The sequence below is a fragment of the Triticum aestivum genome, chromosome 7D (assembly GCF_018294505.1).
Source record: "Triticum aestivum cultivar Chinese Spring chromosome 7D, IWGSC CS RefSeq v2.1, whole genome shotgun sequence".
NCBI lineage: Eukaryota > Viridiplantae > Streptophyta > Magnoliopsida > Poales > Poaceae > Triticum > Triticum aestivum.
The window spans coordinates 418,404,892-418,476,980 of record NC_057814.1 but is presented as its reverse complement, the minus strand read 5'-3'; the positions used below and the strand labels follow the sequence as shown (position 1 = coordinate 418,476,980).

The 72,089-nt window shown below is 44.3% G+C and overlaps 1 protein-coding gene and 1 long non-coding RNA gene across 9 annotated transcripts; one reads left to right on the top strand and one right to left on the bottom strand.

Annotated features, from left to right (window-relative positions):
• Positions 1-19,348: 19,348 nt before the first annotated feature.
• Positions 19,349-23,898, top strand: LOC123168926 (uncharacterized). Of its 8 annotated transcripts, none has more exons than XR_006484557.1 (6): positions 19,349-19,806; positions 19,890-19,982; positions 20,235-20,354; positions 20,914-22,166; positions 22,910-23,069; positions 23,446-23,898. It is a non-coding gene; the product is annotated as an uncharacterized lncRNA (long non-coding RNA). The 8 variants fall into 8 exon arrangements; XR_006484560.1 differs by lacking the exon at positions 20,235-20,354 and having other exon boundaries at positions 19,351-19,806; positions 20,914-21,047; positions 21,125-22,166; XR_006484556.1 differs by lacking the exon at positions 20,235-20,354 and having other exon boundaries at positions 19,351-19,806; positions 20,914-21,937; positions 22,110-22,166.
• A 3,907-nt stretch (positions 23,899-27,805) lies between these two features.
• LOC123168925 (high mobility group B protein 7) lies at positions 27,806-29,286 on the bottom strand. Its single transcript, XM_044586789.1, has 6 exons — positions 29,031-29,286; positions 28,859-28,941; positions 28,610-28,769; positions 28,453-28,510; positions 28,247-28,360; positions 27,806-28,133 (listed from the first exon to the last, which is right to left on the bottom strand). Exons 1-6 carry the CDS (start codon positions 29,120-29,122, stop codon positions 27,990-27,992), a joined length of 651 nt encoding a protein of 216 aa, XP_044442724.1. The 5' UTR covers positions 29,123-29,286; the 3' UTR covers positions 27,806-27,989.
• Positions 29,287-72,089: the final 42,803 nt, after the last annotated feature.

The following is a 72,089-nucleotide window of genomic DNA, read 5'->3' as shown; positions in this document are numbered from 1 at the left end:
TGACATGCTAGTAAGCAGTATGACTATTATCGCCCACAACTCTTTGTGTTCTACTCGTGCATATAACATCTACGCATAGACCTGGCTCGGATGCCACTGTTGGGGAACGTAGTATTTCAAAAAAATTGCTACAATCACGCAAGATCTATCTAGGAGAAGCATAGCAACGAGCGGGGAGAGTGTGTCCACGTACCCTCGTAGACCAAAAGTGGAAGCATTTAGTAATGCGGTTGATGTAGTTGAACGTCTTCGCTATCCAACCGATCAAGTACCGAACGCATGGCACCTCCGCGATCTGCACACGTTCAGCTCGATGACGTCCCTCGAACTCTAGATCCAGCTGAGGCCGAGGGAGAGTTCCGTCAACATGACGGCATGGTGACGGTGATGATGAAGTTACCGGCGCAGGGCTTCGCCTAAGCACTACGACGATATGGCCGAGGTGTGAAACTGTGGAGGGGGGCACCGCACACGGCTAAAAGATCAACTTGTGTGTTCTAGGGTGCCCCCCTCCCCATGTATATAAAGGAGGGAGGGAGGAGGAGGCCGGCCAGGGGTGGCGCGCCCAAGGGGGGAGTCCTACTCCAAGTAGGATTCGCCCCTTGAAGGAAATATGCCCTAGAGGCAATAATAAAGTTATTATTTATTTCCTTATATCATGGTAAATGTTTATTATTCATGCTAGAATTGTATTAACCGGAAACATAATACATGTGTGAATACATAGACAAACAGAGTGTCACTAGTATGCCTCTACTTGACTAGCTCGTTAATCAAAGATGGTTATGTTTCCTAACCATAGACAAAGAGTTGTCATTTGATTAACGGGATCACATCATTAGGAGAATGATGTGATTGACTTGACCCATTCCGTTAGCTTAGCACTTGATCGTTTAGTATGTTGTTATTGCTTTCTTCATGACTTATACATGTTCCTATGACTATGAGATTATGCAACTCCCGTTTATCGGAGGAACACTTTGTGTGCTACCAAACGTCACAATGTAACTAGGTGATTACAAAGGTGCTCTACAGGTGTCTCGAAGGTACTTGTTGGGTTGGCGTATTTCGAGATTAGGATTTGTCACTCCGATTGTCGGAGAGGTGTCTCTAGGCCCACTCGGTAATGCACATCACTTAAGCCTTGCAAGCATTGCAACTAATGAGTTAGTTGTGGGATGATGTATTACGGAACGAGTAAAGAGACTTGCCGGTAACGAGATTGAACTAGGTATTGAGATACCTTCGATCGAATCTCGGGCAAGTAACATACGGATGACAAAGGGAACAACGTATGTTGTTATGCGGTTTGACCGATAAAGATCTTCGTAGAATATGTGGGAGCCAATATGAGCATCCAGGTTCCGCTATTGGTTATTGACCGGAGACGTGTCTCAGTCATGTCTACATAGTTCTTGAACCCGTAGGGTCCGCACGCTTAAAGTTCGATGACGGTTATATTATGAGTTTATGTGTTTTGATGTACCGAAGGTAGTTCAGAGTCCCGGATGTGATCACGGACATGACGAGGAGTCTCGAAATGGTCGAAACGTAAAGATCGATATATTGGGTGACTATATTTGGATACCGGAATGGTTCCGGGTGAGATCGGGACAATACCGGAGCACCGGGAGGTTATCGGAACCCCCCGGGAGGTATATGGGCCTTAATGGGCTTTAGTGGAAAGGAGCAAGGGAGGGGCCCCCCAGCCCAATCCGAATTGGGAGGGGGGCCGCCCCCCCCCCCTTTCCTTCCTCCCTCCTTCCTCTTCCTTCCCTCTCCCTCTCCAAATAGGAAAAGGAGGAGTTCTACTCCCGGTGGGAGTAGGACTCCCCCCTTGGGTGCGCCTCCTCCCCTTGGCCGGCCCTCTCCTCCCCCCTTTATATACGGAGGAGAGGGGCACCCCATAGACACAACAATTGATCTCTTGGATCTTTTAGTCGTGTGCGGTGCCCCTCTCCACCATAGTCCACCTCGATAATATCGTAGCAGTGCTTAGGCGAAGCCCTGCATCGGTAGAACATCATCATCGCCACCACGCCGTCGTGCTGACGGAACTCTCCCTCAAAGCTCGGCTGGATCGGAGTTCGAGGGACGTCATCGAGTTGAACGTGTGCAGAACTCGGAGGTGTCGTGCGATCGGTACTTGATCGGTCGGATCGTGAAGACGTACGACTACATCAACCGCGTTGTGCTAACGCTTCCGCTTTCGGTCTACGAGGGTACGTGGACGCACTCTCCCCTCTCGTTGCTATGCATCACCACGATCTTGCATGTGCGTAGGAATTTTTTTAAATTACTACGTTCCCCAACAGTGGCATCAGAGCCTGGTTTTATGCATTGATGTTATATGCACGAGTAGAACACAAGTGAGTTGTGGGCGATACAAGTCATACTGCTTACCAGCATGTCACACTTTGGTTCGGCAGTATTGTTGGATGAAGCGGCCCGGACCGACATGACGCGTACGCTTACGCGAGACTGGTTCTACCGACGTGCTTTGCACACAGGTGGCTGGCGGGTGTCAGTTTCTCCAACTTTAGTTGAACCAAGTGTGGCTACGCCCGGTCCTTGAGAAGGTTAAAACAGCACTAACTTGACGAACTATCGTTGTGGTTTTGATGCGTAGGTAAGAACGTTCTTGCTCAGCCCGTAGCAGCCACATAAAACTTGCAACAACAAAGTAGAGGACGTCTAACTTGTTTTTGCAGGGCATGTTGTGATGTGATATGGTCAAGGCATGATGCTATATTTTATTGTATGAGATGATCATGTTTTGTAACCGAGTTATCGGCAACTGGCAGGAGCCATATGGTTGTCGCTTTATTGTATGCAATGCAATCGCCCTGTAATTGCTTTTCTTTATCACTAAGCGGTAGCGATAGTCGTAGAAGCAATAGTTGGCGAGACGACAACGATACTACGATGGAGATCAAGGTGTCGCGCCGGTGACGATGGTGATCATGACGGTGCTTCGGAGATGGAGATCACAAGCACAAGATGATGATGGCCATATCATATCACTTATATTGATTGCATGTGATGTTTATCTTTTATGCATCTTATTTTGCTTTGATTGACGGTAGCATTATAAGATGATCTCTCACTAAATTTCAAGATAAAAGTGTTCTCCCTGAGTATGCACCGTTGCCAAAGTTCGTCGTGCCCAGACACCACGTGATGATCGGGTGTGATAAGCTCTACGTCCATCTACAACGGGTGCAAGCCAGTTTTGCACACGCAGAATACTCAGGTTAAACTTGACGAGCCTAGCATATGCAGATATGGCCTCGGAACACTGAGACCGAAAGGTCGAGCGTGAATCATATAGTAGATATGATCAACATAGTGATGTTCACCATTGAAAACTACTCCATTTCACGTGATGATCGGTTATGGTTTAGTTGATTTGGATCACGTGATCACTTAGATGATTAGAGGGATGTCTATCTAAGTGGGAGTTCTTAAGTAATATGATTAATTGAACTTAAATTTATCATGAACTTAGTACCTGATAGTATTTTGCATGTCTATGTTTGTTGTAGATAGATGGCTCGTGCTGTTGTTCCGTTGAATTTTAATGCGTTCCTTGAGAAAGCAAAGTTGAAAGATGATGGTAGCAATTACACGGACTGGGTCCGTAACTTGAGGATTATCCTCATTGCTGCACAGAAGAATTACGTCCTGGAAGCACCGCTAGGTGCCAAACCTGCTGCAGGAGCAACACCAGATGTTATGAACGTCTGGCAGAGCAAAGCTGATGACTACTCGATAGTTCAGTGTGCCATGCTTTACGGCTTAGAACCGGGACTTCAACGACGTTTTGAACGTCATGGAGCATATGAGATGTTCCAGGAGTTGAAGTTAATATTTCAAGCAAATGCCCGGATTGAGAGATATGAAGTCTCCAATAAGTTCTACAGCTGCAAGATGGAGGAGAATAGTTCTGTCAGTGAGCATATACTCAGAATGTCTGGGTATAACAATCACTTGATTCAACTGGGAGTTAATCTTCCGGATGATAGCGTCATTGACAGAATTCTTCAATCACTGCCACCAAGCTACAAGAGCTTCGTGATGAACTATAACATGCAAGGGATGGATAAGACGATTCCCGAGCTCTTCGCAATGCTAAAGGCTGCGGAGGTAGAAATCAAGAAGGAGCATCAAGTGTTGATGGTCAATAAGACCACCAGTTTCAAGAAAAAGGGCAAAGGGAAGAAGAAGGGGAACTTCAAGAAGAACAGCAAACAAGTTGCTGCTCAAGAGAAGAAACCCAAGTCTGGACCTAAGCCTGAGACTGAGTGCTTCTACTGCAAGCAGACTGGTCACTGGAAGCGGAACTGCCCCAAGTATTTGGCGGATAAGAAGGATGGCAAGGTGAACAAAGGTATATGTGATATACATGTTATTGATGTGTACCTTACCAGAGCTCGCAGTAGCACCTGGGTATTTGATACTGGTTCTGTTGCTAATATTTGCAACTCAAAACAGGGACTACGGATTAAGCGAACACTGGCTAAGGACGAGGTGACGATGCGCGTGGGAAATGGTTCCAAAGTCGATGTGATCGCCGTCGGCACGCTACCTCTACATCTACCTTCGGGATTAGTTTTAGACCTAAATAATTGTTATTTGGTGCCAGCGTTGAGCATGAACATTATATCTGGATCTTGTTTGATGCGAGACGGTTATTCATTTAAATCTGAGAATAATGGTTGTTCTATTTATATGAGTAATATCTTTTATGGTCATGCACCCTTGAAGAGTGGTCTATTTTTGATGAATCTCGATAGTAGTGATACACATATTCATAATGTTGAAGCCAAAAGATGCAGAGTTGATAATGATAGTGCAACTTATTTGTGGCACTGCCGTTTGGGTCATATTGGTGTAAAGCGCATGAAGAAACTCCATACTGATGGACTTTTGGAATCACTTGATTATGAATCACTTGGTACTTGCGAACCATGCCTCATGGGCAAGATGACTAAAACGCCGTTCTCCGGAACTATGGAGCGAGCAACTGATTTGTTGGAGATCATACATACTGATGTATGTGGTCCAATGAATGTTGAGGCTCGCGGCGGGTATCGTTATTTTCTCACCTTCACAGATGATTTAAGCAGATATGGGTATATCTACTTAATGAAACATAAGTCTGAAACATTTGAAAAGTTCAAAGAATTTCAGAGTGAAGTTGAAAATCATCGTAACAAGAAAATAAAGTTTCTACGATCTGACCGTGGAGGAGAATATTTGAGTTACGAGTTTGGTCTACATTTGAAACAATGCGGAATAGTTTCGCAACTCACGCCACCCGGAACACCACAGCGTAATGGTGTGTCCGAACGTCGTAATCGTACTTTACTAGATATGGTGCGATCTATGATGTCTCTTCTGATTTACCGCTATCATTTTGGGGTTATGCTTTAGAGACGGCCGCATTCACGTTAAATAGGGCACCATCAAAATCCGTTGAGACGACGCCTTATGAACTGTGGTTTGGCAAGAAACCAAAGTTGTCGTTTCTTAAAGTTTGGGGCTGCGATGCTTATGTGAAAAAGCTTCAACCTGATAAGCTCGAACCCAAGTCAGAGAAATGTGTCTTCATAGGATACCCAAAGGAAACTGTTGGGTACACCTTCTATCACAGATCCGAAGGCAAGACATTCGTTGCTAAGAATGGATCCTTTCTAGAGAAGGAGTTTCTCTCGAAAGAAGTGAGTGGGAGGAAAGTAGAACTTGATGAGGTAACAGTACCTGCTCCCTTATTGGAAAATAGTTCATCACAGAAACCGGTTCCTGTGACGTCTACACCAATTAGTGAGGAAGTTAATGATGATGATCATGAAACTTCAGATCAAGTTGTTACTGAACCTCGTAGGTCAACCAGAGTAAGATCCGCACCAGAGTGGTACGGTAATCCTGTTCTGGAGGTTATGTTACTAGACCATGACAAACCTACGAACTATGAAGAAGCGATGGTGAGCCCAGATTCCGCAAAATGGCTTGAGGCCATGAAATCTGAGATGGGATCCATGTATGAGAACAAAGTATGGACTTTGGTTGACTTGCCCGATGATCGGCAAGCCATCGAGAATAAATGGATCTTCAAGAAGAAGACTGACGCTGACGGTAATGTTACTGTCTATAAAGCTCGACTTGTTGCAAAAGGTTTTCGACAAGTTCAAGGGATTGACTACGATGAGACCTTCTCACCCGTAGCGATGCTTAAGTCTGTCCGAATCATGTTAGCAATTGCCGCATTTTATGATTATGAAATTTGGCAAATGGATGTCAAAACTGCATTCCTGAATGGATTTCTGGAAGAAGAGTTGTATATGATGCAACCGGAAGGTTTTGTCGATCCAAAGGGAGCTAACAAAGTGTGCAAGCTCCAGCGATCCATTTATGGACTGGTGCAAGCCTCTCGGAGTTGGAATAAACATTTTGATAGTGTGATCAAAGCATATGGTTTTATACAGACTTTTGGAGAAGCCTGTATTTACAAGAAAGTGAGTGGGAGCTCTGTAGCATTTCTGATATTATATGTGGATGACATATTGTTGATTGGAAATGATATAGAATTTCTGGATAGCATAAAAGGATATTTGAATAAGAGTTTTTCAATGAAAGACCTCGGTGAAGCTGCTTATATATTGGGCATCAAGATCTATAGAGATAGATCAAGACGCTTAATTGGACTTTCACAAAGCACATACCTTGACAAAGTTTTGAAGAAGTTCAAAATGGATCAAGCAAAGAAAGGGTTCTTGCCTGTGTTACAAGGTGTGAAGTTGAGTAAGACTCAATGCCCGACCACTGCAAAAGATAGAGAGAAAATGAAGATGTTCCCTATGCTTCAGCCATAGGCTCTATCATGTATGCAATGCTGTGTACCAGACCTGATGTGTGCCTTGCTATTAGTTTAGCAGGGAGGTACCAAAGTAATCCAGGAGTGGATCACTGGACTGCGGTCAAGAACATCCTGAAATACCTGAAAAGGACTAAGGATATGTTTCTCGTTTATGGAGGTGAAAAAGAGCTCGTCGTAAATGGTTACGTCGATGCAAGCTTTGACACTAATCCGGACGATTCTAAATCGCAAACCGGATACGTGTTTTTATTGAACGGTGGAGTTGTCAGTTGGTGCAGTTCTAAACAAAGCGTCGTAGCGGGATCTACATGTGAAGCGGAGTACATAGCTGCTTCGGAAGCAGCAAATGAAGGAGTCTGGATGAAGGAGTTCATATCCGATCTAGGTGTCATACCTAGTGCATCGGGTCCAATGAAAATCTTTTGTGACAATACTGGTGCAATTGCTTTGGCAAAGGAATCCAGATTTCACAAGAGAACCAAGCACATCAAGAGACGCTTCAACTCCATCCGGGATCAAGTCCAGGTGGGAGACATAGAGATTTGCAAGATACATACGGATCTGAATGTTGCAGACCCGTTGACTAAGCCTCTTCCACGAGCAAAACATGATCAGCACCAAGGCTCCATGGGTGTTAGAATCATTATTGTGTAATCTAGATTATTGACTCTAGTGCAAGTGGGAGACTGAAGGAAATATGCCCTAGAGGCAATAATAAAGTTATTATTTATTTCCTTATATCATGATAAATGTCTATTATTCATGCTAGAATTGTATTAACCGGAAACATGATACATGTGTGAATACATAGACAAACAGAGTGTCACTAGTATGCCTCTACTTGACTAGCTCGTTGATCAAAGATGGTTATGTTTCCTAGCCATAGACAAAGAGTTGTCATTTGATTAACGGGATCACATCACTAGGAGAATGATGTGATTGACTTGACCCATTCCGTTAGCTTAGCACTTGATCGTTTAGTATGTTGCTATTGCTTTCTTCATGACTTATACATGTTCCTATGACTATGAGATTATGCAACTCCCGTTTACCGGAGGAACACTTTGTGTGCTACCAAACGTCACAACGTAACTGGGTGATTATAAAGGTGCTCTACAGGTGTCTCCGAAGGTACTTGTTGGGTTGGCGTATTTCGAGATTAGGATTTGTCACTCCGATTGTCGGAGAGGTATCTCTGGGCCCACTCGGTAATGCACATCACTTAAGCCTTGCAAGCATTGCAACTAATGAGTTAGTTGCGGGATGATGTATTACGGAACGAGTAAAGAGACTTGCCGGTAACGAGATTGAACTAGGTATTGAGATACCGACGATCGAATCTCGGGCAAGTAACATACCCATGACAAAGGGAACAGCGTATGTTGTTATGCGGTTTGACCGATAAAGATCTTCGTAGAATATGTGGGAGCCAATATGAGCATCCAGGTTCCGCTATTGGTTATTGACCGGAGACGTGTCTCGGTCATGTCTACATAGTTCTCGAACCCGTAGGGTCCGCACGCTTAAAGTTCGATGACGGTTATATTATGAGTTTATGTGTTTTGATGTACCGAAGGTAGTTCGGAGTCCCGGATGTGATCACGGACATGACGAGGAGTCTTGAAATGGTCGAGACGTAAAGATCGATATATTGGACGACTATATTTGGATACCGGAATGGTTCGGGTGAGATCGGGACAATACCGGAGCACCGAGAGGTTATCGGAACCCCCCGGGAGGTATATGGGCCTTAATGGGCTTTAGTGGAAAGGAGGGGAAAGGAGCAAGGGAGGGGGCGCCCCCCCCCCCAAGCCCAATCCGAATTGGGAGGCCCCCCTCCCCTTTCCTTCCTCCCTCCTTCCTCTCCCTTCCCTCTCCCTCTCCAAATAGGAAAAGGAGGAGTCCTACTCCCGGTGGGAGTAGGACTCCCCCCTTGGGCGCGCCTCCTCCCCTTGGCCGGCCCTCTCCTCCCCCCTTTATATACGGAGGAGTGGGGCACCCCATAGATACAACAATTGATCTCTTAGATCTTTTAGCCGTGTGTGGTGCCCCTCTCCACCATAGTCCACCTCGATAATATCGTAGTAGTGCTTAGGCGAAGCCCTGCATCGGTAGAACATCATCATCGTGACCACGCCGTCGTGTTGACGGAACTCTCCCTCAAAGCTCGGCTGGATCGGAGTTCGAGGGATGTCATCGAGTTGAACGTGTGCAGAACTCGGAGGTGTCGTGCGATCGGTACTTGATCGGTCGGATCGTGAAGACGTACGACTACATCAACCGCGTTGTGCTAACGCTTCCGCTTTCAGTCTACGAGGGTACGTGGACTGTGACGCCTGGATAATTATGCTACAGTAAACCTACGCTAATGATGCCACGCACCTCTGTTACTGTTGCTAACCTCGCGTTAGATCAAAACGTTTCAAAATCAAATTTGAATTTTAGGCAAACATTATAAGTTTTCGAAAATCAAAACTAAAGTGTTCTAGAGGTGACATATAATGCATAGGTAATTATGGTGATGAAGCCACATTTTTATAAAATATGTAAATGCTCCAAAATAACTAAAACATTGGCTATAACAATTGAAATAATGCCTTCTGTAAATATTAAATTGTTACACTATTTTATTTGGGGGCCCAACCTTTTTGTGGCACAGGGCTAGACCATGACACTAATTTAGGAGTTAAATACAGTATTTTACAAGACTATAATAAATCAAAAACTAAGGTAAAATGAAAAAGGAAAATAAGTACAAAGAAAAAGAAAACACAAATAAACAAAACACCAAAGAAACAAAAAGAAACCCCCCTGCTGGGCCGTAGCCCAGCTGGCCACCAGGCCAACCTACCGGCCGGCCCAGCCCCCGGCCTATACCCCCTGGGGCACCGTACCCTAGCCCCACTACCACCACTTCCCCCCCACGAACTCCTCTCGCTCCCCTCACCATCCCTCGCGCCGCCGCACGCCCAGAGGCGAGAAGCCTCATGCCCGACCCTCCCTCGCAGCCTCTCCTCCCTCCATTCTCTACTGCTCCGCCCATCGTCGCCCCTCACCTCCCTGTCCGGCCTCGACCGGCGCCCGCCTCCGCAACCACTGCCGTGCCAGCGCTTCGCCATCTCGGTCGCGTCCGCCGCGGCTCCCCGCGGCCCCGACGAGCACGCCCGCGCCCGAGGGTTGCCGCCTCCGCCCCACAGCTTCTCCGTCGTCCCCGTGCCACGGCCTCCTCCTCACCGGACCCCGCCACCGCCCGTCGCCTCGTCCTCCTCGCCGACGACGCATCCTCGTCCTCCTCCCCAAAGGCTCCACCGAGCCTCGCCGCCCTCCCTGCTCACCAACGGCGGTGAGGACCCCGGCCCTCCTCCTCCTCCCCGTGCCCTCACGCCGGCGCTCGCCCGCGCCACCGCACCATCCGCTTGCTGCCGGGAGCCATCGAACCGCATGTCGCGCTCGCCGACGCTTCCCGCACTCGCCGCCCTCGCTCCGCGGCCTCGCCCCCTTGCTCCCGCTCCGCCGCAGCCGCTGCCAGCTGCTGCTCCGGCCGGCGAGCCTCGCCGTGGCTGGCCTGGCCAGTGCCCAGTCGGGCTAGCGCCCGTGCGCCCATGCCCGCTATGGCCAGGGCCACTTACCACTGGGCCAATCCCCCTGGCCCTATGACATGTGGGGCCGCACCCCTCAGAACGTATATAAAAAAGAATAAAAAATGATAATAAGTAAATAAAAATATTAATTAATTTAATTAACTAATTAATTAATATTAAGTTAATTAATTTAATTAACTAATTAATTAATTAATTTATTAGGTTCAATTAAACTAATTAAAATCTGTTACCCTAATAACCTAGTTAGACTAAATTAACTAGTTAGTTAATGTAACAGCCAATGACAGGGGGCCCACCCCCTGTTGACCAGTCAAACGTTGACTGGTCAACAGGGACCCCCTGGCCCACCTGTCAGCCTCTGGTACACTTCTGTGTACGCAGAGCTGGGTGCACCTAGCATTTAGCTATTTAATTTCGAATTAAATTAAAACCAGGAAATCTAGAAAATGATTAAATCTTTATAAATTAATATAAAATAATCCGTAACTTGAATGAAAATACTTTGTACATGAAAGTTGCTTAGAACAACGAGACGAATCCGAATACGCAGACCGTTCGTCCGCCACGCGTCCCTAGCATAGCGAACCTGCAACTTTCCCCCTCTGGACCGTTTGTCTGAAAATGCGAAACACCGGGGATACTTTCCCGAATGTTTCCCCTCTTCACCAGTATCGCCTAGTACTACGTTAGGTCACCCCTAGCACCGCATATTGCCATGTTATGCTTTGTGATGCTTTGATTGCTCTGTTATTTATTGTGTTCCCCCTCCGTTACTTCTTTCCGGTAGACTCCGAGACCGCTGCTGGTACCCTTGTGATCGACTACATCGACGACGAACCCTTCTTGCCAGAGCAACCAGGCAAGCGCCCCCCTTGATCACCAGATATCGCCTATTCTTCTCTATACTGCTTGCATTAGAGTAGTGTAGCATGTTACTGCTTTCGGTTAACCCTATTCTGTTGCATAGCCTCTCATTGTTGCTACAGTTGTTACCCTTACCTGCTATCCTACTGCTTAGAATAGGATGCTAGTTTTTCCATCAGTGGCCCTACATTCTTGTCCGTCTGCCATGCTATACTACTGGGCCGTGATCACTGCGGGAGGTGATCACGGGTATATACTTTATACTTTATACATGATACATGTGGTGACTAAAGTCGGGTCGGCTCGAGGAGTACCCGCAAGTGATTCTGATGAGGGGGCTGAAAGGACAGGTGGCTCCATCCCGGTAGAGGTGGGCCTGGGTTCCTGACGGCCCCCAACTGTTACTTTGTGGCGGAGCGACAGGGCAGGTTGAGACCACCTAGGAGAGAGGTGGGCCTGGCCCTGGTCGGCGTTCGCGGATACTTAACACGCTTAACGAGATCTTGGTATTTGATCTGAGTCTGGCCATTTGGTCTATACGCACTAACCAACTACGCGGGAACAGTTATGGGCACTCGACGTCATGGTATCAGCCGAAGCTCTTCTTGACGTCAGCGATAGAGCGGCGCGCGCCGGATTGGACTAGAACGCCTGCTAGGCTAGGTCTGCTTCCGGCCGCGTACGCAACGTGCAGGTGTGCAATGGGCGATGGGCCCAGACCCCTGCGCCCATAGGATTTAGACCGGCGTGTTGACCTCTCTGTTGAGCCTAGGTGGGGCTGTGACGTGTTGATCTTACGAGGCCGGGCATGACCCAGGAAAGTGTGTCCGGCCAAATGGGATCGAGCGTGTTGGGTTATGTGGTGCACCCCTGCAGGGAAGTTTATCTATTCGAATAGCCGTGTCCCTCGGTAAAAGGACGACCCGGAGTTGTACCTTGACCTTATGACAACTAGAACTGGATACTTAATAAAACACACCCTTCCAAGTGCCAGATACAACCCGGTGATCGCTCTCTAACAGGGCGACGAGGAGGGGATCGCCGGGTAGGATTATGCTATACGATGCTACTTGGTGAACTTACCATCTACTCTCTCCTACATGCTGCAAGATGGAGGTGGCCAGAAGCGTAGTCTTCGACAGGATTAGCTATCCCCCTCTTATTCTGGCATTCTGCAGTTCAGTCCACCGATATGGCCCTTTACACATATACCCATGCATATGTAGTGTAGCTCCTTGCTTGCGAGTACTTTGGATGAGTACTCACGGTTGCTTTTCTCCCTCTTTTCCCCCTTTCCATTCTACTTGGTTGTCGCAACCAGATGCTGGAGTCTAGGAGCTAGAGATCCCGAGGATGATTCTACATGGAGTTCGGCTTCGAGGAGTAGTTAGGAGGTCCCAGGCAGGAGGCCTTGCCTTTTCGATCGTTGTTACTTTTGTGCTAGCCTTCTTAAGGCAAACTTGTTTAACTTATGTCTGTACTCAGATATTGTTGCTTCCGCTGACTCGTCTATGATCGAGCACTTGTATTCGAGCCCTTGAGGCCCCTGGCTTGTATTATGATGCTTGTATGACTTATTTATGTTTTAGAGTTGTGTTGTGATATCTTCCCGTGAGTCCCTGATCTTGATCATACACGTTTGCGTGCATGATTAGTGTACGATTGAATCGGGGGCGTCACATGGACACACTCTCCCCTCTCGTTGCTATGCATCACCATGATCTTGCGTGTGCGTAGGAAATTTTTTGAAATTACTACGTTCCCCAACACCCCCCCCTTCCTACTCCCACAAGGAGAAGGGGGGAAGGAGGAGAAGAGAAGGAAAGGGGGGCCGGCCCCCCTAACCCTAGTCCAATTCGGTTTGGGCTAGGGGGCGCGCGCCACTCCTGGGCCTGCCTCCTCTCTTCCACCACTAGGCCCATGAGGCCCAATAACTTCCCAGGGGGGGTTCCTGTAACCCCCGGTACTCCGAAACGACCCGAACCATTCCGGTGTCCGAATGTAACCTTCCAATATATGAATCTTTATGTCTCGACCATTCCGAGACTCCTCGTCACGTCCGTGATCTCATCCGGGACTCCGAACAACCTTCGGTCCTCAAATCACATAAACTCATAATACAAATCGTCATCCAACATTAAGCATGCGGACCCTACGGGTTCGAGAAGTATGTAGACATGACCGAGACACATCTCCGGTCAATAACCAATAGCAGAACCTGGATGCTCATATTGGCTCCTACATATTCTACGAAGATCTTTATCGGTCAAACTGCACAACAACATACGTTGTTCCCTTTGTCATCGGTATGTTACTTGCCCGAGATTAGATCGTCGGTATCATCATACCTAGTTCAATCTCGTTACCGGCAAGTCTCTTTACTCGTTCCGTAATGCATCATCCCGCGACTAACTCATTAGTCACATTGCTTGCAAGGCTTATAGTGATGTGCATTACCGAGAGGGCCCAGAGATACCTCTCCGACAATCGGAGTGACAAATCCTAATCTTGATCTATGCCAACTCAACAAACACCATCGGAGACACCTGTAGAGCATCTTTATAATCACCCAGTTACGTTGTGACGTTTGATAACACACTAAGTGTTTCTCCGGTATTCGGGAGTTGCATAATCTCATGGTCATAGGAACATGTATAAGTCATGAAGAAAGCAATAGCAATAAACTAAACGACCATAGTGCTAAGCTAACGGATGGGTCTTGTCCATCACATCATTCTCTAATGATGTGATGCCGTTCATCAAATGACAACACATGTCTATGGCTAGGAAACTTAACCATCTTTGATTAACGAGCTAGTCTAGTAGAGGCATACTAGGGACACTCTGTTTGTCTATGTATTCACTCATGTACTAAGTTTCTGGTTAATACAATTCTAGCATGAATAATAAACATTTATCATGATATAAGGAAATATAAATAACAACTTTATTATTGCCTCTAGGGCATATTTCCTTCATTACATCCCAATGGTTGGCAACCATAAGGACGATCAGTGATCTCCCATGTCCCATTAGCCAAGATGGAATCCATCTTGCTATGGAATGCATCCTTCCAGTAGTCAGCATCCGAAGATGCATAAGCTTCTGAAATGGAACTCGGAGTGTCATCATCCACGAGGTACACGAGGAAATCATTACCAAAAGACTTTGCAATCCTTTGTCTCTTCCTCTTAAGGGGAGCTTCCTTGTCATCCTCCATAGAACTCTCATCACTTTTGTGTTCATAATATTCCATCAAAATGGCAGGTTCGGGAGTCTCATTAGATTCCAGTCCAAAAGTGCTTTGCATATCTCTCATGGGGAAAATATCCTCAAAGAATGTAGCGTCTTTAGACTCCATGATCGTACCGACCTTCACGTCGTGTACATCAGATTTCACCACTAGAAATCAATAGCCAACACTATGCTTGGCATACCCAGGAAAACGCAGTCCACATACCATGTTCGACACAGAATAAATCAAACTCATTAGAAAAGTGCTCTCCGCCGCGATCAGACCAGGCTCATTTTATTCTATTTTCAAGTTGATTCTCAACTTCTGCCTTATAGATTTTAAAGTAGTGTAGAGCCTCATCCTTAGTATTTAACAAATACACATAGCAGAATATAGTGGAATCGTCAATCAATGTCATGAAATATTTCCTACCACCTTTAGTCAACACACCATTCATCTCGCACAGATCTGAATGTATGAGATCTAGTGGTGCCAGGTGTCTCTCCTTCGCAGGCTTGTGAGGCTTACTAGGTTGCACACACGCATGGCACTTAGAGCCTTTGGCTAAAGTGAAACTCGAGATTAAATACATCTTCGCTAGCCATGTCATATAACCTAAATTAATGTGAAAAATACATGAATGCGAAACCTCATATTCGTTCACAATAGAATGAATTTGGTTCATGACTTTATTAGAGAAATCCTCGAGGAAAAGGCAGAACAAACCACCACAATCATATCCTTTTCCAACAAACAGTCCATATCGAGATACGGCTACTTTTATTGGACTCAAATAACCATAAACCCTTCTTTACAAAGAAGGGAGCCACTAACAAGATTCTTATTGATGGCGGGGACATGATGCACAATATTTCCCGAAGTAAACTTCAGATCTATCGTACCAACACCATGAACCGAAGCATGTGAGCCATTCCTCATCAGGACGGAGCAATCTCGTGCGACCTTGTAAGAAGAAAAAAAGATACATCAACACACACACATGAATATTGGCCCTAGTGTCAACCCACCAGTCGGTGGACTGACAAACTGAAAGTACGGTAAACAGATTACCATACTCAAATGCCCCTTCATTGTTGCTCAAAGTGACATTGATAGACTTGGAGTCCTGTCCTGACTTCTTGTACTTGTTTGGGCACTTGTTTGCCCAGTATTCCTCTGAACCACAAGTAAAGCAGGCATCTCTCTTTTTGTATTTCTTCTTACCCTTCTTCTTGAAGTTAGTATTCTGCTGGACAGTGTTCTTTCCCTTGAACTTGTGGAAATTCTTCTGCGCCACATTAGCGCTAGAAGAACCCTCTGCCCCTTTCACGTGTGAGTCCTTTGCTCTCGAGTTTTGCTCAACACTTAGATGACCGATAACATCTTCAACAGAGAATTCACGTCTCAAGTGCTTGAGAGAAGTAGCAAAGTTCCTCCATCCAGGAGGGAGTTTTGCAATAATGCAGCCCGCGATAAACTTGTCCGGTAACTCACACTTCAGGAGCTCCAACTCCTTAGCGATGCACTGTATCTCATGAGCCTGGTCCAATACAGAACGGTTATAAACCATCCTATAATCATGGAACTGCTCCATGGCATACAGTTCGCTTCCAGCATCGGTTGTGCCGAACTTAGCTTCGAGTGCATCCCACAAGTTTTTGGTAACGCGCATATGGAGATATGTGTCAACCAACTTGTCTCCGATCACAGTAAGAACGGCACCTATAAAGAAGGCGGTTGCCTCCCTAAACGCATTCTCTTGTTCAGGAGCAATCGTTACCGTGGGAGACACACCACCTACCTAGAACACGTTCATCCTGTGAGACACAAGGTGGTCCTTGTGTGCCAACGCTTAGAATGCGTCCCGGTAAACCTTTCCGGTTTCAGAGTAGCGGCGAAGCCATGAGTCAAGAAGTGCCTAAAATAAGGTTTTTGGATTGCTGGAAATTAGCACATTTTCGACTAATCTAATCCACGAGTAAATGGTAAGCATGGCAAGTACGATATGCATCTCATATCGATACCTAAGCATGTGAGCACGTACAGTACATAGAACCGATACATCTATGAACAGCATATATACGGTCATCCCGGTTGGCCAGGCCAACGCTGCGTCGGCGGCGACAGCCTCGGCATCGGCCGAAGCCTTCTTCTTGGCGGCTTCGTCGTCAGCCATGGAGTCGATGCACGGGAAGTAATGGAAGCATAGGCGGACGGAGACAGGCACGGATCGGGAGCAATCGCGTCGAGACGCTCCCCAAAAATCTTATTGTCGTTCTCCTGGACAGGATCTCGAACAACGGGGTTCCGGAGGCACCTGCTATCCCAACCAACCGTGCACACGGTCGTCGGGATGGGATCGCCGGAAGCAGCACACAGGGAAGAACAGTAGATGACGGCTAGGGTTAATCCGAGATTAATTAACCATTTCTGACCGGCAAAAATAAGCTTCGGTTCGGCTCATTCCGCAACCTGCGGCGCGCGTGCGTCTCGTGACGAGGCGAGGCGGACGGCGGAGGATGAGGAGTGCGTGTGTACAGCTCAATGGCAATGTGATAGAGCAGCCCTTATAAAGGGGTCTAACTCTCACTCCACTAACAATATGGTACTAAACTTCCTACCACTTGTCATGCACGTAAATGGACCTTAGAGATTAACGAGGGGTTATTGTCTTGTATGGGTCTAAGCCCATCTATAATCCAACAATTGTATGTGCCCTATGGCCTATTTGATCAGGAGGAGGAAACCCCCTTGCATTTGCTCCTCAAATGGTCTTTCTCCCGATCGGTCTAGTACCTGGTTGCACGGTGGCTGAACTCCAACACGTCGTGTGCCTCTGCTGATCAGACCGAGTCCTTGTGCCATCGGTGGAACCTTTCCGGCCAACTGGACACCAAGACTACATCCACTGCCATATACACCTGTTGGAACCTTTGGAAGGAGCGCAGCCGAAGAGTTTCCGACTCCTGGCATATGAATGAAAACAGCATTTTTCATCTCACAATGCAATGAATTTCAGATTCTGAGATAGAACCTCCACCTGAGCCTTAAGATTGTTCTTCTTTCTTTTTGTTTTCGCTGAGGCAATTGCTTATGGTCTACAGCATTAACTTGCATCAGACTGTTTATTATTTTATTCCCTCTTAATATATCGGCAGCAATCTGCCAATTCATCAGGGAAAAAAGAGTGATCAAAGGATTTTGGGGAAGGGCTAGAGATGCTGCAGGTGCGGCCAGACTGCAGCTGATAACTCGCCTGTCGGCGGTGCTATACTGGATCCTACAATTAAGCCGCCGCTGAACTGAAGGCCATTCCCAAATTCCCTCAAGTCTGAATAAAACTGAAAGCCCCAGGTCCTATTCTGAACTCTGACATTTCACTCACATGGCACTACCAGATCCCTATTCTGAACTCTCTGTATCTAGCCCAAAATATAGCAAGCTGGTTGCTTTGACATATTCTACCAATGAACATCAGGGCAAGTCTATCCAAACTAGTTAATTGCCTGTGCGTTGCTACGGGGGCATAAATATTATGGTGGTTTAAAACGTGACGTAATGAATGCATGTGTGTTGCCATGAAATAACAAAATTACAATTATAATTGTTCTAATTTGGAATTCTGTGTCAAACATGATGACATTTGTTAGTGTTTCATAGCAATGGGGGCATAAATACTATAGTGGTTTAAAATGTGACGTAATGAATGCCTGTGCGTTGCCATGAAATAACAAAATTACAAATATAATTGTTCTAATTTGGAATTCTGTGTCAAACATGATGACATTTGTTAGTGATTCATGTAGCCACACTGACTCTTTCTCCCATTTTCTCTCCTCTTTGACAATCATCATATCGGGGAGGGCGCCGTGGTGTCTTCTCCTTATCTACCTGGCCTCTCATTGAAAGAAGACATGAAACATGATTTGACCCTCCCCTTCAACCTCCATTCTCTTCATGATCCCTTACTCTAGCATTGTCGTTGACACTCCTGAAATTTCAGCAAATCTATGAACTGGTCCTTGTGTATTGCGAGAAATGATGGAGAAATGACATAAAAAAAGTGACAGTGTTGGCCCTTTCCATAATAAAGGTAAATATTCCTGGAATAATACGACGAGTACATAATTAATAATTTCATCATCAAATATGATATTATTTCTAAAATTACAAATGCTTAAACATCCTTGGATGAACATTTTGCTTCAGCAAGGTAAGTGTTGCTTCTGATTGAACATCAACAAGTATGTCCATGAGTGGCAGGTCCATGTCCCTCTCCTGGTTGAGCATCTAACCAAAAAAAGTGAGCCGAGTGTGAGAGGAAATAGCTACAACATATATCAGTTGACGAATCGGAATCTATACACATATGACACATTCCAAGCTATTCATAATAATATACGTTTAACCATCCTTATACAAAGATAGTAAGGATGGACAAATATGACAGTAGTTGATCCACTAAATATAGTGTTGGATTGACCTAACTCATTCAAAAGCTTACAACATCAAGGACGAGCGCAGCTGCGGCTTAAATGAAGTTAATGAGGAATATAATTCAATTATAAAAGTTCTTCATGCTACATCTTTACTATTAAAGGAGGATCGAACGTCGTGATGGTTCGACCTCCTTCGATCCCCTCCTCCTTTCGAACGAAAACCATCGCGCGAGGGCCACACGCCTGCAGCAGCCCAAAAATCGCCAACTCAGCCCACATACGAGATACACATCCGAAAAACACAGTTCGGCCCTTTCCTCCCCTCGTACGATAGCACGCACGAAAAAAATCTGGCGAAAACCCACGTCGTCCTCCACCTTCTCCCGACCCAATCTCCATCTCCAGAACCAGACCTCTCTCCCAATCAACTACCTCGCGCCCCTCCCTGGCTCCCTCCCGTGAGTCCGCGACCACCCAACGACGGCCCACCTCTCCCGCAGCAACCACAGCACCGGCCACCCACCCATCTCCTCCTCCTCTCACTCGCGCCGTAGCACCATGCGCCGCACCTGCCGCGGCAAAGGAGGGCCAGCCGCCGCCACCCCAGAACGTTGTGTATGAGCAGGCACGGCACCGCCGCCGCCTCCCTAGGTCGCGACCTGTAGCGGTTCGGCTACTCCGGCACAGCCATCGCGCGAGCCAAGCGAGGAGGACGCTTTGAATCTGGGACCTGCAGTATTGAATAGAGGAAAGTTACATCTACAGTTGGTCCGCGAGCATGGCGAGGTATGTGCATCTCATCCTCTTCTCTGCACACTCACGCTTTTCAACATTTGAGTGCCTGATTGCATGTTACCCTCTTGTGACAGCCGACAACGACGATGAAATAATGCATTGGCCCATTGCCTGATGAAGAAGATGAGAGAAGTGAAGATTATGTACGCTGAAATATTACAGATCATGTACATGTAACCCTGTTCATTTCGATGGTATTTTAGTTCTTGTGATTTGGCGATTTTAACTCATATTAGACCAATGATCACAATTCCTTTTTGTTCATATAGAACGTGGGAAACACTTCCCTTAAATATAGTTTATCCATATATCGCCTTACTTTTCAATAGTTATAAGATATGTCACATTGGTTGTTTCCTTCGTTTTGAGCAAACATTAGTTCAAAATGATTAACCTACACACTGGTTAACATGATTTAGGCTTAGCACCTTAGCATATATCCAAAGTCCAAACTCGGATGGTACACAAGGATTTCTGTATGCGGAGGTTAGCTTCAGCAGAACAATTATATTGATGACCACGATGATGAGCTGGAGAAGGTGAGTGGTGGTGGCCACCTCCTCCCTCCTAAGCACTATCACTCATTGATGTCTATGTAGAAGGTGACCTTGTTGCTACATCATGGCTGGCCACACCCACCTCGATCTGTGTCTTCAGTGACCTCTCTACCTACAACGTTTCTTCTCATCACACGAGTACTGTTTTCGGCTCGGATTGTGAGAATATGATTATGTCGTAATGGAACTATAGTGCCTCTGTATATGTTATTTGAAATTCCAGTTTAATCGATTCTGGTAGTTCATTGCCGGAATTTGCACATTCAATCTTTATTACTGCAGTTTCTTTCTATAAACAGGTTCATATCTTGTAGTCTAAGAAACTGGTTCATATCAGTATCGGTACTGACTCAGTGAAAAGTTTTCATGATCTGATATGGATCTCAATTCTGATTATTTGTGAAAAGTATTCTAGCTCTGATATGGATCCATGTTCTGATTTTGTGTGAAAAGTTTTCTCTTTACTACTGAAAAGTTTTCTTTCGTAACTTTTCTCTTTACTACTGAAATGGATATTTTGCTCTGTTTTGATGACCCGTAGCGATGCACAGGGTAACCATCCTGCCACCACCAGGGAGCTCTTGGTTGCACTGCAATCAGCGAGGCCTTGTCAACTCGCTGATGCCACTTAACCTCTATGGCCTCTCATTGCTCAAGATGGATAGTTTTGTGCAGGTTTGGCCTCAACCACTTCTTCCTGTCCTACTGCTACATGGACCATGACACTCAGTTCTAGCAAAACTATTGTAAAGTTGCAGGCCAGACCTGTGAAATCCGAGGCTTGTCACAGGATGGTGTTCATGGTCTATAAGCTTTTGAGATGTTGTCTTGGCTCCTCCTTTACAAACAACATTTATGATGATATGCCTCTAAGGGTTGTAGTTAAGAGTTGATGTTCCATGCTATTCTTTGTTCCTTGTGCTGGTAATTGAGAGGAGGGAGAGGGAGAGAGAGATGGAGGGACATCAAAGAGGAGTGTGGTAACCACATAGGAAGACACGGTTGTGTTGCAGCCAGTAGAGACGTGGTTTGTGTGCAAGTCGATGCAAACCTGCTGTTGTGATGGTTGGGGAGCCGAGGTAGCAGCAAGCAGTGCCTTTACGCTGGATCATGCAGTCTGGTTGTGGGTGGCCAGAGCCCATGGACCTGTCTTCCCCACCGGGTGTTTACTTTCCTTCAGTGAATTGAAAGCAAGAAAAGAAAAACATGAGGAATGTTTGTTTGTCCATGTTGCGCGATCCTAATCATGTTACTTTGTGAAAAAAACAAAACACCATGTCACTGTAATGCTTTAAATATTTTATCTTTTAGTTGTTTATTTTAGAACAAACCTTACTTCAGCAGGGTGTTTGAAGGTGAGACATCCTTGATGATCGCCGTTTTCTTTAGATCATTATCATCCTATTTTAAGTGAATACATCAGAGTTGTGTTTAACTATGCTACATTTTTTCTTTATGTGACCTATATTTTGTTCTGCTTGAATTTCTATCAAGGGACGGAGTTTGGTTTCATGCATCTTGCAACAAAGCTTCCCGTTGGGCGTCCCGCTTCACATTTTGCAAAGGTGCTTCCATGGTTTCTCCAGTCCCTCAAGCGCAGCATAACCTGCTTGCATGAGTTTTTCCCTGCTGCTCGCGCTGCCCCTATGTACAACAACACTGTTCTGATGATCTCTCCTGCTGACACTGATCTCCCATCTCCTCATCTTATGCGCCATCTCTGTGTTGGTTGATCAGTGGCACTAGACGTTGATGCTCACGCCGTTGTCAGAAATGCACTGAGCTACTCAACCTGTGAGTATTACTTTGCTCCTCCACTGATGGTATTAGAGTTTTCAATTAAACTGGTCGAATTAGATGCCTTGCAAATTTGTTGCTTCCATGAGATCTAGGTACATAGGTGGAAATTGTAGTGTTACTTATCTTTTGTCGATCATGAAAACCCATAGTAGTTCAATGTTTCTGTTTTTTTGTATGCATCTATTTGGTAATTTTCTACAGATTGGTACCATCTTTCTACAGATTGGTACCATCTTTCTGTGGACTGGCACGTATAAGAGAAGGTCTTGGTTTCTTGGAGCACTATATTTATCGTTTCAGAAGATAATTATTCGATGTCGAGTGATCCGTGTACGAATGCGCTCTTGTTGATATCAATCGAACCAAAACCAACGTTTCATCATTGATGGAACTTTTTTCTGCAAAAACTGTAATACTCCACTGTAGCTCCTTAACCTCCAAATTGCCATTGTCTGACTAAGCACTCCAACAATTACTCCATTTAATTGACAAACTAAGTTTTTTTTTCTAAGAGAAACTAAGCGTTTATGTCTAAGAAAAACTAAGTTTTCTTCATGAAATTTGATAAATTTGGACGCCAGTGTTTAGGCTCGCCATTTTATGCATTTGAGTAAAAAAATCATTTATTCTTTGTAGTTTCTGAAACATCATACAGAAGGCTTAGTTTCTCGTATTGATGCAAATGAGGCTTGATTTAGCAGAAAGGCTTTAATAAAGATTCACACTGCTATTGACAGAGTCTATTAATGAGTGGAAAAGCCAAGTTAGTGCATGTTCAAGTTCTCCACTTGCATTAATAAGTGGGTGGCAGTTCAAGGTTTTAATTTCTATCACACTTTGTGACACTTCCTTCGGATTTCCTTTGATGAATTACCTTTTCACTCTGAGGTGTGACTGGTGAGTAGTTGTTTGACTTGGACATTTCATTCTCTAAAGCCGTAAGCACTTAACAGTTACTGCTTAGTCTACCTTTTAAAATAATATCAAATGTTCATAGGGAGCTCTATGTTTTTGCTTTGTGTTTAATTCCCTACACCAGATTTAGCTCAATCTAGGATATATTTCTTCTTGTATAATTAACTTTTGCATTCTAAGAATTCTACAGTTGTCCTTTAATTGGAATAGTTGTCTTTTCTCTTACATCCTTCCACATGTTTCAGCTTTTCTTTGTTGGGTTATGTACTTTTGTTATGCAAAAGGTTATACTGTATCCTTTCTTCCTCATTCCTGTGCAAATAGTATTAATTGTGATTCATTTTTCTTGTGTCTGCAGGTCACTCACTGTCAGGACCGACAAAGTGCATACTGAAGATGACGAGGGGATGGGCTAGACCAATGTGTTTTAGACGTCAGAATCAGAATCGTGTGGGAGTTGTACATGTGCTTGCGCGTGTGTGTGAGACCAATGTGTTTTGGACGTCAGAATCATAATCGTGTGGGAGTTGTACATGTGCTTGCTTGCGTGCGTGCGTTGCGGGTGTGTGTGTATGTTTAGAGTGTAGATTCACTCATTTTGCTCCGCCCGTAGCCCATATTGAAATCTCTAAAAAAGAGTTGTGTTTAGGAACGGAGAGAGTAATTTTCAATCCCACCCGCCCTTTCTCAGAACTCTCCTGTTCTTCCCTATATACTTCCAAATTTCTTGTCATCCTCGTGTGTTCTGATCCTCCCTAAACATGAGTTAGCTCAACAGTTGGTATAATTAAAAGCTTTATTTTGGTATGAATCATGCTTTCACTACTCTCGATTGTACTGGTAAATTGATAAGTTCGCTAATCCTCTTTGGGTTTGATCAATGTTGGTTTGATTTATCGAAAGGCTGCGACGACTCCATTCAAACCCAATGCTCAGAATAGGATTCCAGTAGTACCCATGGAACTATGGATGGCATGGGGGAGTGGTTGGTGGCCATCATCATGGCGCTCACCGAAGGTGGTGATCATTGACCAGGCATGCAGATTGACGTGCAAACCCAGTGCTGTAACTCATTTCATCTATGGCCTTAAACAGGACGTCACGATCTCAGGGGAGCAGTTGAATCACAACTTCTTGATACAAATGTTTTGATCAAATCTGTGCCAAGTTAGTGTCAAACTTTATTTGCATTACTAAATGGAAAATACGAACAATTAAATTATTGCTCTCTATTTATTCAATTGATTGTTCTCCAAAAATGATGTTAGAAGGATTTTGAGTCGATAAAAAAATATGTTGAAAGAATAAGAACATAAAAACAGAGATTAAACGCGGTCTTGAGTATGAAGGTTGAGGGTCATCGCACAACAATAAAAGAGTGAAGGTTGAGGGAAAAGGGGTCTGAGGAAGATAGGAGTGGGAGAGAACACCAATTTGCCATTATAGGAATACAAAGCAAATGCCATTTTTGACACACATGTTTGAAATAGAACAATTGTTTGATCTTTATTTTATATTATTATTCCATGGCAACGTTGAAGGAGAGCAAGCGGGTTGTAAGGTGTTGGCGATGGCGGTGAGACAACTCGCGAGGTTGGATCTGTGTAGGCGGCAGGATTGTGAGCAATAAGCAAATTTGATGGTCCGTGGCAACGCACGGGCACTCAACTAGTAGATATACAAGTTGTTAAATGACAACAGCTATCATTTCCTACTCAATCAAGTGACATCCAGTAGCATCAAATCTTCCCCGCAAACGAAATGATAGCTGTTGTCATTTCCTACTCGTCCTATGAAATAACAACAAAGTGTTTCATGCCTCGCATCAAATCTTCCCCGCAAACGAAAAACTTCCTCAGTATAAAACTGCATCCAGTCAAGGACAGTATATGAATTTATGGAGATACTGTCTGTTACAAACCTGGCTATGTAAACTGAAAATCAGAAGCAGTTGTCCATTATAAACCATTTTCCTTAACTGAAATGTCCAACAGAAAATAAGGATAAAAAGTCGTATAAAGTACAGAAGTTCCGACATGGTGGAGGGGCCAAGAGGCCTTCATTCTCATAAACAGGAAAACCAAGCATGAATTGAATCAGCGAGCGGCCATCAGCCTATGACCAGCACTGCACTTCCATCATATTCCTAACTCTATGAAAAGAATATACAGACGTGCCCAACTCACAATGGGCATCTATTCTTTTCGGGAAAAGGCAAGGTACATATCTTGTATGTTATCCAAATATTCCTAACTCAGTTTTTTAAAACATATTAATTTAAAAAAAAATCATACTCTTGCTATGCATGATAGATTTCCGAGCTCTACAGAGACGTATTTGGGGCACAGACAATTTTAGAGAAAATTGAATAATTAGTCAAGTGGCATGTATATGAAGAACCAAAAATTGAGACATACTAATCCGAGGAAGAGGCAAATGTATCAAAGCAAGTAGTATGTATATGTGAAAAATGGCATTCATCAAGACACAGCTCGCTGACATCCATCATGGTCCTGCCATTCTAGAATTAATCAAAATTACCTTCCAGGCTTCTTCCCTTGTCCAGCTGATTCCCTCCTTGTTGGGCACCATTGTGATCTGAATTTGGACGTATATATAGCCCTAACTTGATCTTGATAAACAAGCAAAACTCATGCAAACTTCAGGAGAAAAGCATACATACATGGAATGAGGGACAAGGGCTCTTCAGCTAGACACATGTTGGTTGTACTATGTTAGTAATGCAATTTCCTATAATGAAATGAGGGACAACGGTTCTTCAGCTAGAAGCTTCAGGAGAAAAGCATACTCCTGTCATGATTGCAATCTATTTTGTTAGTAATGCAATTTGGTAGGTAAACTAAATTATTACCTGGATCCCAAAACATTTGACACGCCAATGTTACGTCTGACTATGATGGATTTATTCAATATCCATTGTTTGATTACATATATATTCAGTTAGGGGCAGCAAATCAAGTCTTCCTTTTTTGTGTGGGAAAAATCAAATCTTCCTTAAATCATTTAAACTGAACACGACAAGTATTGTTTACATCTAATTGCCACCACTCTAGCAAGAAACACGACATGCGACCTTTCAAAAAAAAGAAAATAAACACGACATGCTGGCTTCATATTGCTTGCAAAATTCGATTAAAGCAATCACCTGCAAAAATACACCACGCTAGCTTCAAATCGCTTGCCAAAACATGGCAGTGTATTTCAGGGCAGCACATATTAGTGCAGACTAACCATAGGAAGGCAAATTCAGACCCAAACGGAACATCCTCTCTTAGTCAGCTGGAAGCATATATTCTCGTGGTCGAGGCGAGTGATACTGTGAGCGTACAACTACACATGACTAATTAACCAGAATGGCACATACATAAGCAGCGCTTATAATCCAAGGCCGAGGTGGGAAACCTGTCGGTCAGCGTCACGCGTAGGACGGCGGAGCAGTGCCTAGCTGCGGGCGAGGAGGGATACGGGAGGCTAGCTGGCGATCGGGAGAGCCAGCGAATTGGCCTCACGGGGCACATGGCAGCGACCGCGAGCTGGTGGCTGAGGTTGGGATCTGAGAGGGAGCAGAGGGGAGGTTACTCACCAGCGACCAACGAGCTGGCTGGGACTGGGCGGCCTCGGGCAACGCAGCTGGCGGCGAGGGCGGGGGGAGCTCGGGCAAGGCGGAGCCTGAGTAGCGGGGCGAGCTGGCGCGGGGGCGGGTACGGGTCACGGCGGCGCCAGGTGTCGGGCGAGTCAGAGGCGGGGAAGGAGCTCTGCGGCGACGAGGGGCCAGAGTTCTGCGACGAGGCCGACGTCTGGCATCAGGCGACCTGGATTTGGCGAGGCGGTTGCGCAGGAACCCTATCGGCCGGCGAGGCGACGCCTTGCCCGGAGCGACGTGAGGAGCGTGTGGGTGGAGCAATTTTTCTTGGGCGAGGCGGTCGATTGGAGAGTGGAGCGTGGGACGTGGGTGCCTTCGCAGTGTTGCGGTTGGTTTTTGGAGGGTAATTGAAAAAAAAAAATCGGTGGGAGGACGTGGGTGGGAGGTGGCGATAAGAGGGGGATGGAAGGAGGTCGAACCATCACGATGTTTTTATCTTGACATCAGCTATCAGTGAAATGCAAAACTGCAGAACCCTGAAGCCGAGGATGCAAAAAAGTTGCTACTTGCCGCCCCATATACCATGGAGGCTTAGACTAGGCCGGGACAATTGTTGCAACTTGTAGCACAATATCCAATCGAAGCCACTCACAACACGAAATTTTCAGCCAAAACAGCCTAGGTACTACTTGGCATAAGGTTGTGTTGTTATTTCACTATAATGATTGGTAACTACTCCCTCCATTCCAAAATATAGTGCACCCGCTTCCCGAGGTCGAACTTTGACCATAAATTTAACGAACGAGACCGACTGCGGCGGGTGAAAAAATTACATAATTAAAAACTTCTTTCGAATACGAATTCACTGATATAATTTTTGCTCCCGCCGCAATCGGTCTTGGTAGTTAAATTTACGGTCAAAGTTGAAACACAGAGATAGAGGAAGCACTACATTGTGGAATGGAGGGAGTACTATTCTTGATCCATCTTTATTTTGTGTAGAACAACATCAATATCCTAGTATTGGAGCAGATTATATTGTCTTCTGGATCTTAACAAAATTCTAGTTTCAAACATATTGCAGATGCAATGCAGTGACAGAAAGATTCAGTCATTCATCGACCACCACATCAACCCTGCTTTCCTTCCATTCCATAACAATGATAAACAGACTGCAACCAGCCACAACATTCACTACTGCTGCTCCTAGAGTTTAGGCCGAGATTCAGGTTGCCCAGGACAGATAGAACACCTGCCATTTACAAAACGGGAAAACGAGCACCCTTCTTCAGCTCCGTCTAGATGTCATCATCCAGCTCGTTCTTCTCCTCTTCCTCCTCTTCGTCCTCTGGGGCATCTTCTGGCTTATCCACCTCCTGCTCCGCATCCTCCACCTCCTCTGCATCCGCATCTGCCTTCTCCTCATCTCCCACATTGTTCTCCTGCATCAACATCAGACACAAACGAACAGTCAGGTCAAGACTCACTAATGGCAATGTCAGCTGCAGTTCACAAGAATAGATTGATTGATCTGGTATGGAACCCAGGGAATTACCGCGCTGCCCTCGCCATTGGCAAACTGGGCCTTGAGCTCCTTGGCCTGGTCATTGTAGGGCTTCTTCTCCTCTTCGGTCATGGATTTCCACTTCTCCCCTGCTGCCTTGCCAACCTGCATTTCACCACCACGCACGCACGGAGCGTCAGAGTCACAACACAGCACACAAACAAACCAATCAGAACGTGGGGATGAACAGGACGTACGGCGGCAACACCCTTCTCGTCAGGGTGAGAGGCCTTGAACTCAACCCTGAAGTCCTTCCTGCGACACAAATCAAATCGAATTTTGTCAGGTCACAAACAACAAAGATTTCGGAATAATTGACATGGGCAGGAAAAGGAGAAAGAAAGGGAGGATTACATGAAGAGGAAGAAGGCAGTTGGTGGGCGCTTTGCCTTTGGCTTCTTGGCACCATCTCCGTCTGCCTTGCTCTTCTTCTTCCCCTTGCCTCCGGCGGCAGCGGAGGGCGTCTTCCTCTTCTTCTCCTGGATCTCGACGGCCTTCTCCACCACCTGCGACTCTGAAATCAAAAACGGGAGTAGTTGGGTTAGCGCGGCAGGAAGCAGACACGGCCTGGATGTGTTGAAGACGGGAGGAGCTGAAACGCACCGAGGCTGAGGCGTATCTTGGAGTCGAGGCTGCAGCTGTGCAGGTCGATGAGGACGATGGCTACGTCCTTGTTGCACGCCTCGCTGAAACCAACCAACCAAACCAGTCATTCACTCAATCACTCATCGGAGAAGCATCGGAGCAGGAGAAGGGAGCGGGGCAGGGAGGTTACCAGCGGGTGAAGGCGCTTCCGTCGCGCGCGCGCTTGAGGACGGTGGCCTCGACGCGCTTGCGGGAGCGGGGGGCGTTGCCGGCGGTCGCCATGGAACTGGACGGATCTGGCTGGATCTCTCTTGCCGCGGGGGAGGAGTGGAGGGGAGGGGAGGTGATTGGATCTCGATTCCTTGCTGCTGTGGGCAATGGCGAATTGGGGGAAATAAATAGCAGTGGCAGCGCGGCGGGCGGGGCGGGGCGGGGCGGGGCGAGGCGCGAAGGAGGAGGGAGGAGGGGGGGAACGAAACGATTTGAGATTTTTGGCTCCGCGGCGCGGGGGCGGGGGGATACGGGGAATTTTGCTGGAATGGTTGGCGGGAAGGCCAGGCGGCAGGCGATCTCGTCCGTGGATGGTTGCGGGTGCGGGAGTGGACGGTCGAGACATGGTTCGCTCGTTCCCGCCGCTGCAGTCGAGTTTGGGCTTGGTTTCGGCAGCAGCCGGTTTCGGCACCAGGCTATTGATTGGGTTGACGGGATGCGATGCTACTCGCTAGGCATGAAAATTGGATTCCCTTTCGGTTTGGGGTCGGAGACCGATGCCAGCCAACGATCGATCGCCTCCCGAGCCGTTCGATCAGGCTGCCAGCACCCACACGGTAGCTCGTTTCCCCACCTTTGTTAGATGTCTCACAGTGCTCTACGTCTTCCCGTCTTACGCAGCGCTTGGACGGCGTGGGGGTGGGGGCACTACATTCCCTGGTCCATCGGCCGCCTGCGTCGCTCACAACACCACCGGTGAGCAAGCTCCCTCGTGGTCGCCGCATCGCCATTCCCACCTCACGTAGTCACCGTGCACACAATGTCGCTCGGTTGCCGTCGCAACACTTGTGATCATTGTCGCCACTCCCTCGCACTAGTGCTCCGTCCTCCTTGACTCGTCCATGGCCGCTCCGGCTTCCAGCACCGCTCGATGCCATTCGCAACATATGGGGTCGCCGCTCGTAGTGCTAGTGGTCGTTATTTGCAGGCCTCCCTATATCGGAACGCCCTGATCTTTGCTCCTTTATTATTATTATATTTTCCCTGGGTTTAGCTCTCGTCTTTTTCTTTAGTGGCAATCCTTCTCCTATACCACTTAGATATTCTTCACAAGATCCTTGCCACCAAAAATATTCTCCATATTGATTCTTGCCTCTCAAACCCTATTTCCAACTATTGAGGAATTAAGCCAATACAAAGGAACCTCAATTTACTTTAGTCGGCAAATTTTACTGAAATTCCCCGTGACTTTCATAACCCTACAAGCTCTAGATATGCAAAAAGTATTGTATGTCTTGTGCAATATTTTCCATCTAAAAATATTTTCTTTTACTGCCATATGAAGGAATTAAATCCTCAAATATGCTTATAGATCTCCAAATATTATGAAATTATTTGGAGATGGTCATTGCGCATATATTCACGTCTAGTATCAATACTGGATCAATTTGATCAATTTAACCCCATGTTTCCTTCGCAAATTCAATCTTCTATTTTTTGGCCCTTTTCCAAAGGAACTACCATATAATTTGTGTAGCTTAATATAGCTATTACAAGCTCAAGATCCATCAAAACATGAGGCCGCCAAGTTCAACTTTTGAGCAAGAATTCCCCTAATTTGAAGCCTTGTGAAGGAAGTATTATATAGACTTATCCATTTGATTTAAATCATTTGCCTTTCACTAAAGGCTAACGCGCGCTTCGCCGCGCCATTCTTCACTCATGGAATCAAGTCGTTTTAGTTGGTTGTTTCATTTTGGTTTTATCTACGCTTGCTTGGTTTTGAGGTGGTGTTTTTCACCGGTATATCAGGTTGGCCGCTACTAAAGACGGTATTTATTTCGAGAGGATAGTGGAGTTTTTTCATGGATGGATGTGGTGCCCTTACACATTTTGGCCTCATTGTGAGCTGGTGATCGGTGTATGAGTCCCTTGGGGGCTCATATTCCACGACGAAAACGTGGTATTGTTGCCATAACTTTACATGACTAGGCCCACAAACCTCAAGCTCGCTCAGCTCGGCTCCCTACTAAACTCGCTTGTTTAGCATGTTTCCTTCTCGCACCATTTATCTCTACTACTTACAGAGAACGTAAGGTTTCCGTTTCACCCTCTTATTTGTCCAACATCTTTATATATGGTTCCCCTTTCCTTCTCCCGTTTGATTTTTTTCTCCCATCTCTGTTTTTTCTCTCAAATAATAATATTCTTTCAAAGTCAATAAATCTAACCAAATAAGTGTTTGACAGTAAGATGACGTTTTTCTTTCCATCTTTGATCTTTCTCCTGAATATTTTTTCGTTGGAAGTCAATAAATTATTACCAAATAAGCACTTAACAATAAGATGGTAGATAAATCATGGCAAGTGCATGCAAAAACTTGCCAAGATTTTAGCGTGCCAATGTAATAATAGACGTGCAATCACAGGTTAATTTAATAAAATTTTACACTCCTGTTGCAACGCACGGGCAATTATCTAGTCTTACAAAACATGTTCACGAATTTTAAAAATCTAAATGTTGCAAACTTAAACCATTAACTTTATAAAAACACTGGGGAATTTAATATTTATTTACGGATTTAAAAATATATTTAAAAAACTAAAATAAAGTTCTCAAACATAAAATGTCCACGAACTATTAAAATATTCATAAACTTGAAAAAATTCATGAATTTAAACAAGGTTCATGAGTTTTTAAAAATATTTGGGGATTCTAAAAATATTCAAAAAAATCATAAATGTTCATGAATTATAATGTGAAAAAAGAAAAAATAAAAGTAGGAAAGAGAAGAAAAAGAAATTAATAAAAGGAAAAAAGCAAACAAGAAACTAAACCAACCACACACACCCTTGGGTGGGGCGAGCGACCCCACTGCCCCGACGCAGCTCCAAATCTAGGAAGGATCTAGTCTAGGAAGCTTAGGGCATCTTCAACGGCAACCCGCAAAAAATCTTCCGCATCCGTCCGCGGACACGGATGCGGGAGGTAGCCATCCAACCGTAGCTGCATTCTGTCCGCCAGCAAATTCAAATTCAAATCTACGCTCATCCACACAACAAGCCGGATCACACCCACGTCGGATCGCATCCCCGATCACAACCAAAATGCAAATATGCTTAGTTTCTACATGCCCGAATCCAAAAGAACATCAGTCCGGCAGTCCGTGCATTTCCGCCCCGACCATCCCAACAAGATGTTTCCCGATCAAGGAGGTGTCGTCGCCGCTAATGTCTACTATGCAATTTTATTCTTGTAAACTCGTGTTGGGCCTCCAAGCGCTGAGTTATGTAGGACAGTAGCAATATTCCCTCAAGTGGAAGACCTAAGGTTTATCAATCTGTGGGAGGCGTAGGATGAAGATGGTCTCTCTCAAACAACCCTGCAATCAAATAACAAAGAGTTACTTGTGTCCCCAACACGACAAATACAATGGTAAATTGTATAGGTGCACTAGTTCGGCGAAGAGATGGTGATACAATTGTAGTAATGATAGTATATATTGATTTTTGTAATCGGAACAATAAAACCAGCAAGCTAGCAATTGATAAAATGGAGTACAAACGGTATTGCAATGCTTGAAAATAAGGCCTAGGGTCCGTACTTTCGCTAGTGCAATCTCTCAACAATGCTAATATAATTAGATCATATAACCATCCCTCAACGTGCGATAAAGAATCACTCCAAAGTTCCTATCTAGCGGAGAACATAAGAAGAATTTGTTTGTAGGGTACGAAACCACCTCAAAGATATTCTTTCCGATCAATCTATCCTAGCATACTAAAATAACACCAAGCTATTCTTTCCGATCGATCTAACCAAGAGTCCGTACTAAAATAACACCATATGATACACATCAACTAACTCTAATGTCACCTGGATACTCCAATGTCACCGCGATTATCCGTGAGTTGATTATACGATATGCATCAAACAATTTTAGATTCATAATACGCAATCCAACACAAAGAACCTTAAAGAGTGCCTCAATATTTCTACCGGAGAAACAAAGACAAGAACGTGCATCAACCCCTATGCATAGATTAACCCAATGTTACCTTGGAAATCCGCAAATTGAGTGCCAAAACATATATCAAGTGAATCAATATGATACCCCGTTTGTTGGGAAACGTAGCATGCAATTTCAAAAAAAAATCCTACGTTCACGCAAGATCTATCTAGGAGATGCATAGCAACGAGGGGGAGAGTGTGTCTATGTACCGTCTTAGACCGTAAGCGGAAGCGTTTGACAACGCGGTTGATGTAGTCGAACTTCTTCTAGCTCCGACCGATCAAGTACCGAACATACGGCAAATCCGAGTTCTGCACACGTTCAGCTCGATCACGTCCCTCGTCCTCTTGATCCAGCAAGATGTCGAGGAAGTATATGAGTTCCATCAGCACGACGGTGTGGTGACGGTGATGGTGAAGTGCTCCGTGCACGGCTTCGCCTAAGAACTACGAAGATATGACCGGAGGCGTAAACTGTGGAGGGGGGCTCCGCACACGGCTAACAATTGGTGTTGTATGTGCTAGCCCCCCCCCCAACATATATATAGGTGGGGCGAAAGAGGAGGCAGCCAAGGAGGCGGGAGAGGGAAGGAAGGGGGGATCATATTCCCTCTTTTTCCTTTCCCTTCCCCTCTTTCCTTCTCCTTCTTGGCCGGCCCATATGGGGGGCACACCAGCCCCTTGTGGCTGGTGCGTTTCCCCTCTTGGCCCATAAGGCCCATATCTTTTGTCGGGGTGTCCGGAACCCCTTCCGGTGACCCGATATGTACCCGGTACCCTCTGGAACACTTCTGGTGTCCGAATACTATTGTCCTATATATCAATCTTTACCTCTCGACCATTTCAAGACTCCTCGTCATGTTTGTGATCTCATCTGGGACATCGAACAACATTCGGTCACCAAATCACATAACTCATATAATACAATATCGTCATCGAACATTAAGCGTGCGGACCCTACGAGTTCGAGAACTATGTAGACATGACCGAGACACCTCTCCGGTTAATAACAAATACCGGAACCTGGATGCTCGTATTGGCTCCTACATATTCTATGAAGATCTTTATCGGTCGAACCGTTATGACAACATACGCTATTCCCTTTGTCCATCGGTATGTTACTTGCCCGAGATTCGATCGTCGGTATCTTCATACCTAGATCAATCTCGTTACCGGCAAGTCTCTTTACTCGTTCTGTAATACATCATCCTGTAACTAACTCATTAGTCACTTTGCTTGCAAGGCTTCTTATGATGGGTATTACCAAGAGGGCCCAGAGATACCTCTCCGATAAACGGAGTGACAAATCCTAATCTCGATCTATGCCAACCCAACAAACACATTCGGAGATACCTATAGAGCATCTTTATAATCACCCAGTTACGTTGTGACGTTTGATAGCACACAAGGCATTCCTCTGGTATCCGGGAGTTGCATAATCCCATAGTTGAAGGAATATGTATTTGACATGAAGAAAGCAATAGCAATAAAACTGAACGATCAACATGCTAAGCTAACGGATGGGTCTTGTCCATCACATCATTCTCCTAATGATGTGATCCCGTTATCAAATGACAACTCATGTCCATAGTTAGGAAACCTTAACCATCTTTGGTCAATGAGCTAGTCAAGTAGAGGCTCACTAGGGACACAGTGTTTGTCTATGTATTCACACATGTATTTAGCTTTCCGATCAATACAATTCTAGCATGAATAATAAACATTTATCATGAATAAGGAAATATAAAATAAAAACTTTATTATTGCCTCTAGGGCATATTTCCTTCAGTCTCCCACTTGCACTAGAGTCAATAATCTAGCTCACATCACCATGTGAATAACACCCATAGTTCACATCGCCATGTGATTAACACCCAAAGGGTTTACTAGAGTCAATAATCTAGTTCATATCGCTATGTGATTAACACCCAAAGAGTACTAAGGTATGATCATGTTTTGCTTGTGAGAGAGGTTTAGTCAATGCGTGTGTCACATTCAGATCCGTATGTATTTTGCAAATTTCTACGTCTACAATGCTCTGCACGGAGCTACTCTAGCTAATTGCTCCCAGTTTCAATATGTATCCAGAGTGAGACTCAGAGTCATTCGGATCAATGTCAAAGCTTGCATTGACGTAGCCCTTTACAACAAACTCTTTGTCACCTCCATAACCGAGAAACATTTCCTTAGTCCTCTTTAGGTACCTAGGGATAATTTTGAACGATGTCCAGTGATCTACTCCTGGATCACTACTGTACCCCTTGCCAAACTCATGGCAAGGTACACAATAGGTCTGGTATACAGCATGTCATACTTTATAGAACCTATGGCTGAGGCATAGGGAATGACTTTATTCTCTCTCCATCCTCTGCCGTGGTCAGGTTTTGAGTCTTACTCAACTTCATACCTTACAACTCAAGCAAGAACTCCTTCTTTGACTGATCCATTTTGAACTCCTTCAAAATCTTATCAAGGTATCTACTCATCGAAAGTCTTATCAAGCATCTTGATCTATCTCTATAGATCTTGAAGCCCAATATGTAAGCAACTGCACCGAGGTCTTTCTTTGAAGAACTCCTTTCAAACACTCCTTTATGCTTTCCAGAAAATTCTACATCATTTCCGATCAACAATATGTCATTCACATATACTTATCAGAAAGGTTGTAGTGCTCCCACTCACTTTCCTGTAAATACAGGCTTCACCGCAAGTCTGTATAAAACTATATGCTTTGATCAACTCATCAAAGCGTATATTCCAACTCCGAGATGCTTGCACCAGTCCACAGATGGATCGCTGGAGCTTGCACACTTTGTTAGCACCTTTAGGATTAACAAAAACTTCTGGTTGCATCATATATAACTCTTCTTTGAGATATCCATTAAGGAATGCAGTTTTGACATCCATTTGCTAGATTTCATAATCATAAAATGTGGCAATTTCTAACATGATTCGGACGGACTTAAGCATCGCTACGGGTGAGAAAGTCTCATCGTAGTCAACCCCTTGGACTTGTCGAAAACCTTTTTGCGACAAGTCGAGCTTTGTAGACAGTTACATTACCATCAGCGCCAGTCTTCTTCTTGAAGATCCATTTATACTCTATGGCTTGCCGATCATCGGGCAATTCCACCAAAGTCCACACTTTGTTCTCACACATGGATCCTATCTCAGATTTCATGGCCTCGAGCCATATGTCGGAATCTAGGCTCATCATAGCTTCTTCATAGTTCATAGGTTCGTCATGGTCTAGTAACATGACTTCCAGGATAGGATTACCGTACCACTCTGGTGTGGAACATGTTCTGGTTGATCTACGAAGTCCAGTAGTAACTTGATCCATAGTTTCATGATCATTATCATTAGCTTCCTCTCTGGTTGGTGTAGGTATCACGGGAACGGATTTCTATGATGTGCTACTCTCCAATTCGAGAGAAGGTACAATTACCTCATCAAGTTCTACTTTCCTCCCACTCACTTCTTTAGAGAGAAACTCCTTCTCTAGAAAAATTCCATTCTTGGCAACAAAGACCTTGCCTTCGGATCTGTGGTAGAAGGTGTACCCAATTGTTTCCTTAGGGTATCCTATGAAGATGCACTTCTCCGAATTGGGTTCGAGCTTATCAGGCTGAAGCCTTATGACATAAGTGCCGCAACCCCAAACTATAAGAAACGACAACTTAGGTTTCTTGCCAAACCATAGTTCATATGGTGTCATCTCAACGGATTTAGACAGTGCCCTATTTAACGTGAATGCAGCTGTCTCTAATGCATAACCCTAAAACGACAGTGGTAAATCGGTAAGAGGCATCATAGATCGCACCATATCCAAATAAAGTGCGGTTACAATGTTCGAAGACACCATTACGCTGTGGTGTTCCAGATGGCGTGAGTTGTGAAACTATCCCACATTGTTTTAAATGAAGGCCAAACTCGTAACTCAAATATTCACCTCTGCGATCAGATCGTAGAAACTTTATTTTCTTGTTACGATGATTCTCCACTTCACTCTGAAATTCCTTGAACTTTTCAAATTTTCAGACTTGTATTTCATTAAGTAGATATACTCATATCTTCTCAAATCATCTGTGGAGGTCAGAAAATAACGATACCCGCCGCGTGCCTCAACACTCATCGGACCGCATACATTGGTATGTATTATTTCCAATAAGTCATTGGCTCGCTCCATTGTTCCATAGAACAGAGTTCTAGTCATCTTGCCCATGAGGCATGGTTCGCAAGTATCAAGTGATTCAAAAAATCCATCTGTATGGAGTTTCTTCATGCGCTTTACACCAATATGACCTAAACGGCAGTGCCACAAATATGTTGCACTATCATTATCAACTTTGCATATTTTGGCATCAATATTATGAATATGTGTATCACTACGATCGAGATTCAGTAAACCATTTACATTGGGTGTATGACCATAGAAGGTTTTATTCATGTAAACAGAACAACAATTATTCTCTGACTTAAATGAATAACCGTATCGCAATAAACATGATCCAATCATACTCATGCTTAACGCAAACACCAAATAACATTTATTTAGGTCCAACACTAATCCCGAAAGTAGAGGGATTGTGCGATGGTGATCTTATCAACCTTGGAATTACTTCCAACACACATCGTCACCTCGCCCTTAACTAGTCTGTGTTCATTTTTGCAACTCCTGTTTCGAGTTACTAATCTTAGCAACTGAACCGGTATCAAATACCCATGGGCTACTATGAACACTAGTAAAGTACACATCAATAACATGTATATCAAATATACCTTTGTTCACTTTGCCATCCTTCTTATCCGCCAAGTATTTGGGGCAGTTCCGCTTCTAGTGACCATTCCCTTTGCAGTAGAAGCACTCAGTTTCAGGCTTAGGTCTAGCTTTGGGTTTCTTCATGGGAGCGGCAACTTGTTTGCCATTATTCTTGAAGCTCCCTTTCTTTCCCTTTTGCTCCTTCTCTTGAAACTAGTGGTCTTGTTAACCATCAACATTTATGCTCTTTCTTGATTTCTACCTTCGCCGATTTTATCATCGTGAAGAGCTCGGGAATCTTTTTCGTTATCCCTTGCACATTATAGTTCATCACAAAGTTCTAGTAGCTTCGTGATAATGACTAGAGAACTCTGTCAATCACTATCTTATCTGGAAGATTAACTCCCACTTGATTCAAGTGATTGTAGTACCCAGACATTCTGAGCATATGCTCACTGGTTGAGCTATTATCCTCCATCTTGTAGGCAAACTACTTGTCAGAGGTCTCATACCTCTCGACACGGGCATGAGTCTTAAATACCGATTTCAGCTCTTGGAACATCTCATATGCTCCGTGGCGTTCAATTTTTTTATGAAGTCCTAGTTTTAAGCCGTAAAGCATGGCGCACTAAACTATCAAGTAGTCATCATATCGAGCTCGCAAAACGTTCATAACGTCTACATCGGCTCCTACAATAGGGCTTTCACCTAGCGATGCATCAAAGACATAATTCTTCTGTGCAGCAATGAGGATAATCCTCAAGTTACGGACCCAGTCCGTGTAGTTGCTACTATCATCTTTCAACTTATTTTTCTCTAGGAACATATCAAAAAATAAACGGGGAACTACATCGTGAGCTATTGATCTACAACATAGATTTGCAAATACTATCAGGACTAGTTTCATAATAAATTAAGTTCAATTAATCCAATTACTTAAGAACTCCCACTTAGATAGACATCCCTCAAGTCATCTAAATGATACGTGATCCAAATCAACTAAACCCTGTCCGATCATCACGTGAGATGGAGTAGTCATCAATGATGAACATCTCTATGTTGATCATATCTACTATATGATTCACGTTCGACCTTTCGGTCTCTAGTGTTCCGAGGCCATGTCTGTACATGCCAGGCTCGTCAAGTTTAACCCGAGTATTCTGCATGTGCAAAACTGTCTTGCACCCGCTGTATTCGAACGTAGAGTCTATCACACCCGATCATCACGTGGTGTCTCAACACGACGAACTGTCGCAATGGTGCATACTCAGGGAGAACACTATACCTTGAAATTTAGTGAAGGGATCATCTTAGAGTGCTACCGCCGTACTAAACAAAATAAGATGCATAAAAGATAAACATCACATGCGATCAAAATATGTGACATGATATGGCCATCATCATCTTGTGCTTTTGATCTCCATCTCCAAAGCATCGTCACGATCTCCATCGTCACCGGCTCAACACCTTGATCTCCATCGTTGCGTCGTGGTCGTCTCGCCAACTATTGCGTCTACAACTATCGCTAACGCATAGAGATAAAGTAAAGCAATTACATGGTGTTTGCATTTCATACAATAAAGAGATAACCATAAGGCTCCTGCCAGTTGCCGATAACTTTTACAAAACATGATCATCTCATACAACAACGTATATCACATCATGTCTTGACCATATCACATCACAACATGCCCTCAAAAACAAGTTAGACGTCCTCTACTTTGTTGTTCCACGTTTTATGTGGCTGCTACGGGCTTCTAGCAAGAACCGTTCTCACCTACGCATCAAAACCACAACGGTGATTTATCAAGTTTGTTGTTTTAACCTTCAACAAGGACCGGCCGTAGTTAAATTCGATTCAACTAAAGTAGGAGAAACAGACACCCGCCAGCCACCTTTATGCAAAACTAGTTGCATGTCTGTCGGTGGAACCGGTCTCATGAACATGGTCATGTAAGGTTGGTCTGGGCCGCTTCATCCAACAATACCGCCGAATCAAAATAAGACATTGGTGGTAAGCAGTATGACGATCACCGCCCACAACTATTTGTGTTCTACTCGTGCATATCATCTACGCATAGACCTGGCTCGGATGCCACTGTTGGGAAACATAGCATGCAATTTCAAAAAAAAAATCCTACGTTGACGCAAGATCTATCTAGGAGATGCATAGCAACGAGGGGGAGAGTGTGTCTAGTACCCTCGTAGACCATAAGCGTTTGACAACGCGATTGATGTGGTCGAACTTGTAGCGACCAGACCTCAAATGGCCTGTGCTGCTGTGCACCAGTGTCATCCCCGGATCAGTAATGCTGACACGCACAGTACAAATGGAGGATTTATAACAGAGTAGCAATCACACACTTATTACATCGAATATCTCCAAAGAGATTAAGTATGAAAACATGGCTTAAGGCCATCTAATAACGATAACAGCGGAAGACTTGGAAGATAAGTGAGTCCATCAACTCCAGCGGCATCACTGAGTATAAGACCACGACCTAAGGCACCTTACTCGTTGTCTGAAAAGTCTACAACATGAAACGTTGCAGCCCGAAAACGGGTCAGCACATAGAATATGCTGGCAATGTAACACATAGAGAACAATGAACAATAATAATGCTATACTACATGCATTTATGGCTGGTGGAAAGCTCTATGGTTACAGTTTTTGCGAAAAGCCAATTTTATCCTACTTCAAAAGGAATAAATTTTATTTAACTATCATGGTGGTTGAAACATTGAGAAGGTACCTCCAACTCAATCCCAATTAAGTATCATCATTACCCCAACAAAATTAATTATAAGTATCACGGTGATGAGATTCAAATGATAATCCAGGTACTAGATACTCAAGTTGTCCATAACCGGGGACACGGCTAACCATGATTAGTTTGTACACTCTGCAGAGGTTTGTGCACTTTTCCCCACAAGACTCGATCGCCTCCGCTTGATTCTCGCACTGCATGATGTTTGAGAAACGGATGACCGAGACACAGTCTTTCAGAAACAATCACTCTTTACTCTGGATGGACCGGTACACCTACTTTCCCCTACATCTGCTAGTCCACCTCTTCAAGAGATCCTGTAACCTACTCAGCTATGCTAGAGCCCATAATAGCTTGTGGCTGCACACGGAAGTTTCTAGCATGAATAATCTTATGATCCCTTTGAGCCTGGGTGGCGGACCTTATACATACAGACAACACTGGGTTCTCCAGGTGCCTCAATCCACCCAGATGTGAGTTTTAGTTGCCACCTTAAGTTGAACCATTATTAACAATCTCACATCTGTCATGAATATCACTCAAACCCAATCCACGTCTACGAGCATAGCATGGCAATAATAAAAGCAACGTAGAAGTAACTCCCAAGGGTTTGATAAAGAAACAGGTAATAGGTACTACCTCAACTACTTCCCAATACCCACATTTAATTAGATCCTAATCATGCAAGTGTTTGAGGAAATAGATCTAATGCAATAAAACTGGGTATGAACGGGGTATGATCAAAGTGTTACTTGCCTTGCTGATGATCCGCAAAACCTAGCGATCGAAGTAACAAGCGGCACACTCCGGGTACTCTATCGCAAACAAACAAGCATACAATCAGTACTCATCTAATGCACAGGTAAAACTCGAATGAAAGATCCAACCAGAAAGTTCAACTTAAGAACTCCGGTTTGCAAAAAGAATCAACTCGAAAGAAGCAACGAAAGTCAAACGGCGAAAGAAAGAAATTTCGTTTGCTAATCTGGATCTAGGTCAAATTTTACTCTAGCAAAAACTTGTTTGAGTAGGTTAAACGGAAAGAGAATTTCGAGACGAAACTCTAGGCGCTTGAATCGCCTGATTCCGATAAACGAGCGAGAAGTTAAACAGAATCGAAGATTCGATCAGAAATCGAATCTGAGAAAATAACGAGAAAATCCGACGAAAAAGAAAAACGGACGAACGGTTAAATAACGGACGTTCGTTAACAGAGAAAAACCGACGAACGCGTTCGTTAAAACGAACGGTTCGGTGAACGCTCGCAAAATAATAAAACCGAAAAAAAACCGATCTAGGGTTTTTTTAAACGAAAGGTTTTTTTTTCAGAAAACCGGCAAAGTCAACGGCGGCGGGCATACCTCGTCGGGCTCCGGCGGGGGCGCTCGGCGGCGGGGCGCGGGGCTCGGCAAGGGGCGGGCGAGGGCGAGGGCGGCGGCTCCCGGCGGCGGCGGCGCTGGCCACGGCGGCAGCGGCGGGGCGTGTTGCGGGCGGCGGCGATGAGGGGCTCCGGCGGCGGCGGTGGTGAGGAAAGAGAGGGGGTGGTATTTAAGGAGGGGGGGTGCGGCGGCTTGGGGAAGGGGTCGGGCGAGGGGAGGCGTGCGGCGGCCGGATTCGGTCATGGCGGCGGCGAGCTCCCGTGCGGGAAGAGGAAGGCGCAAGGCGGGCCGTCGGCTGGGCCTTTGGCCCAGTCGGCGCGCGGGCGTTTTTTTTTAAGTTCCGCGGAAAATATTGCGTAGAAAAATAAATAAAAATCAGAAAAATATGAAATAGATTTTCCCCGTCTAGTTAGAAAATCTAGAATAGGGTGAACATTTTTAAAAATCAAAAATAAATATTTTGAAAACATGCAATATTTTTAATGCAATAAAAATTGCAAATAAATTCCAAATAAATTCCAAATAATGATTTTAACATTTTTCCTCCAGTATTTCAATTGTTTTGGAGAAGTCATATTTTCTCCTCTCGTTTATTTAAAATGAAATATTTTTCCGGAGAGAAAAATAAGTAAAACCACAATCCTCGTTGGAAAATCAAATTTGAAAAATTCGAGAAAATCCCCAACTCTCTCCGAGGGTCCTTGAGTTGCTTAGGATTTATCGAGGATTTGTCAAAATGCAACAAAACATGATATGCAATGATGATCTATGTATAACATTCCAAATTGAAAATTTGGGATGTTACAAACCTACCCCCCTTAAGATGAATCTCGCCCTCGAGATTCGGGTTGGCTAGAAAACAGGTGGGAGTGGTTTTTCCGTAGATCTTCCTCTCGCTCCCAGGTGGCTTCATCCTCCGTGTGGTGACTCCACTGAACTTTGCAAAACTTGATAACCTTGCTGCGGGTAACTCGGCTGGCATACTCGAGAATCTTAACTGGCTTCTCCTCATAGGTCAAATCACTTTTCAACTGAATCGCTTCCAGTGGCACAGTATCTCTCAGCGGTATCTCAGCCATTTCTGCGTGGCACTTCTTCAACTGAGAAACATGAAATACATCATGTACTCCAGACAATCCTTCGGGCAATTCCAGCTTGTAGGCAACTTCTCCCATACGTTCCAACACTCTGTATGGTCCGATAAAACGGGGCGCTAACTTTCCTTTAACTCCAAAGCGCTTCACTCCTCGAAGTGGTGATACTCGAAGATACACTCTGTCTCCGACTTCGTGAACTGTCTCCTTTCGTTTAGAATCAGCATAACTCTTCTGCCTGGACTGGGCTACTTTGAGCCTATCGCGAATCAACCTTACTTTCTGTTCAGACTCCTTAATCAAATTTGGTCCAAACAACTGACGATCTCCAACTTCGTCCCATAACAACGGTGTTCTACACCTCCTTCCGTACAAAGCTTCGAAAGGGGCCATCTTCAAACTGGTTTGATAACTGTTGTTATACGAAAACTCCGCATATGGCAAATTGTCGTCCCAACTAGATCCATAATCTAGTGCACATGCTCTCAACATGTCCTCCAAAATCTGGTTGACTCTCTCGGTCTGTCCATCTGTCTGTGGGTGAAATGCTGTACTAAATTCCAGCCTGGTTCCCAATGTTTCATGTAACTGCTTCCAAAACTTCGAGGTAAATTGGGTTCCTCTGTCTGATACAATGGTCCTCGGAACTCCATGCAAACATACTATCCTGGTCATGTATATCTTTGCCAACTTAGCACTGGTGTAAGTGGTCTTCACTGGAATGAAATGAGCCACTTTCGTCAAACGGTCGACTACAACCCATATCGAGTCATAGCCTGAACGAGTCCTGGGTAATCCCGTGATAAAATCCATGCCTATTTTATCCCACTTCCATTCGGGTATCGGCAATGGCTGTAGCAATCCTGCTGGCTTCTGATGCTCTGCCTTCACTCTCTGACATACATCACAAACTGCTACATACTCCGCAATATCCTTCTTCATTCCGGTCCACCAGAAAGTATTCTTCAAATCCAAATACATCTTGGTATTCCCTGGGTGAATCGAGTACGGTGAATCATGGGCTTCTTGCAAAATCAACTTCCTGATCTCCGGATCATTTGGCACATATACACGGTCCTCGAACCATAAGGTATCGTGCTCATCCTCACGAAATCCCTTGGCTTTTCCTTTGCTCATCTTCTCCTTTATCTCTTCAATCTCCTTGTCTGCCTTCTGAGCTTCTCTGATCCTTTCCATCAAGGTAGACTGAATCTCCAATGTCGCTAAATAGCCTCTTGGGACTATCTCCAAACATAGCTCGCGAAGGTCCTCGGCTAACTCCTGAGGTAATTCTCCTGTCATGAGGGTGTTGACATGACTCTTGCGGCTCAACGCGTCTGCTACTACGTTAGCCTTTCCAGGGTGATAATGCAATCTCATATCATAATCTTTAATGAGCTCCAACCATCTCCTCTGTCTGAGATTTAACTCCTTCTGCGTGAAAATGTACTTCAAACTCTTGTGATCCGTGTACACCTCACAATGGTTTCCGATGAGAAAATGTCTCCATGTCTTCAATGCATGCACCACGGCTGCTAATTCCAAATCATGCGTAGCATAATTCTTCTCATGGGGTTTAAGTTGTCGTGAAGCATACGACACAACTCTTCCTTCCTGCATAAGCACTGCTCCAAGTCCTCGACGAGAAGCGTCGCAATAAACTTCATAATCCTTGCGTTGATCTGGCAGAATCAACACTGGTGATGTAACCAATCGTTTCTTCAACTCTTGGAAACTAGCTTCACATTCCTCAGTCCAATTGAATTTGGTGTCCTTCTTCAATAGCTCAGTCATGGGCTTAGCAATCCTTGAGAAATTCTCGATAAATCTCCGGTAGTATCCTGCAAGTCCAAGAAAACTCCGGATTTCTCCAACTGTCGTGGGTGATTCCCAACTTGTCACTGTGTCAACCTTGGCAGGGTCTACTGCTATTCCTTCTCCAGAAATAACATGTCCAAGGAATCCAACTTCCTTCAACCAAAACTCACATTTGCTGAACTTGGCATATAATTGATGTTCTCTGAGCTTCTCAAGTACCAATCGTAAATGCTCCTCATGCTCTTCTTCATCCTTGGAAAAGATTAAAATATCATCAATGAACACCACGACGAACTTATCCAAAAACTCCATAAACACTTTGTTCATCAGGTTCATGAAATAGGCAGGTGCGTTAGTCAGTCCAAATGACATAACGGTATACTCATACAATCCATATCTGGTGGTAAATGCCGTCTTGGGTATATCCTGCTCTCGAATCTTTAACTGATGGTACCCTGATCGTAGATCGATATTGGAAAATACTTTAGCTCCTTGCAAGCGGTCAAACAAATCATTTATCATCGGCAGTGGGTACTTGTTTTTGATGGTCACTTCATTCAATCCTCGGTAATCAACAACCATCCTCAGCGATCCATCTTTCTTCTCCACTAGAAGTACTGGTGATCCCCAAGGTGACGAACTTGGGCGAATATAGCCTTTATCCAGTAACTCCTTGATCTGCTTCTTAATTTCCTCCAAATCCTTTGCGGGCATCCTGTACGGTCTCTTAGATATTGGCCCTGTGCCTGGCAAAAGTTCAATCAAAAACTCAATGTCTCTATCTGGTGGCATGCCTGGCAACTCTTCTGGAAATACATCCGGATAATCCTTCACCACTGGTACTTCCTCCTGTACAACTCCTGATAAGGAATTCACTTGAGTCCTCTTCGGCATATGCCGGGATACATACTTGATCCTTTTTCCTTCCGGGGTGGTAAGCAAAATCGTCTTGCTGGCACAATCGATGTTTCCTCCATACAACGATAGCCAATCCATTCCCAAAATCACATCCAAACCTTGCGATTCCAAAACAATGAGGTCTGAGGGGAAAACATGCCTACCAATGGCCAACGGTATCTGAAAACATCCTTGGGTGGCCATATACTCTGCTCCTGGCGAGGTTACTAACATGGGGCTTTTGAGAACTTGGGTGGACATCTTAAACTTGTTTACGAATCCCCTTGATATGTATGAATGCGATGCACCAGTATCGAAAAGAACGGTTGCAGTAAATGACTTAACCAAAAACTTACCTATTACTGCATCAGGCTGAGCTTCAACCTCCTCCACGCTCACGTGGTTCACATGTCCTTTGTTGAACGGGTTCGGCTTCTTCCCAGAGCTTCCATTGCCATTTCCATTTTGGGCTTCGGGACAATCAGTAGCATAATGTCCCGTCTTCTGGCACTTGAAACAAGTAATGTGACTTAGATCTCTCTTGGTTGGGGTAGATGGGTTGGTGCGGCTCTGTCCGTTTCCTCCTCCATTCCCATTACCATTCTTGGAGCCATTATGGTTGTGCGAACTACCTCCTCCATGGGTATGCTGAAACTGTCCTCCCGGCTTCGGGGTAAATCGTGGCTTCTGCTGGGCTCCAGAATTGTACTTCCCTTGTCCATACTTACTCTTACGGTTTTCAATCTGCTGTTGCTTCCCTTCAATCATGAGAGCTCTATCTACCAACTCCTGGTAGTTGTTGAAAGTTGCTACCATCAACTGCATGCTCAGTTCATCATTCATCCTTCCAAAAACTTCTCCTGCTTGGCTGCATCTGTAGCAACGTCATCTGGTGCATAACGTGCTAACTTACTGAAATCCTCCACATACTGGCCTACGGTGCGTCCTCCTTTGCGTAGGTTGCGAAACTCACGCTTCTTCATAGCCATAGCTCCTGCTGAAACATGGGCTGTACGGAAAGCTTGCTGAAACTGGTCCCATGTGACAGTGTCAATAGGGTGCGTGGCTGTATAATTCTCCCACCATGATGCTGCGGGTCCATCAAGCTGATGTGCGGCAAAACGCACTCTTTCCGCATCTATGCATCCTGCAGTGGTCAACTCCCTTCCAACTTTGCGGAGCCAATCATCTGCAACAATCGGCTCGGTGCTACTGGAAAACACCGGCGGGTTTAGCCTTAAGAAACGGGCTAAGTGATCAACAGGTGGTGGTGGCGGTGGGTTGTTGTTGTTGTTGTTGTTGCCTTGGTTCTGAACTAACACTTGCATCAGGGCATTCTGTTGCTGAATCAACTGGGTGATCTCTGGCGGGAAAACAAATCCGGTGTCGCGTCTCGGAGGCATCTGATAGGTTTAGAAAAGATGAGAGTTAAGAATAGAATGAGGTCTAGAGAGAAAACACTACCCATATGCTCATGAGACAAATTCAATCAATATCACTCAATCAATCCAAACAAGGCAAAACAATCGATCTAACTAGCGTTACAAAGTGCTTGAACTATACTATTAAATGGGGGAAAACTACTACTGATATGGTGGTCTACTAGAAATTCTGATCCGTTGAAGACTCCATGATGTCTGCTCCAGCTTCATCAATCCATTCGTCTTCACTTGGTTCCGGGTCGGTGTCGTCGATGATGATGTAGTTATCCGGACAAGTGCATTCGTCGACTTCTGCTTTTGGCACTGGATTTCCCACGAATGCTCCAATCTTATTCTCCAGGTCATCAATCTTCCCTACTAGTGCGTTGATTTCCTCCAAGTAATCTTCGCGTGTAGCCTTGAGTTCTTCTTGGAGTTCCTTGATCTTCGTTAATGCCTTCTTCAGTTCTTCCTTGTCCGTGCACATTTGATTCTCCTGGCGTCGAATATGTTGGTTCTGCTCCTGGATGAAAGCTGCAATTGATCCATCCTTCTTGGTCTTGATCATCTCCCATTGCGCGTCTCGACGTCCACAAATCTGATAAATTGTATCCTTAAGCTCCTGGTGATAGACTTCTCCAATGCGTCCCATGGCGATGTGTGCGGCCATGCTCTTCCCTAAACTCCAAGTTGGTGCTTCGAAAACCAATCTCATGGGTTCCGTAATTGGCACAAACGTCCTTCCTGGAATGATAACTTGAATCTTCCAGCTCTCCTCTTCAGGTAATGTGGCGTTGTAGGTTCCGGTGACGCTTGGTATTCCTATGTTCAAGTACTTGGTGACTTCCTTCAAGTGTCGACCAAACGGCGTGTCTTCATCTGGTTGCATGAACTTGCTCCTTGCATTCGCCATTCCTAAAAGAGTAGAAAGTGGAGAGGGGTCAGAAATGAGAAGAGAGAAGCTTTCTAGGGCTTAAGCTTAGTGGTCGTGTCCTACAGTCAGCGTGTGCTCTGATACCAACTTTGTAGCGACCAGACCTCAAATGGCCTGTGCTGCTGTGCACCAGTGTCATCCCTGGATCAGTAATGCTGACACGCACAGTACAAATGGAGGATTTATAACAGAGTAGCAATCACACACTTATTACATCGAATATCTCCAAAGAGATTAAGTATGAAAACATGGCTTAAGGCCATCTAATAACGATAACAGCGGAAGACTTGGAAGATAAGTGAGTCCATCAACTCCAGCGGCATCACTGAGTATAAGACCACGACCTAAGGCACCTTACTCGTCGTCTGAAAAGTCTGCAACATGAAACGTTGCAGCCCGAAAACGGGTCAGCACATAGAATATGCTGGCAATGTAACACATAGAGAACAATGAACAATAATAATGCTATACTACATGCATTTATGGCTGGTGGAAAGCTCTATGGTTACAGTTTTTGCGAAAAGCCAATTTTATCCTACTTCAAAAGGAATAAATTTTATTTAACTATCATGGTGGTTGAAACATTGAGAAGGTACCTCCAACTCAATCCCAATTAAGTATCATCATTACCCAACAAAATTAATTATAAGTATCACGGTGATGAGATTCAAATGATAATCCAGGTACTAGATACTCAAGTTGTCCATAACCGGGGACACGGCTAACCATGATTAGTTTGTACACTCTGCAGAGGTTTGCGCACTTTTTCCCACAAGACTCGATCGCCTCCGCTTGATTCTCGCACTGCATGATGTTTGAGAAACGGATGACCGAGACACAGTCTTTCAGAAACAATCACTCTTTACTCTGGATGGACCGGTACACCTACTTTCCCCTACATCTGCTAGTCCACCTCTTCAAGAGATCCTGTAACCTACTCAGCTATGCTAGAGCCCATAATAGCTTGTGGCTGCACACGGAAGTTTCTAGCATGAATAATCTTATGATCCCTTTGAGCCTGGGTGGCGGACCTTATACATACAGACAACACTGGGTTCTCCAGGTGCCTCAATCCACCCAGATGTGAGTTTTAGTTGCCACCTTAAGTTGAACCATTATTAACAATCTCACATCTGTCATGAATATCACTCAAACCCAATCCACGTCTACGAGCATAGCATGGCAATAATAAAGCAACGTAGAAGTAACTCCCAAGGGTTTGATAAAGAAACAGGTAATAGGTACTACCTCAACTACTTCCCAATACCCACCATTTAATTAGATCCTAATCATGCAAGTGTTTGAGGAAATAGATCTAATGCAAATAAAACTGGGTATGAACGGGGTATGATCAAAGTGTTACTTGCCTTGCTGATGATCCGCAAAACCTAACGAATCGAAGTAACAAGCGGCACACTCCGGGTACTCTATCGCAAACAAACAAGCATACAATCAGTACTCATCTAATGCACAGGTAAAACTCGAATGAAAGATCCAACCAGAAAGTTCAGCTTAAGAACTCCGGTTTGCAAAAAGAATCAACTCGAAAGAAGCAACGAAAGTCAAACGGCGAAAGAAAGAAACTTCGTTTGGTAATCTGGATCTAGGTCAAATTTTACTCTAGCAAAAACTTGTTTGAGTAGGTTAAACGGAAAGAGAATTTCGAGACGAAACTCTAGGCGCTTGAATCGCCTGATTCCGATAAACGAGCGAGAAGTTAAACAGAATCGAAGATTCGATCAGAAATCGAATCTGAGAAAATAATGAGAAAATCCGACGAAAAAGAAAAACGGACGAACGGTTAAATAACGGACGTTCGTTAACAGAGAAAAACCGACGAACGCGTTCGTTAAAACGAACGGTTCGGTGAACGCTCGCAAAATAATAAAACCGACAAAGTCAACGGCGGCGGGCATACCTCGTCGGGCTCCGGCGAGGGGCTCCGGCGGGGCGGCGAACTCGGGCGGCGGGGCGCGGGGCTCGGCAAGGGGCGGGCGAGGGCGAGGGCGGCGGCGGCGCTGGCCACGGCGGCGGCGGCGGGGCGTGTTGTGGGCGGTGGCGATGAGGGGCTCCGGCGGCGGCGGTGGTGAGGAAAGAGAGGGGGGGTGGTATTTAAGGAGGGGGGGTGCGGCGGCTTGGGGAAGGGGTCGGGCGAGGGGAGGCGTGCGGCGGCCGGATTCGGTCATGGCGGCGGCGAGCTCCCGTGCGGGAAGAGGAAGGCGCGAGGCGGGCCGTCGGCTGGGCCTTTGGCCCAGTCGGCGCGCGGGCGTTTTTTCTTTTTTTTTTAAGTTCCACGGAAAATATTGCATAGAAAAATAAATAAAAATCAGAAAAATATGAAATAAATTTTCCCCGTCAAGTTAGAAAATCTAGAATAGGGTGAACATTTTTAAAAATCAAAAATAAATATTTTTAAAACATGCAATATTTTTAATGCAATAAAAATTGCAAATAAAATCAAAATAAATTCCAAATAATGATTTTAACATTTTTCCTCCAGTATTACAATTGTTTTGGAGAAGTCATATTTTCTCCTCTCGTTTATTTAAAATGAAATATTTTTCCGGAGAGAAAAATAAGTAAAACCACAATCCTCGTTGGAAAATCAAATTTGAAAAATTCGAGAAAATCCCCAACTCTCTCCGAGGGTCCTTGAGTTGCTTAGGATTTATCGAGGATTTGTCAAAATGCAACAAAACATGATATGCAATGATGATCTATGTATAACATTCCAAATTGAAAATTTGGGATGTTACAGAACTTCTTCTCGCTCGACCGATCAAGTACCGAATGTACGGCACATCCGAGTTCTGCACACGTTCAGCTCGATGACGTCCCTCGTCCTCTTGATCCAGCAAGATGTCGAGGAAGTATACGAGTTTTGTCAGCACGACGGCATGGTGACGGTGATGGTTAAGTGATCCATGCAGGGCTTCACCTAAGCACTACGAAGATATGACCGACGGCGTAAACTGTCGAGGGGGACGCCGCACACGGCTAACAATTGATGTTGTATGTGCTAGGGGTGCCCCCCACATATATGTAAGTGGGGGGAGGAGGCAGCAAAGGAAGCGCCCAAGTAGGCTGAATCCTACTTGAGGCCTTCGTATGGCAGGCGCCCCCCTTTCCTTCTCTGCCGGAGGGGGAAGGAAAGAGAGGAGGAGAGGGAAGGAAGGGGGATCCTATTCCCTCTTTTTCCGTTCCATTCCCCTCCTTCCTTCTCCTTCTTCGCCGGCCCATATGGGGGGTGCACCATCCCCTTGTGGCTGGTGCGTTTCCCCTCTTGGCCCATAAGGCTCGTATCTTTTGCCGGGGGTGTTCGGAACCCCTTCCGGTGACCCGATATGTACCCGGTACCCTCCGGAACACTTCCGATGTCCGAATACTATCGTCCTATATATCAATCTTTACCCCTCGACCATTTCAAGACTCCTCGTCATGTTTGTGATCTCATCCGTGACTCCGAACAACATTCGGTCACCAAATCACATAACTCATATAATACAATATCGTCATCGAACGTTAAGCGTGCGGACCCTACGGGTTCGAGAACTATGTAGACATGACCGAGACACCTCTCCGGTTAATAACCAATAGCGGAACCTGGATGCTCATACTGGCTCCTACATATTCTATGAAGATCTTTATTGGTCGAACCGTTATGACAACATACGTTATTCCCTTTGTCCATCTGTATGTTACTTGCCCGAGATTCGATCATCAGTATCTTCATACCTAGTTCAATCTCTGAAGGAAATATGCCCTAGAGGCAATAATAAAGTTGTTATTTATATTTCCTTATATCATGATAAATGTTTATTATTCATGCTAGAATTGTATTAACCGGAAACTTAGTACATGTGTGAATACATAGACAAAATAGAGTATCCCTAGTATACCTCTACTTGACTAGCTCGTTAATCAAAGATGGTTAAGTTTCCTGACCATGGGCATGTGTTGTCATTTGATGAACGGGATCACATCATTAGAGAATGATGTGATGGACAAGACCCATCCGTTAGCGTAGCATAATGATCGTTAAGTTTTATTGCTATTGCTTTCTTCATGACTAATACATATTCCTCTGACTATGAGATTATGCAACTCCCGGATACTGGAGGAACACCTTGTGTGCTACCAAATGTCACAACGTAACTAGGTGATTATAAAGATGCTCTACAGGTGTCTCCAAAGGTGTCTATTGGGTTGGCATAGATCGAGATTAAGATTTGTCACTCCGAGTATCGGAGAGGTATCTCTGAGCCCTCTCGGTAATGCACATCACTATAAGCCTTGCAAGCAATGTGACTGATGGGTTAGTTACGGGATGATGCATTACGGAACGAGTAAAGAGACTTGCCGGTAACAAGATTGAACTAGGTATAAGGATACCGACGATCAAATCTCGGGCAAGTAACATACCGATGACAAAGGGAATAACGTATGTTGTTATTGCGGTTTGACCGATAAAGATCTTCATAGAATATGTAGGAACCAATATGAGCATCCAGGTTCCACTGTTGGTTATTGACCGGAGATGTGTCCCAGTCAGGTCTACATAGTTCTCGAACCCGTAGGGTCCACATGCTTAACGTTCGATGACGATTTGTATTATGAGTTATGTGTTTTGGTCACCAAAGATTGTTCGGAGTCCCGGATGAGATCACGGACATGACGAGGAGTCTCGACATGGTCAAGAGGTAAAGATTGATATATTGGATGATAGTATTTGGACACCGGAATGGTTTCAGAATGTTTCGTATATTTATCGGAGTATCGAGGGGTTACCGGAACCCCCCGGGGAAGTAATGGGCCTTCATGGGCCATAGGGGAGAAAGAGAGGGGAGCCCATAGGGTGGCACCCCCCCCCAAGGGAGTCCGAATTGGACAAGGGGGAAGGGGGCGCGTCCCCCTTTCCTCTTTGCCTCTCCCTCTTCGTCTCCTTCCCTTTTTCCCTCCGATGAGAAAGGAAAAAGATGGGGGGGGGGAATCTTAGTAGGAGTGGAGTCCTAGTAGGACTCCGCCCTTGGCGCACCCCCTTGGTGTCCGGCCTCCTCCTCCCCTCCTTTATATACGCGGGCAGGGGGGCACCCCAAAGAACAATAGTTATTCTCTTAGCCGTGTGCGGTGCCCCCCTCCACAGTTTACTCCTCCGGTCATAGCGTCGTAGTGCTTAGGCGAAGCCCTGCACGGATCACATCACCATCACCGTCACCACGCCGTCATGCTGACGAAACTCTCCCTCGACCCTCTGCTAGATCAAGAGTTCGAGGGACGTCATCGAGCTGAACGTGTGCTGAACTCGGAGGTGCCGTACGTTCGGTACTAGATCGGTTGGATCGTGAAGACGGTCAACTACATCAACCGCGTTAATCTAACGCTTCCACTTTCGGTCTACGAGGGTACGTAGACACAGTCTCCCACTCTCGTTGCTATGCATCTGCTAGATAGATCTTGCGTGATCGTAGGAATTTTTTTGAAATTGCATGCTACGTTCCCCAACAGTGGCATCCGAGCCAGGTCTATGCGTAGATGATATGCACGAGTAGAACACAAAGAGTTGTGGGCGATAATAGTCATACTACTTACCACTAACGTCTTAATTTGATTCGGCGGTATTGTTGGATGAAGCGGCCCGGACCAACCTTACATGACCACGTTCATGAGACCGGTTCCATCGACATACATGCAACTTGTTTTGCATAAAGGTGGCTGCTGGGTGCCTGTTTCTCCAACTTTTGTTGATTCGAATTTGACTACGGCCGGTCCTTGTTGAAGGTTAAAACAGCACACTTGACAAAAAATCAGCATGGATTTGATGCGTAGGTAAGAATGGTTCTTGCTAGAAGACCATAGCAGCCACGTAAAACTTGCAACAACAAAGTAGAGGACGTCTAACTTGTTTTTGCAGGGCATGTTGTGATGTGATATGGTCAAGGCAAGATGCTATATTTTATTGTATGAGATGATCATGTTTTGTAACCGAGTTATCGGCAACTGGCAGGAGCCATATGGTTGTCGCTTTATTGTATGCAATGCAATCGCCCTGTAATTGCTTTACTTTGTCACTAAGAGGTAGCAATAGTCGTAGAAGCAATAGTTGGCGAGACGACAACGATGCTATGATGGAGATCAAGGTGTCGCACCGGTGACGATGGTGATCATGATGGTGCTTCAGAGATGGAGATCACGAGCACAAGATGATGATGGCCATATCATATCACTTATATTGATTGCATGTGATGTTTATCTTTTATGCATCTTATCTTGCTTTGATTGACGGTAGCATTATAAGATGATCTCTCACTAAATTTCAATATAAAAGTGTTCTCCCTGAGTAGCTTTATTGTATGGAATGCAATCACCATGTAATTACTTTACTTTATCACTATGCGGCAGCGATAGTTGTAGAAGCAATAGTTGGCGAGACGATAACGACGCTACAATGGAGATCAAGGTGTCAAGCCGGTGATGATGGAGATCATGACGGTGCTTGATGGAGATCAAAGGCACAAGATGATGATGGCCATATCATGTCACATATTTTGATTGCATGTGATGTTTATCTTTTATGCATCTTATTTTTCTTAGTACAACGGTAACATTATAAGATGATCCCTCACTAAATTCCAAGGTATAAGTGTTCTCCCTGAGTATGCACCGTTGTTACAGTTCGTCGTGCCGAGACACCACGTGATGATCGGGTGTGATAAGCTCTACGTTCACATACAACGGGTGCAAGACAGTTTTGCACGTGCAGAATACTCGGGTTAAACTTGACGAGCCTAGCATATGCAGATATGGCCTAGGAACACTGAGACCGAAAGGTTAAACGTGAATCATATAGTAGATATGATCAACATAGAGATGTTCACCATTGAAAACTACTCCATCTCACCTGATGATCGGACATGGTTTAGTTGATATGGATCAAGTGATCATTTAGGTTACTCAAGGGATGTCTATCTAAGTGGGAATTCTTTAGTAATATGATTAATTGAATTTAAATTTATCATGAACTTAGTCCTGATAGTTTTTGCATATCTATGTTGTTGTAGATCAATGGCCCGTGCTACCGTTCCCTTGAATTTTAATGCTTTCCTAAAGAAAGCTAAGTTGAAAGATGATGGTAGCAACTACACGGACTGGGTCCGTAACTTGAGGATTATCCTCATTGCTGCACAGAAGAATTACGTCCTGGAAGCACCGCTAGGTGCAAGGCCTGCTGCAGGAGCAACTCCGGACGTTATGAACGTCTGGCATGCTAAATCTGATGACTACTCGATAGTTTAGTGTGCCATGCTTTACGACTTAGAATCGGGACTTCAAAGACGTTTTGAACATCATGGAGCATATGAGATGTTCCAGGAGTTGAAGTTAATATTTCAAGCAAATGCCTGAGCTGAGAGATATGAAGTCTCCAACAAGTTCTATAGCTGCAAGATGGAGGAGAACAGTTCTGTCAGTGAACACATACTCAGAATGTCTGGGTACCATAACCACTTGACTCAACTGGGAGTTAATCTTACTGATGATAGTGTCATTGACAAAGTTCTTCAATCACTGCCACCAAGCTATTAAAACTTCGTGATGAACTATAACATGCAAGGGATGAAAAAGACAATTCGCAAGCTCTTCGCAATGCTTAAGGCTGCGGAGGTAGAAATCAAGAAGGAGCATCAAGTGTTGATGGTTAACAATACCACTAGTTTCAAGAAAAAGGGCAAAGGGAAGAAGGGTAACTTCAAGAAGAATAGCAAGCAAGTTGCTGCTCTCGGGAAGAAGCCCAAGTCTGGACCTAAGCCAGAAACTGAGTGCTTCTATTGCAAAGGGACTGGTCACTCGAAGCGGAACTGCCCCAAGTATTTGGCGGATAAGAAGGATGGCAAAGTGAAAGGTATATTTGATATACATGTTATTGATGTGTACCTTACTAATGCTCGTAGTAGCGCCTAGGTATTTGATACTGGTTCTGTTGCTCATATTTGCAACTCAAAACAGGGGCTAAGGATTAAACGAAGATTGGCTAAGGACGAGGTGAGATGCGCATCGCAAATGGTTCCAATGTCGATGTGATTGTCGTCGGCGCGCTACCTCTACATCTACCTTCGGGATTAGTTTTAGACCTAAATAATTGTTATTTGGTGCCAGCGTTGATCATGAACACTATATCTGGATCTTGTTTGATGCGAGACGGTTATTCATTTCAATCAGAGAATAATGGTTGTTCTATTTATATGAGTAATATCTTTTATGGTCATGCACCCTTGATGAGTGGTCTATTTTTGTTGAATCTCGATCGCGGTGATACACATTTTTATAATATTGATGCCAAAAGATGCAAAGTTAATAATGATAGTGCAACTTATTTGTGGCACTGCCGTTTAGGTAATATTGGTGTAAAGCGCATGAAGAAACTCCATGATGATGGGCTTTTGGAATCACTTGATGCTTCCGAACCATGCCGCATGGGCAAGATGACTAATACTCCGTTCTCCGGAACAATGGAGCGAGCCACTGACTTATTGGAAATTATACATACTGATGTATGCGGTCCGATGAGTGTTGAGGCTCGCGGCGGGTATCATTATTTTCTAACCTTCACAGATGATTTGAGCTGATATGGGTATATGTACTTAATGAAACATATGTCTGAAACATTTGAAAAGTTCAAAGAATTTCAGAGTGAAGTGGAAAATCATCATAACAAGAAAATAAAGTTTCTACGATCTGATCACGGAGGCGAATATTTGAGTTACGAGTTTGATCTTCATTTGAAACAACGTGGAATAGTTTCGCAACTCACGCCACCTGGAACACCATAGCGTAATGGGGTGTTCGAACGTCTTAACCGTACTTTATTAGATATGGTGCAATCTATGATGTCTCTTACCGATTTACCACTATCGTTTTGGGGTTATGCTTTAGAGACAGCTGCATTCACATTAAATAGGGCACTATCTAAGTCTGTTAAGACAACACCATATGAACTGTGGTTTGCCAAGAAACCTAAGCTCTCGTTTCTTAAAGTTTGGGGTTGCGATACTTATGTGAAAAAGCTTCAGATGGATAATCTCGAACCCAAATCGGAGAAGTGCGTCTTCATAGGATTGACGGAAATATGCCCTAGAGGCAATAATAAAGTTATTATTTATTTCCTTATATCATGATAAATGTTTATTATTCATGCTAGAATTGTATTAACCGGAAACATAATACATGTGTGAATACATAGACAAACAGAGTGTCACTAGTATGCCTCTACTTGACTAGCTCGTTAATCGAAGATGGTTATGTTTCGTAACCATAGACATGAGTTGTCATTTGATTAACGGGATCACACCATTAGGAGAATGATGTGATTGACTTGACCCATTCCGTTAGCTCAGCACTTGATCATTTAGTATGTTGCTATTGCTTTCTTCATGACTTATACATGTTCCTATGACTATGAGATTATGCAACTCCCGTTTACCGGAGGAACACTTTGTGTGCTACCAAACGTCACAACGTAACTGGGTGATTATAAAGGTGCTCTACAGGTGTCTCCGAAGGTACTTGTTGGGTTGGCGTATTTCAAGATTAGGATTTGTCACTCCGATTGTCGGAGAGGTATCTCTGGGCCCACTCGGTAATGCACATCACTTAAGCCTTGCAAGCATTGCAACTAAAGTGTTAGTTGCGGATGATGTATTACGGAACGAGTAAAGAGACTTGCCGGTAACGAGATTGAACTAGGTATTGAGATACCGACGATCGAATCTCGGACAAGTAACATACCGATGACAAAGGGAACAACGTATGTTGTTATGCGGTTTGACCGATAAAGATCTTCGTAGAATATGTGGGAGCCAATATGAGCATCCAGGTTCCGCTATTGGTTATTGATCGGAGACGTGTCTCGGTCATGTCTACATAGTTCTCGAACCCGTAGGGTCCGCACGCTTAAAGTTCGATGACGGTTATATTATGAGTTTATGTGATTTGATGTACCGAAGGTATTTCGGAGTCCCGGATGTGATCACGGACATGACGAGGAGTCTCAAAATGGTCGAGCCATGAAGATTGATATATTGGACGACTATATTCGGACACCGGAATGGTTCTGGGGGTTATCGGATATATACCGGAGTGCCGGGGGGTTACCGGAACCCCCCGGAGGTTATTGGGCCTCATGGGCCCAAGTGGTGGAAGAGGAGAGGCGGCCAAGGGGCAGCCGCACGTCCCTCCCCCCAAGTCCGAATTGGACAAGGAGGGGGGCGGCGCCCCCCTTTCCTTTCCCCTCTCTCTCTCCTTCCCTCTCCTCTCCTACTCCAACATGGAGGGGGGGAGTCCTACTCCCGGTGGGAGTAGGACTCCTCATGGGGCACGCCAAGGGTGGCCGGCCCCCTCCCCTCCTCCACTCCTTTATATACGAGGAGGGAGGCACCCCCTAGAGACACAACAATTGATCCCTTGGATCTCTTAGCCGTGTGCGGTGCCCCCCTCCACCATAATCCACCTCGGTCATATCGTAGTGGTGCTTAGGCGAAGCCCTGCGTCGGTAGAACATCGTCATCGTCACCACGCCGTCGTGCTGACGGAACTCTCCCTCAAAGCTCGGCTGGATCGGAGTTCGAGGGACGTCATCGAGTTGAACATGTGCTGAACTCGGAGGTGCCGTGCGTTCGGTACTTGATCGGTCGGATCGTGAAGACGTACGACTACATCAACCGTGTTGTGCTAACGCTTCCGCTTTCGATCTACGAGGATACGTGGACACACTCTCCCTCTCATTGCTATGCATCACCATGATCCTATGTGTGCGTAGGATTTTTTTTGAAATTACTACGTTCCCCAACAGTGGCATCCGAGCCTGGTTTTATGCGTTGATGTTATATGCACGAGTAGAACACAAGTGAGTTGTGGGCGATACAAGTCATACTGCTTACCAGCATGTCATACTTTGGTTCGGCGGTATTGTTGGATGAAGCGGCCCGGACCGACATTACGCGTACGCTTACGCGAGACTGGTTCTACCGACGTGCTTTGCACACAGGTGGCTGGCGGGTGTGAGTTTCTCCAACTTTAGTTGAACCGAGTATGGCTACGCCCGGTCCTTGAGAAGGTTAAAACAGCACTAACTTGACGAACTATCGTTGTGGTTTTGATGCGTAGGTAAGAACGGTTCTTGCTCAGCCCGTAGCAGCCACGTAAAACTTGCAACAACAAAGTAGAGGACGTCTAACTTGTTTTTGCAGGGCATGTTGTGATGTGATATGGTCAAGGCAAGATGCTATATTTTATTGTATGAGATGATCATGTTTTGTAACCGAGTTATCGGCAACTGGCAGGAGCCATATGGTTGTCACTTTATTGTATGCAATGCAATCGCCCTGTAATTGCTTTACTTTATCACTAAGCGGTAGCGATAGTCGTAGAAGCAATAGTTGGCGAGACGACAACGATGCTACGATGGAGATCAAGGTGTCGCGCCGGTGACGATGGTGATCATGATGGTGCTTCGGAGATGGAGATCACAAGCACAAGATGATGATGGCCATATCATATCACTTATATTGATTGCATGTGATGTTTATCTTTTATGCATCTTATCTTGCTTTGATTGACGGTAGCATTATAAGATGATCTCTCACTAAATTTCAAGATAAAAGTGTTCTCCCTGAGTATGCACCGTTGCCAAAGTTCGTCGTGCCCAGACACCACGTGATGATCGGGTGTGATAAGCTCTACGTCCATCTACAACGGGTGCAAGCCAGTTTTGCACACGCAGAATACTCAGGTTAAACTTGACGAGCCTAGCATATGCAGATATGGCCTCGGAACACTGAGACCGAAAGGTCGAGCGTGAATCATATAGTAGATATGATCAACATAGTGATGTTCACCATTGAAAACTACTCCATTTCACGTGATGATCGGTTATGGTTTAGTTGATTTGGATCACGTGATCACTTAGATGATTAGAGGGATGTCTATCTAAGTGGGAGTTCTTAAGTAATATGATTAATTGAACTTAAATTTATCATGAACTTAGTACCTGATAGTATTTTGCATGTCTATGTTGTTGTAGATAGATGGCTCGTGCTGTTGTTCCGTTGAATTTTAATGCGTTCCTTGAGAAAGCAAAGTTGAAAGATGATGGTAGCAATTACACGGACTGGGTCCGTAACTTGAGGATTATCCTCATTGCTGCACAGAAGAATTACGTCCTGGAAGCACCGCTAGGTGCCAAACCTGCTGCAGGAGCAACACCAGATGTTATGAACGTCTGGCAGAGCAAAGCTGATGACTACTCGATAGTTCAGTGTGCCATGCTTTACGGCTTAGAACCGGGACTTCAACGACGTTTTGAACGTCATGGAGCATATGAGATGTTCCAGGAGTTGAAGTTAATATTTCAAGCAAATGCCCGGATTGAGAGATATGAAGTCTCCAATAAGTTCTACAGCTGCAAGATGGAGGAGAATAGTTCTGTCAGTGAGCATATACTCAGAATGTCTGGGTATAACAATCACTTGATTCAACTGGGAGTTAATCTTCCGGATGATAGCGTCATTGACAGAATTCTTCAATCACTGCCTCCAAGCTACAAGAGCTTTGTGATGAACTATAACATGCAAGGGATGGATAAGACGATTCCCGAGCTCTTCGCAATGCTAAAGGCTGCGGAGGTAGAAATCAAGAAGGAGCATCAAGTGTTGATGGTCAATAAGACCACCAATTTCAAGAAAAAGGGCAAAGGGAAGAAAAGGGGGAACTTCAAGAAGAACAGCAAACAAGTTCCTGCTCAAGAGAAGAAACCCAAGTCTGGACCTAAGCCTGAGACTGAGTGCTTTTACTGCAAGCAGACTGGTCACTGGAAGCGGAACTGCCCCAAGTATTTGGCGGATAAGAAGGATGGCAAGGTGAATAAAGGTATATGTGATATACATGTTATTGATGTGTACCTTACTAGAGCTCACAGTAGCACCTTGGTATTTGATACTGGTTCTGTTGCTAATATTTGCAACTCGAAACAGGGACTACGGATTAAGCGGACACTGGCTAAGGATGAGGTGACGATGCGCGTGGGAAACGGTTCCAAAGTCGATGTGATCGTCGTCGGCACGCTAGCTCTACATCTACCTTCGGGATTATTATTAGACCTAAATAATTGTTATTTGGTGCCAGCGTTGAGCGTGAACATTATATCTGGATCTTGTTTGATGCGAGACGGTTATTCATTTAAATCAGAGAATAATGGTTGTTCTATTTATATGAGTAATATCTTTTATGGTCATGCACCCTTGAAGAGTGGTCTATTTTTGATGAATCTCGATAGTAGTGATACACATATTCATAATGTTGAAGCCAAAAGATGCAGAGTTGATAATGATAGTGCAACTTATTTGTGGCACTGTCGTTTGGGTCATATTGGTGTAAAGCGCATGAAGAAACTCCATACTGATGGACTTTTGGAATCACTTGATTATGAATCACTTGGTACTTGCGAACCATGCCTCATGGGCAAGATGACTAAAACGCGTTGTCCGGAACTATGGAGCGAGCAACTGATTTGTTGGAGATCACACATACTAATGTATGTGGTCCAATGAATGTTGAGGCTCGCGGCGGGTATCGTTATTTTCTCACCTTCACAGATGATTTAAGCAGATATGGGTATATGTACTTAATGAAACATAAGTCTGAAACATTTGAAAAGTTCAAAGAATTTCAGAGTGAAGTTGAAAATCATCGTAACAAGAAAATAAAGTTTCTCCGATCTGATCGTGGAGGTGAATATTTGAGTTACGAGTTTGGTCTACATTTGAAACAATGCGGAATAGTTTCGCAACTCACGCCACCCGGAACACCACAGCGTAATGGTGTGTCTGAACGTTGTAATCGTACTTTACTAGATATTGTGCGATCTATGATGTCTCTTACTGATTTACCGCTATCGTTTTGGGGTTATGCTTTAGAGACGACTGCATTCACGTTAAATAGGGCACCATCAAAATCCGTTGAAATGACGCCTTATGAACTGTGGTTTGGCAAGAAACCAAAGTTGTCGTTTCTTAAAGTTTGGGGCTGCGATGCTTATGTGAAAAAGCTTCAACCTGATAAGCTCGAACCCAAATCGGAGAAATGTGTCTTCATAGGATACCCAAAGGAAACTGCTGGGTACACCTTCTATCACAAATCCGAAGGCAAGACATTCGTTGCCAAGAATGGGTCCTTTCTAGAGAAGGAGTTTCTCTCGAAAGAAGTGAGTGGGAGGAAAGTAGAACTTGATGAGGTAACTGTACCTGCTCCCTTATTGGAAAGTAGTTCATCATAGAAACCGGTTCCTGTGACGTCTATACCAATTAATGAGGAAGTTAATGATGATGATCATGAAACTTCAGATCAAGTTGTTACTGAACCTCGTAGGTCAACCAGAGTAAGATCCGCACCAGAGTGGTACAGTAATCCTGTTCTGGAGGTTATGTTACTAGACCATGACGAACCTACGAACTATGAAGAAGCGATGGTGAGCCCAGATTCCGCAAAATGGCTTGAGGCCATGAAATCTGAGATGGGATCCATGTATGAGAACAAAGTGTGGACTTTGGTTGACTTGCCCAATGATCGGCAGGCCATCGAGAATAAATGAATCTTCAAGAAGAAGACTGACGTTGACGGTAATGTTACTTTCTATAAAGCTCGACTTGTTGCAAAAGGTTTTCGACAAGTTCAAGGGGTTGACTACGATGAGACTTTCTCACCCGTAGCGATGCTTAAGTCTGTCCAAATCATGTTAGCAATTGCCACATTTTATGATTATGAAATTTGGCAAATGGATGTGAAAACTGCATTCCTGAATGGATTTCTGGAGGAACAGTTGTATATGATCCAACCGGAAGGTTTTGTCGATCCAAAGGGAGCTAACAAAGTGTGCAAGCTCCAGCGATCCATTTATGGACTGGTGCAAGCCTCTCGGAGTTGGAATAAATGTTTTGATAGTGTGATCAAAGCATATGGTTTTATACAAACTTTTGGAGAAGCCTGTATTTACAAGAAAGTGAGTGGGAGCTCTGTAGCATTTCTGATATTATATGTGGATGACATATTGTTGATCGGAAATGATATAGAATTTCTGGATAGCATAAAGGGATATTTGAATAAGAGTTTTTCAATGAAGGACCTCGGTGAAGCTGCTTATATATTGGGCATCAAGATCTATAGAGATAGATCAAGACGCTTAATAGGACTTTCATAAAGAACATACCTTGACAAAGTTTTGAAGAAGTTCAAAATGGATCAAGCAAAGAAAGGGTTCTTGCGTGTGTTACAAGGTGTGAAGTTGAGTAAGACTCAATGCCCGACCAATGCGGAAGATAGAGAGAAAATGAAAGATGTTCCCTATGCTTCAGCCATTGGCTCTATCATGTCTGCAATGCTGTGTACCAGACCTGATGTGTGCCTTACTATTAGTTTAGCAGGGAGGTACCAAAGTAATCCAGGAGTGGATCACTGGACATCGGTCAAGAACATCCTGAAATACTTAAGAAGGACTAAGGATATGTTTCTCGTTTATGGAGGTGACAAAGAGCTCGTCGTAAATGGTTACGTCGATGCAAGCTTTGACACTGATCCGGACGATTCTAAGTCGCAAACCGGATATGTGTTTATATTGAACGGTGGAGCTGTCAGATGGTGCAGTTCTAAGCAAAGCGTCGTAGCGGGATCTACATGTGAAGCGGAGTACATAGCTGCTTCGGAAGCAGAGGAGTCTGGATGAAGGAGTTCATATCCGATCTAGGTGTCATACCTAGTGCATCGGGTCCAATGAAAATCTTTTGTGACAATACTGGTGCAATTGCTTTGGCAAAGGAATCCAGATTTCACAAAAGAACCAAGCACATCAAGAGACGCTTCAACTCCATCCGAGATCAAGTCTAGGTGTGAGACATAGAGATTTGCAAGATACATACGGATCTGAATGTTGCAGACCCGTTGACTAAGACTCTTCCACGAGCAAAACATGATCAGCACCAAGACTCCATGGGTGTTAGAATCATTACTGTGTAATCTAGATTATTGACTCTAGTGCAAGTGGGAGACTGAAGGACATATGCCCTAGAGGCAATAATAAAGTTATTATTTATTTCCTTATATCATGATAAATGTTTATTATTCAGGCTAGAGTTGTATTAACCGGAAACATAATACATGTGTGAATACATAGACAAACAGAGTGTCACTAGTATGCCTCTACTTGACTAGCTCGTTAATCTAAGATGGTTATGTTTCCTAACCATAGACATGAGTTGTCATTTGATTAACGGGATCACATCATTAGGAGAATGATGTGATTGACTTGACCCATTCCGTTAGCTTAGCAATTGATCGTTTAGTATGTTGCTATTGCTTTCTTCATGACTTATACATGTTCCTATGACTATGAGATTATGCAACTCCTGTTTACCGGAGGAACACTTTGTGTGCTACCAAACGTCGCAACGTAACTGGGTGCTCTATAGGTGTCTCCGAAGGTACTTGTTGGGTTGGCGTATTTCAAGATTAGGATTTGTCACTCCAATTGTCGGAGAGGTATCTCTGGGCCCACTCGGTAATGCACATCACTTAAGCCTTGCAAGCATTGCAACTAAAGTGTTAGTTGCCGATGATGTATTACGAAACGAGTAAAGAGACTTGCCGGTAACGAGATTGAACTAGGTATTGAGATACCGACGATCGAATCTCGGACAAATAACATACCGGTGACAAAGGGAACAACGTATGTTGTTATGCGGTTTAACCGATAAAGATCTTCGTATAATATGTGGGAGCTAATATGAGCATTCAAGTTCCGCTATTGGTTATTGACCGGAGACGTGTCTCGGTCATTTCTACATAGTTCTCGAACCCGTAGGGTCCGCACGCTTAAAGTTCGGTGACGATCGGTATTATGAGTTTATGTGATTTGATGTATCGAAGGTAGTTCGGAGTCCCGGATGAGATCGGGGACATGACGAGGAGTCTCGAAATGGTCGAGACGTAAAGATCGATATATTGGATGACTATATTCGGACATCGCAATGGTTCCGAGTGATTCGGGTATTTTCGGGGGTATCAGGGAGTTACGGGAATACGAGGAAGAAGTAATGGGCCTCATGGGCCAAGTGGTGGAAGAGAGGAGGCAGGGCGCGCGGCCCCCCTAGCCCAAACCGAATTGGACTAGGGGGTCGGCCCCCCTTTCCTCCTTTTCCTCCCTCTCCTTCCTTCTACTTCTCCTCCTTCCTTTCCTCCTCCTAGTAGGAGTAGGAAAGGGGAGTCCTACTCCTACTAGGAGGAGGACTCCTCCTCCAGGCGCCCTACAGGGGCCGGCCGGCCTCCCCCCTTGCTCCTTTATATACGGGGGCAGGGGCACCTCTAGACACAACAATTGATCTCTTGATCTCTTAGCCGTGTGCGGTGCCCCCCTCCACCATAATCCACCTCGATAATATCATAGCGGTGCTTAGGCGAAGCCCTGCGTTGGTAGAACATCATCATCGTCACCACGCCGTCGTGCTGACGGAACTTTCCCTCAAAGCTCAGCTGGATCGGAGTTCGAGGGACGTCATCGAGCTGAACGTGTGCTGAACTCGGAGGTGCCGTACGTTCGATACTTGATCGGTCGGATCGTGAAGACGTACGACTACATCAACCGCGTTGTGCTAACGCTTCCGCTTTTGGTCTACGAGGGTACGTGGACACACTCTCCCCTCTCGTTGCTATGCATCACCATGATCCTGTGTGTGCGTAGGAATTTTTTTGAAATTACTACGTTCCCCATCAGTGGCATCCGAGCCTGATTTTATGCGTAGATGTTATATGCATGAGTAGAACATAAGTGAGTTGTGGGCGAAACAAGTCATACTGCTTACCAGCATGTCATACTTTGGTTCAACAGTATTGTTGGATGAAGTGGCCCTGACCGACACTACGCGTACGCTTACGCGAGACTGGTTCTACCGACGTGCTTTGCACACAGGTGGCTGGCGGGTGTCAGTTTCTCCAACTTTAGTTGAACCGAGTGTGGCTACGCCCGGTCCTTGTGAAGGTTAAAACAGCACTAACTTAATGAACTATCGTTGTGGTTTTGATGCGTAGGTAAGAACGGTTCTTGCTCAGCCCGTAGCAGCCACGTAAAACTTGCAACAACAAAGTAGAGGACGTCTAACTTGTTTTTGCAGGGCATGTTGTGATGCGATATGGTCAAGACGTGATGAGATATAAGTTGTTGTATGAGATGATCATGTTTTGTTGAAGTTATCAGCAACTGGCAGAAGCCTTATAGTTGTCTCTTTATTGCATAAGATGCATGCGCCAAATAATTGCTTTAGTTTATCGCTATGCGATAGCAATTGTTGCAAGAGCAATAGTTGGCGAGACGACCATGTGACGACACATTGATATAGATCAAGATGATGGAGATCATAGTGTCATGCCGGTGACGATGGAGATCATGACGATGCTTCGGAGATGGAGATCAAAGGCATAAGATGATGATGGCCATATCATGTCACATATTTTGATTACATGTGATGTTTATCTTTTATGCATCTTATTTTGCTTAGTCGACGGTAGCATTATAAGATGATCTCTCACTAAATTTCAAGGTATAAGTGTTCTCCCTGAGTATGCACCGTTGCGAAAGTTCTTCGTGCCGAGACACCACGTGATGATCGGGTGTGATAAGCTCTACGTTCAAATACAACGGGTGCAAGACAGTTTTGCACACGCGGAATACTCAGGTTAAACTTGACGAGCCTAACATATGCAGATATGGCCTTGGAACACTGGAGACCAAAAGGTCGAGCGTGAATCATATAGTAGATATGATCAACATAGTGATGTTCACCATTGAAAACTACTCCATCTCACGTGATGATCGGACATGGTTTAATTGATATGGATCACGTGATCACTTAGATGATTAGAGGGATGTCTATCTAAGTGGGAGTTCTTAAGTAATATGATTAATTGAACTTTAATTTATCATGAACTTAGTCTTGGTAGTATTAGCATATCTATGTTGTAGATCAATAGCTCGCGTTTAGCTCCCCTGTTTTATTTTGATATGTTCCTAGAGAAAACGGAGTTGAAAGATGTTAGTAGCAATGATGCGGATTGGATCCGTGATCTGAGGATTATCCTCATTGCTGCACAGAAGAATTATGTCCTTGATGCACCGCTAGGTGACAGACCTATCAGGAACAGATGCAGACGTTATGAACGTTTGGCTAGCTCAATATGATGACTACTTGATAGTTTAGTGCACCATGCTTAACGGCTTAGAATCGAGACTTCAAAGACGTTTTGAACGTCATGGACCATATGAGATGTTCCAGGAGTTGAAGTTAATATTTCAAGGAAATACCCGAGTTGAGAGATATGAAGTCTCCAACAAGTTCTATAGCTAAAAGATGGAGGAGAATAGCTCAAGGAGTGAGCATGTGCTCAGATTGTCTGGCTACTACAATCGCTTGAATCAAGTGGGAGTTAATCTTCCAGATAAAATAGTGATTGACAGAATTCTCTAGTCACCATCACCAAGTTAGTAGAACTTCGTGATGAACTATAATATGCAAGGGATGACGAAAACAATTCCCAAGCTCTTCACGATGCTAAAATCGACGAAGGTAGAAATCAAGAAAAACATCAAGTGTTGATGGTTGACAAGACCACTAGTTTCAAGAGAAAGGGCAAAGGGAAGAAGGGGGACTTCAAGAAGAACGACAAGCAAGTTGCTGCTCAAGTGAAGAAGCCCAAGTTTGGACCTATGCCTGAGACTAAGTGCTTCTACTGCAAAGGGACTGGTCACTAGAAGCGGAACCACCCCAAGTATTTGGCGAATAAGAAAGATGGCAAAGTGAACAAGCTATAGTTTATATACATGTTATTGATGTGTACCTTACTAGTGTTTATAGTAGCCCCTGGGTATTTGATACTTGTTCGGTTGCTAAAAATTAGTAACTCGAAGCAGGAGTTACAGAATGAACAGAGACTAGTTAAGGGTGAAGTGACGATGTATGTTGGAAGTGGTTCCAAGATTGATATGATCATCATCGCACACTCCCTATACTTTCGGGATTAGTGTTGAACCTAAATAAGTGTTATTTGGTGTTTGCGTTGAGCATAAATATGATTTGATCATGTTTATTGCAATACGGTTATTCATTTAAGTTAGAGAACAATTGTTGTTCTATTTACATGAATAGAACCTTTTATGTTCATACACACCAACGAAAATGGTTTGTTGGATCTTGATCGTAGTGATACACATATTCATAATATTGAAGCCAAAAAGATGCAAAGTTAATAATGATAGTGCAACTTATTTGTGGCACTGCCGTTTAGGTCATATTTGTGTAAAGCACATGAAGAAACTCCATGCTGATGGGCTTTTGGAATCACTTGATTATGAATCACTTGATGCTTGCGAACCATGCCTCTTGGGCAAGATGACTAAAATGCCGTTCTCCGGCACAATGGAGCAAGCAACAGATTTGTTGGAAATCGTACATACTGATGTATGTGGTCCGATGAATATTGAGGCTCGCAGCGGGTATCATTATTTTCTGACCTTCACAGATGATTTGAGCAGATATGGGTATATCTACTTAATGAAACAGAAGTCTGAAACATTTGAAAAGTTCATATAATTTCAGAGTGAAGTGGAAAATCATCGTAACAAGAAAATAAAGTTTCTATGATCTGATCGTGGAGAAGAATATTTGAGTTACGAGTTTGGTCTTCATTTGAAACAATGCAGAATAGTTTCGCAACTCACGCCACCTGGAACACCACAGCGTAATGGTGTGTCCGAACATTGTAACTGTACTTTATTAGATATGGTGCAATCTATGATGTCTCTTACCGATTTACCACAATCGTTTTGGGATTATGCATTAGAGATAGCTACATTCACATTAAATAGGGCACCATCTAAATCCGTTGAGATGACACCGTATGAACTATGGTTTGGCAAGAAACATAAGCTGTCGTTTCTTAAAGTTTGAGGTTGCAATGCTTATGAGAAAAAGTTTCAACCTGATAAGCTCAAACCCAAATCGGAGAAGTGCGTCTTCATAGGATACCCAAAAGAAAATGTTGGGTACACCTTCTATCACAGATCCGAAGGCAAGATATTCGTTGCTGAGAATGGATCCTTTCTAGAGAAGGAGTTTCTCTCGAAAGAACTGAGTGGGAGGAAAGTACAACTTGATGAGGTAACTGTACCTGTTCCCTTATTGGAAAGTAGTTCATCACAGAAACCGGTTCCTGTGACACCTACACCAATTAGTGAGGAAGCTAATGATGATGATCATGAAACTTCAGATCAAGTTACTACCGAACCTCGTAGGTCAACCAGAGTAAGATACGCACCAGAGTGGTACGGTAATCCTGTTCTGGAGATCATGTTAATTGACCATGACGAACCTACGAACTATGAGGAAGCGATGATGAGCCCAGATTCCGCAAAATGGCTTGAGACCATGAAATTTGAGATGGGATCCATGTATGAGAACAAACTATGGACTTTGATTGACTTGCACAATGATCGGCGAGCCATTGAGATTAAATGGATCTTCAAGAGGAAGACGGATGCTGATAGTAGTGTTACTATCTACAAAGCTAGAATTGTCGCAAAAGGTTTTCGACAAGTTCAAGGTGTTGACTACGATGAGAGTTTCTCACTCGTATCTATGCTTAAGTCTGTCCGAATCATGTTAACAACTGCCGCATTTTATGAAATCTGGCAAATGGATAAACAAAACTGCATTCCTTAATGGATTTATTAAAGAAGAGTTGTATATGATGCAACCAGAAAGTTTTGTCAATCCTAAAGGTGCTAACAAAATATGCAAGGTCTAGCGGTCCATCTATGGACTAATGCAAGCATCTCGGAGTTGGAATATACGCTTTGATAAGTTGATCAAAGCATATAGTTTTATATAGACTTGCGGTGAAGCCTGTATTTAGAAGAAAGTGAGTGGGAGCACTACAACATTTCTGATAAGTATATGTGAATGACATATTGTTGATCGGAAATAATGTAGAATTATTCTACAAAGCATAAAGGAGTGTTTGAAAGGAGTTTTTCAAAGAAAGACCTCGGTGAAGCTACTTACATATTGAGCATCAAGATCTATAGAGATAGATCAAGACACTTGATAAGTTTTTTCAATAAGTACATACCTTGACAAGATTTTGAAGTAGTTCAAAATGGAACAGTCAAAGAAAGAGTTCTTGCCTATGTTACAAGGTGTGAAATTGAGTAAGACTCAAAGCCCGACCACGGCAGAAGATAGAAAGAGAATGAAATTCATTCCCTATGCCTCAGCCATAGGTTCTATAAAGTATGCCATGCTGTGTACCAGATCTATTGTATACCCTACACTAAGTTTGGCATGGGAGTACAATAGTGATCTAGGAGTAGATCGCTGAACAACGGTCAAAATTATCCTTAGTGGAATAAAGATATGTTTCTTGATTATGGAGGTGACAAAAGGTTCGTCGTAAACGGTTACGTCGATGCAAGCTTTGACACCGATCTGGATGACTCTAAGTCTCGTTCTAGATACATATTGAAAGTGGGAGCTATTAGCTAGAGTAGCTCCGTGCAGAGCATTGTAAACATAGAAATTGGCAAAATACTTACGGATCTGAATATGTCAGACCCGTTGACTAAGATTATCTCACAAGCAAAACATGATCACACCTTAGTACTCTTTGGTGTTAATCACATAGCGATGTGAACTAGATTAGACTCTAGTAAACCCTTTGGGTGTTGGTCACATGTCGATGTGAACTATGGGTGTTAACCACATAAAGATGTGAACCATTGGTGTTAAATCACATAGCGATGTGAACTAGATTATTGACTCTAGTGCAAGTGGGAGACTGAAGGAAATATGCCCTAGAGGCAATAATAAAGTTATTATTTACTTCCTTATATAATGATAAATGTTTATTATTCATGCTAGAATTGTATTAACCAGAAACATGATACATGTGTGAATACATAAACAAACAGAGTGTCACTAGTGTGCCTCTACTTGATTAGCTCGTTGATCAAAGATGGTTATGTTTCCTAGCCATAGACATGAGTTGTCATTTGATTAACGGGATCACGTCATTAGGAGAATGATGTGATTGACTTGACCGATTCCGTTAGCTTAGCACTTGATCGTTTAGTATGTTGCTATTGCTTTCTTCATGACTTATACATGTTCTTATGACTATGAGATTATGCAACTCCCGTTTACCGAAGGAACACCTTGTGTGCTACCAAACGTCACAACGTAACTGGGTGATTATAAAGGTGCTCTACAGGTGTCTCCAAAGGTACTTGTTGAGTTGGTGTATTTCGAGATTGGGGTTTGTCACTCTGATTGTCGGAGAGGTATCTCTGGGCCCACTCGGTAATGCACATCACTATAAGCCTTGCAAGCATTGTAACTAATGAGTTAGTTGCGGGATGATGTATTACAGAACGAGTAAAGAGACTTGCCGGTAACGAGATTGAACTAGGTATTGAGATACCGACGATCGAATCTCGGGCAAGTAACATACCGATGACAAAGGGAACAACATATGTTGTTATGCTGTTTGACCGATAAAAATCTTCGTAGAATATGTGGGAGCCAATATGAGCATCCAGGTTCTGCTATTGGTTATTGACCGGAGACGTGTCTCGGTCATGTCTACATAGTTCGCGAACCCATAGGGTCCGCACGCTTAAAGTTTGGTGACGATCGGTATTATGAGTTTATGTGATTTGATGCACCGAAGGTAGTTCAGAGTCCCGGATGAGATCGGGGACATGACGAGGAATCTCGAAATGGTCGAGACGTAAAGATCGATATATTGGACGACTATATTCGGACATCGGAAAGGTTCCGAGTGATTCGGGTATTTTCGGGGGTACCGGGGAGT

Coding starts and splice junctions, on each gene's coding strand:
- LOC123168925 (XM_044586789.1), bottom strand. CDS start 29,122: ATGGCGACCGCCGGCAACGCCCCCCGCTCCCGCAAGCGCGTCGAGGCC. Junction 28,942..29,030: donor GGAAGCGCCTTCACCCGCTG/GTAACCTCCCTG, acceptor GGTTGGTTTCAG/CGAGGCGTGCAACAAGGACG. Junction 28,361..28,452: donor ACGAGAAGGGTGTTGCCGCC/GTACGTCCTGTT, acceptor GGTGAAATGCAG/GTTGGCAAGGCAGCAGGGGA.